The following is a 72,089-nucleotide window of genomic DNA, read 5'->3' as shown; positions in this document are numbered from 1 at the left end:
TACACAGCGGCAGCGGCTCAACTAGAGCTACCCCAGGCAGACAGTCAGTCACTCACTGCCATTGGTTGCCTGGAGAGAAATTATTTACGGAGGCGGCCGCGACGACGAAAGCGCTGTTTGCGCCATCAACCCCGTATCCAAAGCTAAAAATACGTTACCTATGTTGAACGTTTCTTCTAACAAGGCAAACAAGCCAAATTAGTTTGGCTGCTGCAGGGAGACGAGAGCTGTCCTCTTTGGACATTTATAGCGCACGTGAGCAGCGGCAGAGCGTCCTGTTGTGCAGTGCTCCCTTTAACACGGGATCAGATCGAGGCAGCTGCAGGCAGATGTTTGGCAATGCGTCTCTCGTTGTCGATCCCATTTGATTTGACATATGTATGCCAGCCATTCCGGCGTCGTATCTTCGCGGGGTAATACACTTTAGAGGCAAATATGCGTTTGGCTTACTCTTTTTAAAGTTGCGAAAGAAGCATACGGCGATACAGCATGTCAGAGCACATAAGCTCCCGGCCGCCCAACAGGAGCCACGTTTCCACGGCATCATACGAGGAGACAGACCGACTGGAGATGGATACGCAGATCCGATACCGGCTGGTGCTGCTCGGGTTGTGCGTAACCATAGCCGCTGCTACGTTTGCCGGAGGTGTATATTCACTTCTCTCTCTTTTAAGGATGAGGAGAAAGACCTCATTGTGTCTCATCGTGGTTTCTATGTCAGTAGACGACATACTCAGTGTGGTCCCTCTCTCCATCTTTACGCTACTTCAGTGGGAAGGAGATGGGGAGAGAGTGTCGGAGTCGCTGTGCACTTTGTCGGGACTTCTCTATGTGTTTCTGGGTGTTTCTTGCAATATGAAATCATGCCTTATAGCAGCGTACACGTTTTATGTCACGAAAAGATGTGGAGAGCTCCGGTCTGTCCGACGGCCATATAACATGATGTGGGCAATAGGTGCTGTGTGGGCTGTCAGCCTGGCCGTTAGTATGTTACCGGTATGCGGATGGGGCCGTTTTACGCCGACCTCTCTCGGCTGTTTCCCCAAAAGCGACAGTTTTTATATCCTTCTGCTTTTCGCTTTATACTCCATGTGTGTCTGTGGGCTACTGGTCTTCTTTATTCCTCTCACATATCAGCTATTATGCTCCAGGGAGCCTCAGAAGACGTTGTTCCCAAGCTATTTGGAGATAGCAAGGAGGCTCAGTGGCTCTGCAACGCTCTGTGACCTCCCGTCTCTTTCTCGGGATAGCCCAAACAAAACGTTCTGTTCCTATTACGAGCTGAGCCCGAACTCTTTAGGGATCGGCCGGGAGCGAGCTGGGGTCAAAGTGGATACCTGTCAGACTCCAGCCTCTTTCAGTGGTCTGGTGGACACAGCTATTGGGGACATCCCAGTGGCGTTTGCGCAAAAGCGCTTCTCCATGATTGTGGCAGTTCTTCGAGTTGTTCTTTGGATGCCAATAATGGTAAGCATGTCATGCAGCCCATGTCAAATAATAAAGCCACAATTAATGTAATGTAGGCCTATAGCCCTATAAAATCCAAAACATTCATAATAGACATAATAGTCTACTGAACCCAGACATGGTGATTAGGCCTAGTATAAACTTTTATGATAGAAATATTATCTATAGGCCTAATTAAATTCAGCTTGGTTGCTAAAAGTTGCATGTTGAGCAATTTGATAAATTAGCATAATATGTGACGATACCATTAACAACCTGTATAAGGCAAAACAAAAATCAAAATGTCATCATTCTTTAAGTATTTTATCAAGGTATAGCTCGCACAAGGGAGTGCAACGAACCATGTACAACCCAGATTCGGCACAAACAAGGGACTAAATTATTTTCGCTCCTATGCCACCAAAATGTGGAACGCCCTACCAACAGTCATTAAGACATGCAAATCCCTTGACTCCTTCAAAATCGCTCTCAAAGGGGACGTACGGACGGCTGCAATTCGAAACTGGCCCCCATCTGAATCCCCCACCGCCCCCAGCGCCCCACCGCCCCCCCCCCCCCTTTCTTTTTCCCCTCACTGTATATGTCTCTTTTCCCTTTTTACCTCTATGATGAATTCCTGTTCTGTTCTTTGACTATATAGAAGTGTCTATTTGTACGTCTCTAAATGTTTTGATGAATTGAACATGGTGGACCCTCTTGTAAACAAGTGTAATGCTTAATTGGGTCGTCCACTCACAGTTAACAGTCTTTGTATTGAGTTTGTGCTTGAAATGTACTGTAATTCTGCAAACTGTTAATACATATTTCAACCAATCAATCAATCAAAACAACTCCAACCAGTCTCACCGGGTGCGCGGTCGCAGGAGATTATAAAATGTGACACTTCCGGTGTCTCAAGCAGACAACGCTGATGAAGGCTTGAACGCCGAAACGCATTCGTTGCTGCTGCTCTGTAGCATACCATGCCAACATTTAATTAAATTAAAAGTGCCTTAAAACGTGAGTTCCATGGGTGCTGGTTTTCTCTTTTAGAGATTTGTCTGTAAAATCCATCTTTAAGTAGCATATGACGTGTCAAACTAGGGGGTTTTCATGATTCTGAATCCATTCCAAGTATTAGTTTTGCACAAAAAACACTCCTTGGGCAAAAAGCGGCTGTCATCACAAATGTGATGAGGTCAGCACATTTGGGCTATGGCTATGGACAATTTCAGCCCAAGGAGTGTTTTTTGTGCAAAACTAATGCTTGGAATGGATTCAGAATCATGAAACCCCCCTGTTTGACACGTCACATTCTACTTAAAGTATAGTAGTAGTGTTTTTTGCCTTATACAGGTTGTTAATGGTATGGTCACATATTATGCTTATAATTACTAAAATTTCTCAACGTGCAACTTTTAGCAACAAAGCTTAATCTCATTTGCTAAGCCTATAGATGACAAATCATAAACGTTTATACTAAACAACATTTCTGGGTCTAACATGGGACTTATTGCCGGGGGCAATCTTATCATAGTTATCTCACCATCAATGAATTTAAAAAGTAACATGAATTAAAGGGATATGGTTTGTCTACAACCAAATAGGCTATGTCCCAGAGAATAACCATGATCTGAACATTTTGTGAACCCCTTTAAGTCTAATGCCAGCAGTGTGATGATTGCTCAGTTACGGGCTATAGTCTAATTTTTCTTATACTTTCTGTTTTCCTTATAGCGCTTTCCCCTCATATTTTTGGTCTGATTTAGGCCTATAATTTAACCAGTGCAATTTAACTTGGAGACTTGGAGATGGATCTCATCTGTAAATGAGTACAATTATTTATTGTTTCATGTGTAACCTTCCCAGACGTCCGTGCTGGTACGTCTGGCTGTGAATGCTCGCAGCTCAACCGTAGAGACGCTAAGCTTCTTTCTCACCTTGCTTGGACCTGCCGCCACTCCTCTGTTTGTCCTCTCTGAGCGCTGGATCCATATGCCTTGTGGCTGCTTTATCAACTGCAAAAGGGATCCGACGGAGCAACGTTCAGGTAGAGTCTAGACTCTAGAGTCACTACAGTGCGGCCAATACAAAGCTATTGCTCTTGATATTGAGCTATCAATAGCTATTGATCATCTTCTTTACCATGACAGTGCTTCTCAAACTTTTTCATGGCAATGTATGCATGTGTATTTGACCGCAGACCCCCATCTGAAATTATTTGGTGCCAGGGACACAAATTGAAACATAAGATTTGTGTTTCAATTTCATTATGTTTCAAAAATAGGCTATTCCAAATGTTACACATTATTTCAAGATTTCTTAAAAATAACTGAACTGCAAGCGGTTGTTGCAGGATCTGTAGATATGCTCAGAAAACATAATATATACAAATGAGGCAAGACAAGAATTCAGACTTCAAAAGTATGAGTGATTTTTACTTGAGTAAGGAGCTGAAACTTACATGACCTGTCAATGTAATGGAAACCCAGTCTAGCTCACAGAGCACAACACTGCTGTCCCCCAAATACCCCACAGCTGTAGGTAAGAATCAACAAGAAATACAACCCCAGAGTACATCCCCATCCCCTGTAACCTATAGGATCAATAGATAAGACAAAATGACACCATGCATCTGGCACAAAACAGATTACGGAGTCAGAACAGTTTACTAGCTAAATGAGGGATAGAAAGTGCTAACTCATGGGGAAGAGTTACTAAAGATTTAAAATATACTTTTATTAGGGATGTTATTAAATGTTTACTTCTCAGAATTTCTTTGACAAAGCTCACATTGTGGCATGTTGTGAGCTTGTAGATCGGCTAAATAGACAATGAAATGATGAAGGTTAAAGTGGTTAAACTGATTTATACTGTTATAACTGTTTATATTGGTAATTTTGTTGGGGACCCTCTGGAACCGCCTCAATGACCCATGGGGGTCCCCGGACCCCACATTGAGAAACCACTACTTTATCCAATGTGAAACATACCTGTGTGATAACTTTTGTTGTTTTAGTTTGAGCAAGAAATTAAGGTATTCACAATTACTTTTTCCACAGAGCTAAAAAGAAGATTTGAGTTCACACTCTCCTTCCAGCAAGGTTATGGGGTGTACAAGTTATCCCATGTCACCAAATCTCATCAGAGCCCATTTGCTGAAAAGCCTTCCTACCACAACCTCTTCAACTGTGACTTCTCTGATAGCCATCTCCATGCGCTGGACAGCGCTGGACTCTCCAGCTTACAGGCTGATTTTGAAATCAGCACCACACACCCGGTGGACAGCTCCTCAAATGCAGACCTGCTAGAAGCAGTGGCTGGTGGTGGAGAGGCCCTTGCAGACTATGATCCACTTCCCCACGAGAGCCACGGAGAGTTCGATGCCGGTTTCCACTGTGTTCCGTTGTTACCATCTTTCTCTGGTCACCCATCTGACCAGAATGACGATATCAACGACATGTCATCAGTATTCGACGGGCCGGAGAGGAGGCTGTCACATGAGGAGTGTCGGGAAATTGAGCTGACAGACTGGGAGTGGTGTAGAAGTAAATCAGAGAGAACGACTAGACAGGTAGACCACATCAGACACATTAACCTTTCAGTCAACCTATTACTCCAATACTGAGCAGCTACCACAACCAAATTACCAGTTAGTCTTTATGAAGTTTAATGCAGCCTCAGTTGGATTTTTAGTCACTCAATACATTCCAGATACCCACAGCCTAATGCATATTAGGCGGCCTACGGTACTACTATATTCTACACTACTATAAATAGCTTAAAACTAACTGAAGTTTCCATTGTTCTATCTCTGTGTTTACTTTCAATTCAAACGGAAATGAGATGCTGTCTCTCTGATTAGCCACAGGGCAAAGAAACACACAGCTGGCAAGTGAGGACAGGAAACTGATGTCAAATCATTGTGCAAATGAGTTTGTGCATTGATATAACAATCTATATATGGCAGCCACTTATATTGACATAGCATGTCATAATGTGTGTGTGTGTGTGTGTGTGTGTGTGTGTGTGTGTGTGTGTGTGTGTGTGTGTGTGTGTGTGTGTGTGTGTGTGTGTGTGCAGGCGTGTGGGCGTGCAAACAATCAAACTACTAGTAAGCGTGCACGCAGTGCCTTGCCTTTGTTTATGATCGTTGCCCTATTGATTTGATTGTAGATACAGTTCCTCTGCCTCAGCCTCAGGCTATAACCTCTCTGCAGAACAATTACAGCAGCATTTATGAAGCCTTGATGGATTTATCATATTTATTGTATTAGTTATCACAGTCCAAGACCGTTAATTGAGGTGTTAAGAAAACACAAATAGTCATTCAGTGGCAATTGAACTCTCTGAACCTCAGGATTCTCAATGAAAGGACTATCTATTGTGTGTTTGCACAGTTTCAAGGTCCGTCTGTCTGGCGATGATGAATACCCTTTTGAAAAATTACAGAAGTGGAATAGTTCATGTTTAAAGGATCCTGGCTTTTATAAAATGGTGGTACATGTTTAAAGGTGTAGTCATCATATGGGCATACCTAACAATTGATGCCAAAAAAATGGGCAAATTATCATTTCTGTGTGTTTTTATATCAAAAGTCCATAAAATATATTTTTTATTACTTCCTGAAAACGAAAACGTGCTGCGTGATGACGTGTCGAGGCCCACATCAATAAAAGCCAATAAAAATGAAGCTCACCCGTTTAATTCCCCATATGTGCGCATCCGTGCAGCACAGCTGCTATTGATTACAGAAATCCTCCGTTTTTATTCCCATTCAAGATAACATCCAGACAGTGTATTACTCGGTTTCAACTTAATCATCACGCTAAAATATGTATCTGAAAACATTATAGGGTAGAAATAAGCCACATAACAGTAAACTGGTACAGCTGGCCGTCTATCTGATTTGTAAACAAACACACAGCATGCGCTGCTGCGTGTAGCATACTGTAGCTACCGTCCCATCGCCTGAAGGGATGCGACGCTCTGATTGGTTCAGAAACTTCAGACCGGTGTTTCAACTTGAAACCGTTTGAAACTTCAAAATAAAAGTCCACCATTTCCGTTGCACTGCACCTTTAAAGGATTCTGGTAAAGTTGTGTTCCTTAAATGGTAAATTGTGCATTTATATAGCGCTTTTATCCAAAGCGCTTTACATAGATTGTGCATTACATTCACCCATTCACACACACATTAAATCCTCAATCCAATGGTGGAGGAAACTCTGGCCACTCTACCGGCCACTCTACCCCTGAGCCACTGCCGACCCCTAAATAGATAAATATGTGTCTTTTCTTTTTTTCTCTCGTTGTTTTAGAAAGATGGAATGAAAAGTATCTCAAAGTTAAAGATGGAGTGCAACGATTTTTGTATTTCTTCATGTTTTTCATGTGTTTATGAGGTGACAGTAGGCTACTTCATTAGACCCTTTGGTGTGGTTGTTATGTGCAATGATGTCTTCCCTTTGTATTTAGGGTTTCTTCGTGGAGGCTGAAACCTTGACAGTCAAACGTACCAATGAAAAGAACAGTGATATAGTGACATCACAATATCATCCCCCTGTGGGTGTGGCTTCAGTTCAGGTGGATCACCACCCATCACCACCGACCAGGCAAACCAGGCATACTTAATGAACTGGTGGGTGTGTCCACATACAAATGACATTTTAACAAATACTGTCAATTTTTTTTAAAAACATCTTGCTCCTTATACCTGATGGTCATGTTTTAGGGTGGAAAAAATCACGGCCCTCCATCTTTAAATTAGCATGCAGCATTTTACTGCGCAATATACTTGGTAATGTCTTCATACCAGGTTCTGATTTGTAAAGGTCTTCAATAGCTGCCGATTCAAAGCTCAACACAGGTCAGCAATACAATTCAAGTTAATTTGTTGATCCATGTTGCGTGTTAATTACCGTATTCAACAAACAAAGAGGTAGGAGCGCACAACAATAATGGGGAGGTGCTGACCATGGGAGATAAACTTGAACAGAAAAAAGGAAAGGTCGCACAACTCGTAGTCATGATGCAAATACTTTATTTTATGATGACCAACGTTTCGACAAAATATGCCTTCTTCTGGGTATTCATGCCTATAGCTATAGCTCTGTCTGCAAAATCTACCACATGATAAAATATACTACTATACTATAACTCTTTTGTGCTCTAAATAGATCAAATTAGTCTTTGATCTACGTTGGGCATTGTGCCCCAATTAACTGAATTGGAATTGTCAAATGATGCCACAATTGGAATGGCTTCACGTAGAACAGATCCTGTGATGGAAGATTACAGATGTAGAGGAAGAAAGAGACTCACTGAGCTCCACAGCAGAGCAAGAGCATTTCCTAGAAACAAGAAATGTTTTGCGAGTTTCTGAACAATATCATTGTGCGATTGTGGTGAACTCAAAACAAACTAGGTCACAAGCAGTGGCAGCTGCCTGTATGAACACTTTCACACATCATGTACAGTGAGTGCACACATGTAAGTGAAAGGTGATAGCCTGAGGCTAAGGCAGAGGAACTGTATCTACAATCAAATCAATAGACCAACGATCATAAATAGAGGCAAGGCACTGCATGCACGCATACTTGCTTGCTTGCACACACGCACGCACGCATGCACACACACACACACACACACACACACACACACACACACACACACACACACACACACACACACACACACACACACACACACACACACACACACACACACACACACCTGGACACAATTAACATGTGATGTACTCAATGATGTACTCAATGATGTACTCAATGATGCATCTACTTGCATCTGCAAGTAGATGTTAGTACTCAATTTGCTTCATGAATAAGTCAGAGATGCTGCTGGGTTGTTTGCATGTGATGCATGCGTAAGTGTGTGTGTGTGTGTGTGTGTGTGCGTGTGTGCGTGCATGCGTGCGTGCGTGCGTGCGTGTGTGACTGCGTGCATGACTGCATGCATGCGTGTCCTACGTGTCTTATACCTCATAGGCATCAGCTTGGTGATTTATAGAGTGCAACTACAATTTGTGTGGACACACACACACACACACACACACACACACACACACACATTAGACAGCAGATAAAAATCCAAGGCTAGATTGTGTGGGATTTATAGTCCTTCCTGCAGTGTTGTGTTCCTGATTAACAGGCTAGATGTCATTACCCAGCATCCTCCCTGCCTGCTGCCAGCACATCTGACCTCAGCATGCACGAGGACAGGTGGAGTTAGGCCTTAAGACATCTTTAGCCTCTGTGTGACATATACACTATATTCTTAACCACATGAACCCCAGCCTTTCCTTGGCATTCTGTGCATGTCAAAAAAGTAAAAGTCTGGCAATCAAAATGTACTTGAGTAAAGTGCAATATTCTTCTCTGAGATAAAGTGGAGTTGAAGTATTGAAATTGGAAATACTCAAAATTGTAGTACCAAGTACAGTACTTTCTACCACTGGTCAAAATAGATGTCATTCAAATCTCATTTGAATAATTGAGTCAAAACTGCTTGGTTACATTATGGATGTTTGAATTTGGTTTGTTAACCATTTCCAGGGACATTTTTTTTAATCTATCAAAATGTGTTTATTATATAATATTTCAAGCAAGCAAGTTGATTCTTATGACATGTTGAACTGAATGGAATCTGGTACATATACTTATATGGTCAGCAGAATGAAAGGTATACTCATAGTCCATGAGCTAAACGGACAAACGGTATGGTCTTTTAAACATACGATACATATTAATACAGAGGGATGGACCTTTGTCTCTCTTCTAAAAGTACAGGTGTGATTTCCCATTGGTTTATTATCACCATTTATTGAAATTCCAGTTCTTAAAGTAGAATATTCCAGAATTTTGCAACTACTGTATCAGCATGGTAAAATCTGGGGGAATCAATATACGCTGTAGTGCTGATAGCTTGTATGTGAGTATAGGTCTACTGTATAGAATAGTTAATGGAGCATGGTGAATACAATAATGTGATCTTGCTGAAAGAGTTACCCTGGTAAAAAAAGAATAATTATATAAGTATAGGTTATCTCTAATAAACAAGAGCCAAAGAAATGTGTTTTCTCAACCGTTTCGGACGCGGGGCGGCTCGCCGGAATCGGGGTGGCACCCTGGGTGCGTTCCTGTGGGTCTGGAACCCCCCCCGGGGACCCCCACACGGAGTTGCACATCTTACTTCACACGGGTGTGATTTTTATATAATTTACACAGGCACCCTTACTCCATTTGCACTTCCTGCTATCATATTGATAAGATCTGGGAGTGTGCTCTACACTTTTGAGGCAGACGGAGAATAAGAGGCCTTGTATGTCCAACCTGTGACTTTTCAGGAAATGGAAAAAGAACTTTGAATCCTATATAGTTATTTAGTCACAAGCTCTTCAAAATGGGATCCCTATTTTGAACATTTTCAAAACCTTTCAAAAATAGTGAAAATACCAACCATAAATTGAGACTGAAAGAACATGATTATATCCCATTCCACTATGTTAGGCTACTGATAAATTGGCAACCAATACCATTGTAAGATTGGTGGCGCTCATCATCTTCCCATAATGATGATGCTTCTACCATCACCTGATGTTTCAATATAATTTACTGGCATACATCTAGGTGAAGAATATAGCAACTTTGGTGGATGGTGAATTAATGTCAATGAAAACAATGTAATGAAATGGATTTTGTAAAGGAAAAATGGCTGGCCAACAGTGAGCCCATGCAGGAGAATGATGTTTTTAACATAACATTGAAAACCCTTTTTGAAATGTGCTTTATATTTTTACTCCTACCGTAGCCTTCCAAAGACCAGAACCACACATTGTTATAGTTATAGAGCGTCGCAGTCCCGCCTCCTACCCTGGACCAGGAAATGAAACCCAATGCATTTTTCCCATAGACATTTCTTAAAGTATTTATTTAAAGACGGTTACGCCGCGGACAAAGCCAACTCGAGTCGTGACAACTCATGACAACACAAACAATATTTTGGACCAAACAAATAATTACAAAGAAGAAAAACAACAAAAAAATGTCTATGAGGAAAATGAACGGAGAATCATTTCCTGGTCCAGGGTAGGAGGCGGGACTGCGACGCTCTATAGCAGTCTAGCATTAGCAGAGATTTCCCCTGTCTTCAAACATTTTGTGTGTAAGTGTATGCAATGTATAATTTATTAGTTCTTAGCAGTGGCAGAAAGCCAGCACCGGGCCCCAATGCAGGATGTTCATAAATAGAAAGATGATTACTAGGGGGCACGGTGGCACAGTCGGTAGTGCTGTCGCCTCACAGCTATAGAAGGTCCTGGGTTTGATTCCCGCTGGGGACGCTGTGGGCGCTGGGGGCGTGTTCCCTCCTCCGCGTCATCAGTGCCCATACCCGAGGTGGGGTTGGTGAAAGGTCCTTTCTGTGTGGAGTTTGCATGTTCTCCCCGTGTCCCCTAGGGTAGGTACCCTCACAAAAACATGCAGTAGTCCTGGTCTCTAAACTACCTCCCCTGGCCAGCCGGGGCGCCTGATGGAGGGGAAAGGAACTGGTCGGAATAACGTGTTCCTTCCACACGCTACGTCTGGCCAGGGAAATTCCCCCGTCAGGTGAAAAGAAGCAGCTTGGACTCCTCATGCATAGAAGGAGGCATGAGGTCAGTCCGCTGCCCCCCCCAGGTTGGCAGAGGAAGTGTAGTGCCCAGGATTACATTAGATAATTGGCACTTGGTGAAAAAACTGGGTTGCAAAATTGTGGGATAAAAATTATAAAAAAAGAAAGATGATTACTAATAGCGATAGGTGCATTTCTAGTCTTTTGACACACAGGAATACAGGCAATTAAGAGGCTCTGTCCCATATTAAGCTCCTCGATGATTGGATGTGAAAGTTGGGAGCGCATGCCAGCTTGGATCTATAGCCCAATTTGCACCCTAGGCAGGCTTTCTCTAACGGACAGCAACCCCCCCCCCATTTGACCCCCCTTTGCCCCCAAAGATTTCTCACCTTCTTTCCTCTAACCTGCAGCCTTATTTGGTAGCATTTCATAGTGTGTGTGACTGACTGGTTTTACTAATTGCAATTGTTGCAATATGGTAGAGGTTCTGCAACAGCCGTCCCTCCCTCTTCTGCCGCAGCACAGCCAGGCGAGGGGACAGACAGATATCACAAGTTTAATTCACCCATGCACACAGTGATGTGATTTGCAAACCAGTGATAGAATACAGATCGTGCAAGTGTCATCATTCATTTCAGAATACTAAACCAGCCTCAAGAGGGCGCTTAGCCCTGTAACACCCAGCGTTGCAATAATACAACATATTTTAATTAATTCATTAATTATTATTTTTTCTGTTCTTTTTTCACCTAAACGTCATCAATGATGTTCATTGCAATGCCATTGCAATGCCATTGGTCATGATATTTGCATATAAATACCCCCCACAGAGGCTGAAATTCACACAAATTAAAAATCTCTGGACTGCAATTTTGAACATATGACCTTTGACCTTTAACCCTGATAAAAGTAAGTAAAATAACTGTAATCATATATATATATATATATAATAATATAATGTTCATTAGAATGTCTAGAACTTTTTTTTCTTTTTTTAATTGTGAAAGATATCCCCCAAATGTAAATTATTAATGTATTATTATTATTTTAATAATTATTATAAATGTGCATAAAATTCTTTTACATAATCTGTCTTGGAAGAGCCACCCATCGACTAATCTAATATACGGCAACCTTCCACGTGTTGTTTTTATTTTGTTACTACCTCTGCCCATGTAAAGTGTCTTTGGGTACTCAGAAAAGCGCTATATAAGTTTGAGGTATTATTATTATTATTACGTGGGTAGTTAAGTGGGTAGTCCTAAAGCTAAGGTATAGGTCCCAAACTTGAATTCATATTGAGCTGTTGGGTGTGTCCATATACTTTAAATACACCGTATTTTATTCTTTTCAGACAGGCCTGAGATTATCTGACTGTCCGTTTGTTTGTATACGTCTGAACTAATCTCAGGTACTGCTGTGCTGATCAGCAGGAAACTTTGAACACACACTCCCAGTAGTCCACCGCAATTCCACGCACGCACGCACGCACGCACGCACGCACGCACGCACGCACGCACGCACGCACGCAAGCACACACACACACACACACACACACACACACACACACACACACACACACACACACACACACACACACACACACACACACACACACACACACACACACACACCCTGCAGTGTTTGTGTACTATACTGTATATACAGTGTATGACATTCGTTATATTAAGTTTGTCACAATGATTGTTTTATATGCCCTGCAGCGGTCAACAGGTGGTCTGTCCATTCCCCTGTATGCCTTCCAGGGCACAGTGTCTCTGCATTCGCCCACAGGGAAGACACTCTCTCTTTCCACCTATGAGGTCAGCAGTGATGGACTCAAAATATCTCCCAACTATGCCAGAAAGGTAAGCGCAAACTTAATCTTCTGGAAAAAATGTGGTTTCAATGAACTTTCAATTTAATCACTGCAGTAAGTTGAGGCTTTTGGCATGAGAAGGAACGGGGACAGTTCAGAAACCCGTCTACAAGTGGCATCACCAGTAGGCAGGTTTGCTCATTTTGTAACACTTTACTTATAATATAACCACACATAATGGATTCTAATTGTATTATAAGGCCTATAAGGCTTCATAACTCTCATTATAAATGTTTATAATTATGCATAACAATTATGCATAAGAACTTACAGAATTTTGTATTCAGTTTGTAAAATGGCTACAGTTCAAAGGGAAGTACAGGTCAATACAGAAACTGCTACTGTAACCAGGAAAAGCACTAAGACTTGTTTACATCAGGGTCCTACATTTTCAATTAATCAGAACATTTAAGTAAGTAAGTCAGGTTTATTGTCAGTATCAGCCAGGGTGCAGGAGTCTATCTCCGCTACCCGGACACATCAGAACATTTAAAAATATACAAATACAGTATACACTTCTATGAAGAAAAGGAAATCATCAAAGTTAAAGAAAGTTAAAAAGGGAGTAAAACGTGTAAAAATGTGGTGGGGACATTAACTTTTTAACAGGGGCCAGTTTTGAATTGCAGCCACTCGTAACTTCGTAAGTGCTCTTTGAGAGCAGTTTTGAAGGAGTTTAGGGATTCACATTTCTTAATGTCCGTTGGTAGGGCGTTCCACATTTTAGTGGCATAGGAGCGAAATTAATTTAACCCCTTGTTTGAGCCAAATCTGGGTTGCACGTGGTTTATTGAACTCCCTCTGGTGTTGTGATTGTGGACTTCGTTGACATTAAGTGGTCCTACTTAATACATACATATTACCAAAAATATAAGGTAATGTCAAAAAGAAATGGTGTAGCTATACTTCTGCCGACCCTCACCATAAAAATATGTTTAAAGTATATGCATTTATATGTATTGTATTTAATACATTGTACCTATGCAAATGTGTTCTGGCATATATAACTACATACTATTTCTATTCAAACTTATGACAGCCCTATGAGTGAAATGATTGCTCAGAATGTCAAATAACTAACCCTGTACAACATTATGGCAAATGAAAAGAAAGCTATTATTGTTATGATATTATGTTACAATTTTAAGGACATTTTTAATACATTTTTAATAGCAGACGCTTTGGCGGGTAAATACAGCTGAAGGCATTAACATTCGTTACAGGTGTGTTTCATTTAGGCGTGTGCCAGCATTGACAGCTCATTAACAGTTAAACACATTTATTGCCCAGGGTTATTTAATCCATTAATAAAATGTGCCCAGCGATATATATAAACACAGAGCACTTTTACCGACGGACCGGATGTTGTTCCGGATGTGGCTGTAGCAGCTACAGTAAGTGTAGCCAAACCACTCTAGAGGCGATCGACAACAACGGGAGGTAAGATTAAATCTAACGCGACTAGCGACTGGACAGCGGAGGGCCTAACACATAACCTTTTTTTCTAATTAGGCGGGATGATTTAGATTGCGAGTTATTAATGTTTTAAGATTTTCGTTGTCGTCGTCAAAACACTGCGTTAATGTGTCATAATGTCTGCTGTGAAAAGTGTCCATGTGCATGCTGTGACATTACGTTGTCTGTTAACCACTGGAACCCTGGCGTCCCTATTCCAGAGCGAACATTCTGTAAAAATAGCCGATCTACATACACGCTCACAACAGGTTGCGTTGCGATGTGAGCTTACCGGTAGCTTGTAGCTTGTATTTGGTGGGGCGGCAAAAAATAGTATAGTATAGACCCCTGTCTGTGGGTTTAAGTGGTTAAAATGTAATTTATTGTCACAGAAATATTTTTATTTCATAACCGTCCTGTCCTCCTCTCTGAAGGTGGAAGTGTACCGATCCAAGTCAGTGGGCCATGAGCCTAGTGCGGACGACGCTGCATCAGGATCCCAGACAGTGAATGTGAGCACTGGAGAAGAAGACATGGAGATGTCGATCGGGATAGGTGGCAGGGTGGGGGACACCAACGTGAAGATCCATCTGGAGGTTCTGGAAATCTGTGACAACGAGGAGGCCATGGACAGTGTCTCCATCATATCCAACATCAGCCAGTCATCCACCCATGCCCGCTCCCCGTCACTGCGCTACTCGCGCAGGGAGAACCGCTTTGTCTCTTGTGATCTGGACGAGACAGCCTCCTACTCGCTTCTCATTCCCAGTGGTGGCAACCCCGACTCGGACAGCATCAACATGAGCATCCCCGACACGGTGGAGGCCCACCGGCAGAACAGCCGGCGTAAGAACCAGGAGTCTTCCGGATATCGAGAGGAGATACAGTTGCTCAACGAGGCCTACAGGAAGCAGGCTGGAAATGGGGAGGAATGACACTCATATAGAAAGAACTGAAATGTGACACAGTCACACACACACACACACACACACACACACACACACACACACACACACACACACACACACACACACACACACACACACACACACACACTGCTTACTTTTGCTTATGACAGTCCATCGATGTCGATGATGACATTGCTCCAAATATAGTTTATGAGATGATTATTGTTGTGTCTGTCGTCTGTGCATAGCCAGGTGCTGTTCAGACCGATGCGTGATCCGCAGGCTTTGTCACAGGAGGGGCAGGGGAAGGCAGCAGTGGTGGTCGGTGGACCTTTGGCACGTTGGTGCCTTTGTGCACGCCGCTGTACTCTGTGAGCTTCTCCTGAAGATGAGTGATTCCCTGGTGACTCACTCACTCACTCACTCACTCACTCACTCACTCACTCACGCACTCACTCACTCATTCACACGCGCACACACACGCGCACACACACATAAACATAAAGAGACTAAAGAGACCCGAGGCAGAGAAAATAGAATTGAAGATTAGTGTATCCATGATGTATTCCTGATTAGATTTGCACCAGTCCATTTGTAACCATCACCGCATGTAGGAGGAAGAGAGAGAGAAATTCACTTTGAGATGTAGGAGGAGTAGCCAGGGTCTCATTCATCACAGACACGGATTGCAAACTGCGTCATTCGTGATTCTAAAAAGGAGAGCGCCAGGGTCAAGTGCCTGAGTCATCCTGCCACGTCTGTGTACTTGTGTGTCTGTGTGCTTAGCTTGCAAAAGCAGCATCATCTATATCAGGGGTTCTCAACCCGTGGGTCGCGACCCCTCGGGGGGTCGCCAAATTATTTTAGGGGGTCCCCAAATTTTTTTTTCACGATTTTTCAAAAATAGCAGACCTACAAGCTCGTAGCGCGCCACTCGGTGGCGCGCTATGAGCTTGTAGATCTGCTATTTTTAAATAGCTAAATTATAACAATGCTTAAAACACCAAAAGGGGTTCCCGCCCAAAATGGTTTAAGGTTATTGTAGCAGTCAATTTATATTGGGGGTCGGGAGGGGGCGGGGCGGGGGTCCCGAGACGTTGCCAAAGCATTTTCGGGGGTCCCCGGCCAAAAACGTTGAGAACCCCTGATCTATATGAGAGCGAGCGTGCAAGCCATATGATAACCATGCACATGGTTATGCATTTGTGAGGCCAGCATTGATGTGCATGCGTGCATTTTTCTAACATGAATAGGTGCGGTTTGTGATGTGTGTTTTTGTTTGTTCTTAGAACTGTACATTTACTGTGTGGTATAGTAGCTTTTTTGAGTTTCTCATGTGTTATAATAATTCACATTTCTACTGTTATATGACAAAAACGTGTCTTCATGCTATGCCCACATGTGTAAAACAAATGCCCAGACGAACACAGAATGCATTTCTAGTTAATTGACATTGTGTATATGTTACCACAGAAGCAGGCAGCAAATGAATGTGTATTTTAGAGCCATTTTAGGGATTATCTCTACCTTTGAGCTACTGGGGCCTATGCCTCCATGCATAAATAGAGCAGGGGTTCTCAACGTTTTTGGCCGGGGACCCCCGGAAATGCTTTGGCAATGTCTCGGGACCCCCGCCCCGCCCCCTCCCGACCCCCAATATAAATTGACTGCTACAATAACCTTAAACCATTTTGGGCGGGAACCCCTTTTGGTGTTTTAAGCATTGTTATAATTTAGCTATTGAAAAATAGCAGATCTACAAGCTCATAGCGCGCCACCGAGTGGCGCGCTACGAGCTTGTAGGTCTGCTATTTTTGAAAAATCGTGAAAATAAAGTTTAAAAAAAAAATCTTTTTTTTTTTTTAATAATTTGGGGACCCCCTAAAATAATTTGGCGACCCCCCCGAGGGGTCGCGACCCACGGGTTGAGAACCCCTGAAATAGAGGACTAGATCAGTGGGATGAAATATTTATTGACACACACTGTGTATATTGCTGGTGATATTGCGACTGAACTTCTATACGAGTTCTATAATAACCATATACTGTAAACCCACATAAAAACATACTTTGCTAAATAGCTTAATCACGTAAGGCTATACATTCATTTGTATTTAATTTGGTATTATGAATATGTCTTTATAGAATATGTTGATTATTTGGGCGCTTGACCAACACATAATGATTGTCTGACACTTCATCAATATAAACCAAATGCTTCTGAATCGTCTGTCATCAGTCATGCTTCATCAGCTGTGAAATTTTATATCCTTCTTATGTACTCATTAAAGATTTATATCAGAATATTGTGTCCAACATGACTGCAATGTATTTTCATTCAGAATGCCCTTGAGCAAACATGTAGTAGAACTAGAAGCCCCGCTGGTTCTTCCACTGCGGACCATGCGGTGCACATTCGGCCAGTAGTTTTTGAGATATTTTGTTTGAGACCAAAGTCTGACTGACATTTTCATAAAAAGAAAGGATTCACAAAGGATTCACTGTGAATATAAAGTTGTATCAATCAAATATAATACTGTTGTAATTATTTATGTTATCAGTGCTATTATGCCATATCACAGCGCTAAGCACAGTGGAAGTAATTGGCTTGTTTGCTTTATTCACATAATTGAGCAGGCTGTACAAAGAAACTCTGTAATTAAAACAAAATTAATTAATGCAATATTTTTTCATTTATTTTTAGTTAAATGGTAGCAGCTCCTAATGGCACATCAGTGCTGAGTTACAGGTGTAAAGAGAGTTGATGGATTGGATCCTCATTCCTCAGGGGTGAAGATGAGGAGAATAGAGCATTTTCATATGACCTCCATTTTATCTCCCTCCCTTAACTTAAGCCCTATATTTTACTATGTACAGCAAATAGCTAAAATAGAGGTCTGTGTTGCATTGTTGCAACACGCTGTGAGCTTGTAGATGTGCTACTTTTTGGAAATGTGGAAACATTTTCTTGTAAAATGTGAGGACATTTTTTAATTTATTTTGTTGTTGCCTATAATGACATTCTCAAAATAGGGATGCCTGTAATCCCAAAATATTATGCGTCAATCTCATATATTTTCTAATGCCGTGGGCTCTGGCCCACACTACTCAACTAGTAAGTGACTTCCTCCCACCTTCTATGCCTATTTCTCACTTGCTCATCCCACATGATTTTCAATATGTAACCTTTCCCCTTGGAGCTGCAAGCTACAGGGCTAGAACATTATCAGCACTTACACATTTGAAATAATGGCAAATGTGTAAGGCAATGAGTCACCCACAGCAAGAGAACTGTCCAGTGATGCTAATAGGGTCCATTTTGCATCCCAAAACGCACAACTGTACTCAGCACTGTACTGTAATTTGGTGCTATTTAATTGTCTTTGTTTGCATATACTTTGCACTGTTTACATAACTCTTTGCAATTGTCAGATTTAGAATTGTGCTTATTTCTTTCAGATACATTTTATACATGAATATAACCATTTTATAACCATACTAGATGAAATGGGAGTTAAATGCTGCAATTTGTAAAAATGACAAAATATGACTCCTAACGTCGTTGAAGCGGGACTCATAAAATGTCCATGGGACCCATCGGGACCACCCCTGGGTCCCGTGGCCGTGACCCATTACATTGAAAACCTATTCACATCACTGGCACACGATTTGCTAACACAATGGACAAATTGATTGTTTTGTATTGCTGTTTTTTATGACCAGTGAATCACTTTGGTGCAATATGAATTGTTTTTAAGTGTACTATATAAATACATTTGATTTGCTTTGATTTTGAAATCATTCTGACAAAATTGATTCATGTTAAATCCGGCTGATGATAAATTATCACATTATCACGTTTTTGAACAGTGATTTAAAGCCCTGAGAATGTGAGACCATTGATGAAAGCAAACTCTACAGTGACAAGATAACAACATAAAATTGCATGATGATCAGAAAATGATTTATTTCTGAGTTATTCCTTTGATCATACTGCACAATCTTATGGCACCACAAAGACAGGCCAATATCAAGTGTCATTTTAAGAAATATGGAGGGACACATACAGTACTGATATGGACAAGACAAGAGAGTGCTTCGAACACCAGAAGTGCCATGGTGTAGAAAAAACCTGGGGACACCAGCCACATCATCATCCACACTGGCACAAGAGGTGGCTGAGTCTGTCAAGAAAGTGATAGAGAAAGTCATCTCAATGTTCCCAAGTGCAAAGGTAACCATCTCTGGGACTATACTACCCTGAGGACATCCAAATAATCAATGCAGAGAGAGACCGCTAGACCTAGGCCTACTGCACATGTAAACAGAGCTGCTACCTTAAAACCCCGAAGTGACTGCAAAAGATTGCTGCTATTTGTTTAACAAATGCATGTATATAATGACGCAATATGACATAGCTCTATTTACACAATGCTGTACCTCCTCCACCTCCACCTCCTCCACCTCCTACTATATGCAGCCAACACTTCCGCATTCAGCTTCCTTGGTCTCAATTGTGCATGTTTCTTTCCTTCCAGGGAACAACATGGAGTCCACCGGTCTTCGCTTCCTAACCTTATTTAATTAACCTTGGTAGTTTGGCTCCCATGAAAGTGTCCATGAAAGTGTCATGGCGCAGCCCAGTCACGTGACCCCTTCTCTTCCTTCTCAAAGCTTCCTTGCTCTGGAAATGGAAGTCTGGGGCTCTCTCGTGGAGCTGTTGCCCCCGTGACCCGACTACGGATAAGTGGTTGAAGATGGATGGATGATTTCACATACCATATAAGCCTCTGGGGTCACTTGGTGGTCACTGTGGTCAGTAAGGAAGGGGTAGGCCTACTTCACTGTATTTAATAACTGTTAATCCATTATGAACTTTTGTATCCTATTCTGTTTATAACAACATAAGTGTTTTGATTCTGAATCTGAGTTGTTCTTTAAATGGGCGCAATATTTAATTCAATTGATTTATTAGACTTAACACGGAGCCCGCCAGAAGCGTAGAAAGCGTAGAATTACTTTACTTACGGATATTTGACTCTTCAAAATAAGGGTTGAAAGGGGAAAAACCTTGGCAATGCACGATAAATAGATGAATTAATCCTGGCAGTCAAACTTAATAAACAATCAACCATAATAGTCTACTGAAATAGCTTGGCTACATGCCCACATCAGCAGCCATTGGCATTGGTTATTGGGCAGGAAAATAGAAATACTACTGATTGACATCTTCTAAAAACACAGATATAGTATACCGAATCGATCTCAGGGGCAGTTTCAGTCAAGAACTGTGACACTTTTGTTGTTGGGTCTTCTGTGATCGTACTGTTGATCCCTGAAGCATGCTGTTTGCTATCAGACATGTCCATGCTTTGCAATTTGCTTTATATTCATCTCCCGTGACCTCCTGAAATACGGAACAAACCGCGTTCCGTATTGATTCAATACGGGACGCATCATTTAATGCTCAAATAAAGGACGATTAGTATTTTACGGAACGGGTGCCTCTTCCAGAGAGACATACAAACTCTGCGGGACACACAAAGGACATTGATGTTGATATTGTAGGGTATTTTAAAGTTCTCTGTACTGTGTATCAAATATAATTCCATTCCAAGCAACGCTGCTCTTCCATGGGCACAGAGGCAAGAGAGACAAGATTGCACTGGGGATAATAGGGCTTCGAATGGCTTGGTTACAATCTGGCACGGTGATTGGTTTTATTATTGTACAGTAAATCCCAAACCACACCTGATAATTTAATGAGATACTTGGTTTCAATAAAGGAGCCCAGTACATTTCACTGGGTTTAAAGTTTAAACTGACACATGACAGGACACAATGAAGAGAAACTATTGATGAAATACTATTACTGCCACCTACCCTATTTGCCATTGTGTTGTTACTGTTAGTTGTTGTTGTTACTGCGTTATTTTCATCACCTCCTCCTTATTACAAAATCCCTGTCTGCCAGCCGCTAACCTATATCTTTCTTGTCATGTTGCAACAGGGTTGCCAGAATACACATAAACAACCAATCAGGTCTATGACACGACGGGATGACCTTTTACGCAGAGCCTGGTAGTCGATGGTCACTGAGGGGGCGCTTGTTTTACAGGCGGCCGGATTAAGGTTGGTGAGAGGTCTGTTAAAACGACCGGATTAAGGTCAGCGGCCATCGAAACCGAGGCTTTGCATAAAAGGTAGTCCCGGGCCATGACACAACATACTTTGGCCAGGGTTGCCAGACCTTGTGCTAAGAGCAAGCACAAGCAATCAGGTTAACAGAAACAACCTAACCAGTGGCCACATATCCTATTATACATTTGGCATAATTCCACGGCCACATACTAGTTGTAATACCACGCCCACATCAGGTTCAGATCCACAAGTGAAACAGCATGCGTCTGTGCACACCAACGACCCCGACTATACTGCTCGTCCTACGTCACTCGCTTGCCTTTGCCATTGCACGAGCTGTATGTTACCTTTCACGGCTCACCATGAAAGGTACATTTCGTGACTCCATTTAACAACTTTGATGTGCTTGCAATCTCTTCCTTTACTTAATTTTCACCAAAACAACCCACACCCCTGTCTCCACGGCACGGCAGGACGGGGCACAGATTTACGCTTTCAATTGGCTCCGGTCGATCACATGTGCAGCATGCAGGGCACTTTTTCACTGTCATTACTACACACGCACCCATTTGCAACGCGTGATACTAGAGGTGAGGGCCGCGAAGCGGCCTGAACTTTAGTTTCCATAAAATCCAACAAGTTTGGTTTTGTAATAGCTGCAGATAAACAAATTGATTGGATCAAGGGCAAACAAAGCTTGCTTCAGCTGGTATAATATGACTGAGTCATTTTTCTTGTTTTTGACACACACACACACACACACACACACACACACACACACACACACACACACGCACACGCGCACGCGCACGCACGCACGCACGCACGCACGCAGTCCGACAGACAGACAGACAGACAGACGGGCTAACCAATCATGTGATCTCTCGTTGGTTGGATGCGACCACGTCATTTCCCTGCGACAGTAAACAACAAGTGTCTGTGGTTGTGCGACATACCGGGCACTCGGACAGCTAGAAAACAGTAGCAGTAGCATCTGATTCTGTGACACATAATTGTTGCTATTTATGGTTCTGTTCATGCGAAATTCTCTTGTTCTTTATATGATCGCCTTCTCGGTGCGCATTTGAGCCAAGCTCGTTACATGATAACGTTACGAAGAGTGATTCAAGAGCGATTGTTGCTAACCGTTGGTACGAAACGGGACAGTGTCCCATTCTGTAAATTAACTGGTGGTAACCGTTGATAGAATCAATTTATGGTGTTTAACATGTCCTTGTGTCGCCGTTAGGTTTCGAGGGCGCTATGAGTTATGGATACGGTGGGGGTGGGAGAAGAGGCAGAAGAGGAGGAGGAGGAGGAGGTCGAGGCTACGGCCGGGATGGAAGCAGAGAAAGATGTGACAAGGGGGGCGGTGGAAGGGGACACGCCAGAAGTTCCGACTCTGCCTCTCGTGATGACCAGGACAAGACTGACCGTCCTCCACCACACCTGAAGGGACGTGAGATTGGTATGTGGTACGCAAGATATGGAGCCGTCAGGAGGAAGCAGGCTGATCGTAGATCGGTATGTACAGCTTTTTAGGATGCTCTCTTTTGATTGATTGATTGATTGAAGAATTTATTAACAGTTTGCAGAATTACAGTACATTTCAAGCACAAACTCAATACAAAGGCTGTTAACTGTGAGTGGACGACCCAATTAAGCATTACACTTGTTTCCAATAGGGTCCACCATGTTCAAATCATCAAAACATTTAGAGACGTACAAATAGACACTTCTATAGACAGAACAGGAATTCATCATAAAGGAGGTAAAAAGGGAAAAGAAACGTATACAGTGAGGGAATGTTGTGAATAAAAACACCTGGGAGGAAGTGAACTAAGAAAAGGGAGGAGCCAAACCGAGTTCCTGTTTCTACACAGCAAAGGAGGTAGTGACCCCCAGAGTAATCTAGTAAGAGAGTGGCGACACGCTTTGATCTCGCCGCAAAGCGGGGTGCTATGGGCCAAACATTGGAACTATCCCATTGAGATAGAATGAGCACTTCCCTGTTCCATATTTCCATTGTTACAATGGGAGTCAACGCTAGTGTCGCCATTCTCTTACTAGATTTACTCTCTGGTAGTCCCCATAAAAATGTAGACTCCTCTTCCAGCTCTGGGGCTCGTGTCAAAATTGAAGGCACAATGTTCCCAAGATTCCTTGCGAAGCACAGTGGAAGCATGAGCGTGCGTAACAGAAGTCCCGGAAAAGACACCTTGTGATTGGCCAGTAGCCTGGGCAACATTTCATTTCGGGTATATGATCTGGTCGGGAGCGGATGATATCGTTACGTCATGTTGTAGTATTGTTTTGTAATCGACGGGCAGGAACAATCAAACGGAACGTCCTTTTTCCCTCAAACCGATTTTTCTCAATAAAAGCTGCAGGCTACGAGAGCTTTTATTGTTATTCTTCCGGTTTGAGGGAAAAGGACGTTCTGTTTGATTGTTCCTGCCTGTCGACTACAAAACAATACTACGACATGACGTAACGATATCATCCGCTCCCGACCGGATCATACAGACTTTTGAAACAGAGACCAGGCTTTTCTTCGAGGTGAGGCGAGGTTAATTGGCCAGAAGTCACTTGAGTGGCAGCGAGACATGGAAGAGTCGCATGAGTGACGTCACTTGGGCATTAACCCTTCCTGCCTTCAATGGAGACACGTCGCTCCAATGAACTGCTGCGACCAATGAGGCATCTATTGTTTTGAATATCTCTGGTACCCCAGAGGCAAAAACAATAAAGCCTGGTGACGCAAGGTGAATTTATTTTATTTTATTTTTGTTATCAAATGGGTTCCCACTTCCCAGATTGATTTAACCATACTGTACATGAACAGACCCTAACGCAGCGATTAGGGGTGACCAAGGTTTTAAGGCCTAATCCACTGAAAGATATAAGCAGATGTAGGTTGTACCATTTAGGGACAATTTAGCAAACATTTAACAAACACTGCTAGTGTTTGTTAAATGTCTTGTGCAGATTGCCACCAAATACCTAACTCCATAATATCCCTCCAGCGTGCCGTGGTTCAGATGGATGAGGCCAGAGAACAGCACATCACCAATCTGCTCAACGCTGTCCAGAATGACTCCCCTGCCCCACACACCCACCGCAGAGATGACAGACCTTCTACGTCTGCCAACTGCCGTGCAACTCCTCAAAAAACTGGTCATTGGTGAGGGCATGTTCTGACACTTTGTCATTTCAGGCTTATTCCAAAATACCCTAACATAAATAAATCAAAACAATATGCCGGCCCCCACACTAGGATAACCTGGCTTATTTTGGGGACGATTCGCCCCTCCTGACGATTGCTGGGGTGTTCCCGGTTGGATTCGAGGCTGATTTCAACTGATTATTTGCCCAAATGATTCTAGTATAGACTATAGACATACCGGTAATCTTAATGTCATCAGCTCTACCCAATTTGGAATTGTAAATATACATATTTATGGCTTGAAATCCTGTATTGTGAATGAAAGTTGCAATAGCCAATGAGAGAGAGATGATCTGGAAGCGTCAAATTGTATATTATTCATCTCGTCAGAACTGAAATTGACCTCTGTTTAAACATGTCTGCTGTAAAAGTCGACAGTCACACAAGTCACACAAAGTAATCAATACAAATTTAAAAACTAAATTGACCTGTCTGAACTGGTTGGATGGGAGTATAGAGATACAGATTTGTAATGTGAAGTGATCTGTTTAAAGTTTATGAGTGAAATTTGAGTCCCTGGAATGCTAACTTGTAAAAGTTACAAAGTTAGCATTTAATGCATTATAAAGCATTAATTGATTTGGCAAGTCTAGACTAAAATAGTCCTTATAGATCCACTTCTTAACTGTGCAATTATGTTTTGCAGAAATAAATCCGTTAATGGGAGAATGGTATATGTGTATGTACGGTATATGGACAAAGCTGTGAATAGACAAAATCTCTTTTTATTTGATTGAACAAAGACAAGCATTTACCTTTTTGGTGAAGCTGAAAATAGCTCAGCATTTATTATTACACGATTTATAGTTTCATTCTACTCTCATTAACATGTCCGTGGCTTATGTGTGCAGTTACTTTGATGGTGAGTCACCTGAAGACGATGAACAGAAGATAAAGGAGGAAACAGAGGCACAAGGGTAACGTACTAAAGTAGTCACCATAGTGGCATGTCACTCACTGATCACATACAATCTGGATTGATGATGGCGGCATCATTTTATGAAGCCACTGCAACACCGCATTGCTATTATAATGAGTTATTATTGTTTAAATTATTGTTTATTATGATTACATTTATCATGTCCAGCACAGTCGTATAGAGCGTCGCAGTCCCGCCCCCTTTCATGACGACGCCAGTCCCAGGAAATAATTCCCATTGCGTTTTTCCCATAGACATTTCAAAAAGTATTTATTTAAATACCTTATAAGCTTTGTAAAGACCTTACAAAGCCAACTCGAGTTGTGACAAATCATGACAACAAACACAATATTTTGGACCAAACAAATAATTACAAAGAAGAAAAACAACAAAAAAGGTGTTGTAACCTGACGTTTTCTTCTTTCTAATTATTTGTTCGCCCCGAAAAATTGCGTTTGTTGTCATGATTTTTCACAACTTGAGGTGGCTTTGTACGAAAGGTCTTTAAATAAATAGGAAAATGAACAGGGAATCATTTCCTGGACCCTGGTAGGGGGCGGGACTGCGACGCTCTATTATCTATCTATCTGGATTGTTTAGCTACAGGTGAATCACACATGGACACACATTGCAATTCCTGCAGATGAGCATCTCTAATACTGTCATAGTGATAGCGTCACAGTCCCGCCCCCTACCAGGGCCCAAGAAATGATTCCCAATACATTTTTCTCATAGACATTTCAAAAAGTATTTATTTAAAGACCTTTTAAGCCTCGTACAAAGCCAACTCGAGTTGTGACAAATCATGACAACAAACACAATTTTTCGGGCCGAGCAAATAATTAGAAAGAAGAAGAAAACGGCACTTTTTTTCTTCTTTTTCTTCTTTGTAATTATTTGTTTGGTCCAAAATATTGTGTTTATTGTCATTTGTCGTCATCAACTCGAGTTGGCTTTGTACTGCGCTTAAAAGGTCTTTAAATAAATACTTTTTGAAATGTCTATGGGAAAAATGTATTGGGAATTATTTCCTGGGCCCTGGTAGGGGGCGGGACTGCGGGACTGTTTTACAAAATACTTTGATTAAAAGAAGAAATGCACCTAGGGAGCAAGCCTTTACTATCGCCACAGACACAGATTACAGGATGTACTAGGCTCTTTCCCTCTCCCCTCTCTGGGGAAAAATATCCATTAAAAACAGAGGGACTCAGGCCAGCAGGTGTATGGGAAAATGAAGGGTTGTCTTCTTCAGAAACTATTGTTCTTTATCTTATTCCACTGTTGGTCCTCCACCTTCAGCTGGATGTGCCAGTTTTATTTTTCTATAATGAAGGCCTTTCCCTCTGATAAGATTAGTGGAATGGCCCTTTAATGGCCTGGAGGTCTTTATATGGGGAGACACAGAGTCCCCCAGGTAACATGGGTAACTCGGGGCACCGGTAGTAGGATATTTCATGGGCGCAACCCTCATACCCAGCTGCACTGCTCATCCCACAAATGCATGTTCCTTACAGTACAAATGGGTCACCATTTAAAAGGTAAATAAACAGGCTTTCCAATAGCATATTATTGCCAAGAAATATTGCTGAAATAGAGAAATCATCTACCAAACACAAATTTACAAACTTTCTGTGCCATGATTAGTTACATACTGTTGTGGCCTATAGATATAGTGTAGCGGACATGCCATTATTTATGTTCTCCAAAGTTTTTAAATACATCACTAAGGCTAAGGCATTCTACATTAGTAACATTGCACTGTTAAGTATTAGTGGATCCATTTGTAACTCAGAGATTGTTCAAATGTAACCAAATTAACACTCAAGATTTGATCATGTACAAAACGGAGGCACAGACGGGGGACATAGGGTACAGCGATGGTGCTGATCGTTCCGGGCTGAGTGTGACAAAGGTCGTCTTCCACTCTTTTCTTTCAGTTACTTGACGGCAGTCAAAGACGAACCCCCAGACATGTGGGATGATGGAGAAGAAGAGAAGAAAGAGGAAGTCCGAGAGAAGGATATGGACTACCTGTTTCAGGAAGTGGTCAGAAACTATACACAGGACGACTATTTAAAGAAAGATCTAAACAGCAAGACGGGAGAGCCCAAGTACCGGGAGATGCTGGTAAGACTAACAATAATTAAGCATCAACTTTGGCCAAATAAACTATTTCCGTTATTTTCATATCACAAAAATGTAAATTTGTTTACAGAAATTCAGGGAAAGACTGCCATCCTACAGCAAGAGAGAGGTGAGATTGGGGTTGGGATACTACTTTATTATTTATTCTCATCAGGAACTTATAAAACAGCAGCATTGTCAATAACATCTCTATACAGTTTGAGTATTTTTCTCAATTAATGAACCCTATCTAACCCGATCTAACATATTTTCGATTTTCCTCCCTACCTACGTTCCTTCACTTGTATGCCCTTCCATTGTTCCTCACACCATTCCATTCCTGGGTAGGAACTGGTAGAACTGATCAACGCTAACCAGGTCCTGGTGGTGAGTGGGGAGACAGGCTGTGGGAAGACCACGCAGGTCACCCAGTTCATCCTTGATGACTACATCAACCGGGGGATGGGCTCCCTCTGCAGGGTGGTCTGCACTCAGCCCCGACGGATAAGCGCCATCTCTGTACGTCCCCTGTCCCTGTTTGTACACGGTCAAATCCCTGAGTGTCAATTTAAGTCGGAGTCGGCGAGTATACAAATGTAACAATATTTTGTGTGTGTGTGTGTGTGTGTGTGTGTGTGTGTGTGTGTGTGTGTGTGTGTGTGTGTGTGTGTGTGTGTGTGTGTGTGTGTGTGTGTGTGTGTGTGTGTGTGTGTGTGTGTGTGTGTGTGTGTGTGTGTGTGTGTGTGTGTGTGTGTGTGTGTGTGTGTGTGCGTGTGCGTGCTTGCGCGCACGTGCACCGCCTTTTAGGTAGCGGAGCGTGTAGCAGCAGAAAGGGCAGAAACAGTCGGCAATGGAAACTCTTGTGGTTATCAGATCCGCCTGCAGAGGTAAGAGTTTCCACCATCTTTTCCTGAAAGCCATCGTTATTTTGTGTCTATGAAAGAAAATGTACATTCTTCCAACTCTCTGGTCTAGGACTAGCCTCAAATACAGAAGCTCTTAGTTGACTAGTAGTAATAAGAATGTAAACTTATCAAATTCTTGATTTAATCAACAAGTTCTTGAGGTTGAGAACAGAACATTCTATACTAATGCTGATGTCCCTTTGGCTACTGGATATTGGGCTATAAACTGGTTGTTGTAATGGGTTATATCTTTGTCAAGTAATAATTCATTCAATAGGGAAAAAGTATTCAAAAAATGTATTCAACCAACAAACAAAAAGGAAACGACCAAATCAGTTCTGCTGCTGCCTCATTCCTCACCCACTGACTCAATGAATCTGAGCTGAAAGCTGGTGGTCTTACGTCAATGCACTAGTGGGCCCGGGCACACGGTATGGTCCTGCATTTGACATTGTGAGCTGTGGGACCTCTCCATCTTTTTCAAGTTGTATCTGTGCACAAACAGACTTCAACCTCAAGACTGTGGGCCCTATTTTCGTCCATGCTAAACTTTCCTTTGTTTTTACTATTTTGAAAAACATTTTTGACTAGTTAAAATGGCCACAAGCCTGGCAAGGCTAATAAAAAGAGAAAAAACAGTATACAGAGTAATGAAAAAGATGGCCATAATCGAGGAGAGAATGTCAGGTAGAAGAACTAACTGTGTTAGTTCAGCTACAAACCGGTAAACAGTCTGAGAGCTACTTGATGTGCAAAGTTAAATGATTCCAATTTGACTAGATATTTTTGGATAAAGCACCCATCTGATTTATTGTTGAGACGTAGATGTATTTTATATTTTTTAAATGAGCTGAATAGATGTATTTTATATTGTTTAAATGAGCTGAATCAACAGCTCAACTTCAGCCAGACATAATTATGTCTATTTCTCTCTCTCTTTCTCAGCCGGTTACCACGGAAACAAGGGTCAGTGCTGTACTGCACTACAGGCATTATTCTTCAGTGGCTACGCTCGGATCGGTGAGTAGTCTCCTCTTCCTCCTCCTCTTCATCATGATTTGCTATGTCCATCTTTCTTACCCCACCAGCATATCGGCTGTCGGGTGGAAACATTAAAACTGTTGTCACGGAAATGGTCGATGGCGTGACGTTAGGCCACGACGTCACCCTATAAAGTATGGCACACAGAAGCATTAGAGATGATTAAGAATATAATAATAATACAGGTAAATATCTCATACAGTAAGTATCCTATATTGCGAGTAAGTATTTGGAATCATAAGGAGGTACCTAGCTAAAATACTGGGCTCAAGTTACTAACTAAATTCTCAACTCCCTCCCCCCAACGCCTAAGGCAAGATACAGATCCTCTAAACTAAGACCTCCTCAAACGGAGCCTCTTATACAACCCACTGACAGCTCACTGACGGTTCCCTGCGAATACAGGAAATCTCAGTTACAATAATGTTACTTTTCAGAAAGTAGGGAAAGAAGTTATAAGAACGTGTGTTCCAATAGATCCAATGTAGTTATTTTGTCACAAGCTCTTGTTAATACTTATATTGATCTAGCTCTTAGCTCACACATTCCCATGTGAAAAAATCCTATAGGATTCTGATAGAAAAATCCTATTAAAACAATTAGAATTTGGAACCTATCCTATTGGATTTTTGAGTGGTGCAGCCACTCCAAGGAACAGCAATGTGTGTCCCTTTGTCTGTCTGTCTGTCTGTTTAGAGTCCCAACAGGTGGCACTGTTAAGCTTCACACTGTGCACAGGTGCATGATGGGAAGCTGAGTTTTTAGTGTAACACCAGCACAGAGCACAGTGCAGTACAGACTACGGTGTAGCACATGCACAGGTGCATGATGAGAGGAAGTAGTCCCACTATTCCAATAGTCCGACAACCAATAGTCCGACAACCAATAGTCCGACAACCAACAGTCCCACTATTCCAATAGTCCGACAACCAATAGTCCCACAACCAATAGTCCCACGACCAATAGTCCCACGACCAATAGTCCGACAACCAATAGGCCCACAACCAATAGTCCGACAACCAATAGTCCCACAACCAATAGTCCGACAACCAATAGTCCCACAACCAACAGTCCCACTATTCCAATATTCCGACAACCAATAGTCCCACAACCAACAGTCCCACTATTCCAATAGTCCGACAACCAATAGTCCGACACCCCAACAGCACCACTCAGCTCAGACGGGTGTGACACACACAGCACCCAAGTGCCCGCGTGCTACTCATACGCTGAGTTTTGCCGGTGCCCGGTTTGAACCCATGATCTTGCCGTTCTTACCTTTCATGACATGAAATTCAGCTCAATGTGCTTTACAGAGCAATGGAGAAAAAAAAGAAAAGCAAGGCATAAAACATTAAAATAATAGCAGTAATGCAATACAGGATGGACATGATTGAATAATAACAAGGAATTTAAAGATCAATTAAAAGCAAGAGTGTAGAAGTAGGTCTTGAGCTGCGCTTTACAGTATGTATGTTTACAGAGGCTGCCTGTCGAAGGTACAGTGGAAGTTTGTTCCACGCCAATAGAATCCTATAGAATTCTATTGGAACTTTTGAAAATCCTATAGGACTTTTTGACTAGTGTTGTGAGCTTGTATATTTTGTATTTTACTACTACTAAAAAGTTGAAATATGGAGATAACGATGTTTCTGCTCAACAATATGCAATTTATGTTTCACTTTTCCTCTCCAACTGTTATTCTCGCTTCACTTATTTGGGGTTCACTCTGCTGTCACTGAGGGAGCCATTGTATAAGGTCCCTATAGTCACAGGAAGGTGTGAACACACAAGTTGGTTTTGCTTGCTTTTCAGTACATTGCATTTACTTGCATTCTATAATCCAGGGGTTCTCAAACTTTGAGGGAATTTCTTTGGCGACCCCATGTGCCTTACCCTGACCATAAAGAATCTTACCCTTACCTTATGAATCTACAGAAATCAAATTAAGGACATCAAGTTTGTCTCCACTTTGAAATTCTGCTCCAGTGCACAGGTGTGTGCTATGTCAGATGCACGCATGCACGCTACATTCATTTTATATTAAGAAAACCTAGGGACAAATGTTTTCTCTTGTGTTTTGTTCTGCCGTCATTGTAGAAATCCTCAATAGACCACTGTTTTGTAAGGGTTTCCTTACTTTCCTATGCCAACCTGTGTTGCTAAACAAAAGCTCCCCCTGAAATGGTTGTTCTTGGTCATGTACCATTCTCCCTGCACGACAACCTTGAATAGAAACAAATAATAGCTTTTGTTTCATTTGTGAATGTATTCATTTAGAAATCTCGCCGGTACGCTCCGGTGATCTGGTGGCAGGAAGTGGGGCTGCAGCACCAGCTGCATTGTCAAACAAATAAGGTCTAATGACTTTGCTGGGAAATAAAGGGGTTTAAAGCCAGGGGATTAAATTGGCTGGAGGGCGATGCTAAGGCTTGCTTCCACTACATGTAGAGTATATTTGGACACTAACCCCTCCTCCCTCATGTCAGATTGTTGTCCACTATCAGCCACCTTGTCCTGGATGAGATACATGAGAGGAACCTCCAGTCCGACATTCTCATGACCATCGTGAAAGACCTGCTCGCAATCCGACAGGACCTCAAGGTCATCCTCATGAGTGCCACGCTCAATGCTGAGAAGTTCTCCAAGTACTTTGGTACGTACAATGTCACACTCTTGTCCTACTCTATACAGTGAAATATGTGAAATATGCATTTAACACTAATTCTTCTCCCTCCCAGGCCACTGTCCAATGATCCACATCCCAGGGTTGACTTTCCCAGTGAAGGAGTACCTCTTGGAGGATGTGCTGGAGATGACTAGGTATCACTCTGCAGGCCTCTTATCACCTCACGTTTTGAGCTTGACTGACGCCAGAGTTTTTGGTCCGATCCCGATTTAGGAGAGTCCTAGATCACCGATGTTTTGTCCGATATTTTGTGCACAATTTTCGTTCTTTCCAAGGTCTTTTATTATAGTCACAGGAATGGATACAACAGGCAATGTTTATAAAAGAAAAACAAATATTTTGCTAATAATCAACACATAACTTCACATGACAAACAAACCCAATTCCCACCTATAAACGACGGTCAAATAAACACATTCACTTTATTTAACCACTTAAGCCCTATTCATAAAAATTCTAAAAATCAATTTAATCCATCTAATCTAATCTAATCTTTTTATGCAAAAATAGGGACAGCAAGTGGTTAAATTCGGGCTGAATAAATGCCAATACTGATCTACACACAGAATGGCCAGACTGATATTTGGGCCAGGCTTTACTCGTTTAGCATGTGCCCTCCCTCTGTCTCCCAGGTACCGTCCCCAGGGGCAGGACAGACGGCCCTCATGGAAGAAGAAGTTCATGCAGGGGCGCCAGACCCGCCAGGAGAAGGAGGAGAAAGAGGCAGAATATAAGGAGAGCTGGCCCGGCTTTGTACGCACGTTAAGGGACAGGTGGGTGGAAACGGTGTGTTACGAAGGTGGCAGATCAATGCCACAGATCACTGGTTCTCAACCTGTGGCGCCAGGCCACTGGTGGGCCGGTCGCAATTGCAAGTGGGTCCCAAAAAGCGATTGTCCAATGCCAATCCAAATAGTTTAGCAACTGTTATCTCATAGCTGTCAATGTTATTTTGCATGGCTGTGTTGTTGAACATATACACGGCTTAACGTCTAGAAAGTTACACAACTGACCCACCCAGGTGATGGTAATAAATTACTAATGACCGTAGTCTTACCGTGCAACATGAAAACTCCTGTCGGTGGTGGGTAATTTTAATGCACTAATAAATTCATGATTAATTATTAAATAATTTGTTAAAGTGAAAAAAGGGCTTCGTTAAGACCTCCATAATATTATGGTCAATGCCTGTGTGAAAAGTGGGAGCGATTGGTGCAGGCAGTGAGGAGCTACGACAGTGTTTCAGACAGACATTGAGTTAATTATAGTATGATGATATGATACGATGATATAATGATGATGATGGAGAAATCCCATCATTTAACATGCATCTCTATGGCGGAGAAGGACAGCTTGCCCTGTCTCCTCGCTGCTAACGTGCCTGTTGGACAAGGACGGGTTGGGGAGGGACTTAGCGAAGGGATAATTGGCAAAATACTTTAATATTACATAATAAATACCAATTGGTGATACCAACAATTGAGGTATACTACATTAGTTCCAGTGAGCCAAGATGGAACACATTAGATTGATTGATCATTAAAATTAACATGCTTTAAAATGCACATGACCCACCAGTAGAGTCTTGAATGTGGTTATTTGGAACATTTGAAATTATGCATGTTTTGACAAAATGGTAATTTTCACTTAAAGTGAGGAAATGACTGGTCTGTTGTGATTGGCAGGTACTCGGACAACACCATTGAGGTCCTTGAGATGTTGGACAATGATGACAACATTGACCTGGAACTGATCCTGGCCCTGATTATCCATATTGTAACCAAGGATGAAGTAAGTTTCACCCAATAAGATTATCCATATTGTAACCAAGGATGAAGTAGATTTCACCCAATAAGATTATCCATATTGTAACCAAGGATGAAGTAAATTTCACCCAATAAGATTATCCATATTGTAACCAAGGATGAAATAAATTTCACCCAATAAGATTATCCATATTGTAACCAATGAGGAAGTGAGTTTCATCCATAAAATAATAATTGTTGTAACCGAGCAAGTTAGTTTCACCCTGTAAGTGTATGTTTAAGGCTTCACGACTGTGTCACTCAGCACAACTCTCCACTTGACTCTCCACTTGATATTAGTCTCCACTTGACTCTCCACTTGACTTGACTCTCCACTTGATATTAGTCTCCACTTGACTCTCCACTTGATATTAGTCTCCACTTGACTCTCCACTTGATATTAGTCTCCACTTGACTCTCCACTTGATATTAGTCTCCACTTGACTCTCCACTTGAGATTAGTCTCCACTTGACTCTCCACTTGACTTGACTCTCCACTTGATATTAGTCTCCACTTGACTCTCCACTTGAGATTAGTCTCCACTTGACTCTCCACTTGACTTGACTCTCCACTTGAGATTAGTCTCCACTTGACTCTCCACTTGAGATTAGTCTCCACTTGACTCTCCACTTGACTTGACTCTCCACTTGACTCTCCACTTGAGTTGAGACTAGTCTCTATTTGACTCTCCACTTGATTCTAACTTAATGTAGCTTTATTGTGCATACTCAGACACAGACGGACATGCATGTACACTTAGGCATGCTCAGACACGCACGCGTGCGCGCACACACACACACACACACAAGTGTATGTGTTGGTGTGTTTGTTATTTTCCATACCTATGTTTGATTACTTTGTCTACTTATTATTTGGTGAGAACCTGCACATATGTTTCTCTTTTATTGATGTTGCATTTTTGTACTGTTTTTTTTATTGTGCGAATAAATAAAAGATTGGGGTTGGCGAAAGTGCCTTTCTGTGTAGAGTTTGCATGTTCTCCCCGTGTCCCCTAGGGTAGGTACCCTCACAAAAAACATGCAGTAATCCTGGTCTCGAAACTGCGCCCCTGGCCAGCCGGGGTGCCTGATGGAGGGGAAAGGAACTGTTCCTTCCATGCGCTACGTCCAACCAGGGAAACTCCCCCCTGTCAGGTGTAAAGGAGCGACTTGGACACTCATGCATGAAAGAAGCATGAGTTCAAGTCTGTTGCTCTCCCCAGGTTGGCGGAGGGTGTGTAGAGCCCAGGATCACATTTGATAATTGACACTGGGGTGAAAAATGGGTTACTTTATTTTATTTTATTGAGCAACGTTTCGGTCGTGAGACCTTCCTCAGGTTTGTTTCAAACAGGCTAACAACCGGGGCCAGCTGCAGGATGCAATGACTGAGTGGTCAATTGAGATTTTAGAGGGGGGCAAAAAAAAATCATATTGCGTTGTTAAATCAAGCAGGCAGTGTCAGTTCTATGACTCAGGTGGTCCTATGCAAGACTAGAATGATAGCGCTGCCCCGCCAGGGGGGTCCGGGGGTGCTTGCCCCCCTGGGCTCCAGATTTTATTTTTTAATTTGTGATGAATGCTTCAATCTGGTGCACTTTGAGATCAAAATGAAGAGGCTAGTTCTATAAAGAACTACACACATCATATTAGATTATTATCATCTTTACTGTGCTATTATTGCCATCAGCAGTAGGCTACAAAACAACATTGGATAGGGCAGGGGTGGGCAACTTTGATGATGGAGAGGGCCACTATATTTCAAACTCACTCCAGAGGGCCACAATGCATACAGTCAAAAATAGCTGATCTACAAGCTCAAAACGTGTCACAGTGTGATGCATTTTGAGCTTGTAGATCTGCTTTTTTGCTATTTTTGAGTGGTGTAAACCACTCCTACAACTGGCTTTTTTGTGCAGAAAAAATGAGCATGGTTGCTATGTTCACCCTGTTGTAATGACGTAATGAAATCACACCCGGGTGAACAGGGTGAACATGGCAACCATGCTCATTTTTTCTGCACAAAAAAGCCAGGTAATGAAATCACACCCGGGTGTGATTTCATTAGGTCAGACATGATTTCATTACGTCAGACAGACCTTACACCACTCAGTTCACACGGGTGTGATTTTTTTTAACTGGAATCCTGAATTATTTTCACCTATTTTTTTAATTGGAGTCCGGAAAAGTAATCTCTTTTTATTTTATTTAAAATACATTTATATGTTATGTTAACTAATATGATTATGAACTGAAATGCAAATATTGTAATTAAAGCGGGTAGATTGGTTAAAGGTATATTCAGTGATTTCACTTAATTTTTTGTTTTGTTGTGATAATCCTCCCTACTATAGAGTGTGGTGACCATAATAAGGAGTTCCTCCCTGTCCCCAGTTAACCCCTGGGGGTCAAAAAACCTTAGGTTTCGTTTTTGGCTAGGTGGCCCAGCCTTCATCCAATCAGGATAGAGAGGGGCCTTCCGCCAATCATGATCAAGCGGGGGCGGGGCTTGGTGTGCATGCTGTTGGCCTATCGTGTGTCCCCCCACTGTAGTACATGCATGTGCACATGTTGTTACCGGGGCGGACCGGGGGGTTTCCAAATCACTCAAATCACTGAATGGTCCTTTAAAGTTAGGTAAGGGAATGAAAGTATTTCAATGCAATGTCCCCCAAAAGATTTCTCTAAATGAGGAGTGACTAACAGAGATGGACAGAGTAATTATCCCTTCCATATGAAACCCTATGTCCCATCAGCCTGTGAGACCCTGAGATGGTCGGCCCAACTGACTTGGGCGTCACGCTTGTGAAACAGCTGTAGAACCAAGTGGTAGATAGATTGGCTGTGATGGCTTTCTTTTTCCGTTGGCCATCTGCTAGAGCCAGAACCATAATGATTGCTTCATTAAGATGCAGCGGTCTGTGATTAGCGGTCTGTTGGGCACGACTGTTGCGTAATTGTCTGCAGTGTCTTTTTCGCATGTGACGACAGGTACCAGGGTGTGTAGTGTACTGTAGCGGCCTGGCCATCCATTTGACTATCTGTTGCTTTTGATTTGCTGTTAATCAAAAAAGAGCTTTTGTAATGTCAGTGTGTGGGTGTGTGTTACTTGTGGGCATATATCTAAGGCTTTGTTCAGATTGCAGTTATGAAAACATCAACATGCAGTTAGTTACATCACTGTTTTTGTTTTGAAAGTTTTCGGTTCTGACACCGTTTTAAAAATACCTTTGGTACCTTTTGGCACTGATTGATTGTTTTTTCAAATCTGATTGTTTTTTCAAATTGTTCTTTCAACACGTCACAGTGTGACGTGTTGAAAAGCAGGGGAGAACAGAGCCCAGGAGTTATTCTTTTATCTCAATGAGTCCTTCCGTTCCATTCCTCTCAGGAACTGAAGGCACATCCTTTTTTATCTATTTGTAAAGAGTGAGCTATTTTAAACCTGCCTAATGTCGCCCCTGAGAACAATTTATTCTTTCTAATTCAATTATATGATGAGGTAAAACAGAATACCCATAATGAAATATATGAATCAAGGCTGAAGCAAACATTACAGATAGCAGTTTAAGCAGACATTGTTATTAGGCTATGGTATTTTGTATAGATGCAATGTTCTTAAGGTGGTGATGTCATGTCTGCCGGCCCGCCAGAATGCCAGCCCCCTGTCCTTGATGTTTGATGTTTATTTGACTAACATGCCAGAGAAATTGACACACTAAAATCACAGTATTAATTTAACCCTGAGAATGTCCATTTGGTTCACCCTCACAGTTAAATGAACACTAAGCATTTCACAGTGCAGTAATATCTCCAATGCCTCCAGCATTTTAGCCAGCATTATGTGTTCTCATCCCTCGGCTCCCTCAGCGTGACTTTGTGCCTTCCAGCAGAATAATTGGCCTTTTGTTCCTGCTGAAAGAATCCCCGCACATGGAAAACACAGGCTAACTCACACACAGGGCAAAACACAGGCTAACTCACACACAGGGCAAAACACAGGCTAACTCACACACGGGGCAAAACACAGGCTAACTCACACACAGGGCAAAACACAGGCTAACTCACACACGGGGCAAAACACAGGCTAACTCACACACGGGGCAAAACACAGGCTAACTCACACACAGGGCAAAACACAGGCTAACTCACACACAGGGCAAAACACAGGCTAACTCACACACAGGGCAAAACACAGGCTAACTCACACACAGGGCAAAACACAGTGAAATCCCTGGTGTTCATTATAGTTTGAGTAAAAAAAAAGCTGGATGAATGGAAACGATTGTAATGATTATGCAAAATAATTATGATTCACTCAAATCATTTGTGATCATGCCATTATGTAATATTTGTGACAGGCCTACTGTGGAGAGGACAATTCAACCCCCTGTCCCCAACCGATGTCCGTCTTAATTGGCTCAGCTCCTAGAACAACATGAGGACTTTGGTTTCTCCTTGCGACTAATGAACGTTTAATGTTTGATGTTTGGCTCCTGCCATACCCTGAAGAAGCCATTTTGTTGCTGAAACGTTTTTTGCATTGTGACTACAAGCTGTGCTACCTCTTTCTTTTTTCAAGTCTTGTCTCCCGTGGTCAGCACCTCCTCACTGTGCGCTCCTACCTCTTTTGTTTGTTCTGGTTCCTGCTGTTTGCCTGCCAAGTAACCGCTGTGTCATGTTGCCATTTGACAGGAAGGAGCTATCTTGGTGTTCCTGCCTGGTTGGGACAACATCAGCAAGCTCAATGACCTGCTAATGGCTCAGCAGATGTTCAGATCAGGTACAGGCAAAGAAGCATGTGCACACATCACTGATTCCCTTAGTTGCTGTACTGTTTTTGAACTGTAAAGCTGGCTCCCCACCAAATAGACTGCTACTAATTACTACAGACTTAACTGGCAGTCGAATGAAGTTGGGACAGAAGGTGTCGTTTAGAAGGTGTGGAGAAAAAAAGTCCCGAGACGGGACCGTGGCGGGCGCCGTTTAAACAGCGACACCAGCACACACCAGCCTTCATCCATATGTTCATGATTCATTCATCAATCACTCCACATAAACGTTGATTATTTATGACTGCCTTGCCAGCGAGGTTATCTCTCATTAACGTGCGGTGCAGGGCTGCAGGCATCACGACAATCACCCACCCACAGCATGCACTCACAGCAGTGAGCAGTTTCACAGATCGCCTTCGCCTATACCTAGGCTACACATGACTGCTTTAACGCACTGCACACGAATGGGTAAAATTAATATAGTAGCCTATATGGCGATGTGCAACTGTGATGTGTCATGTAGCCTTGGTGCGTGTGTGCGTGCGTGCGTGCGTGGACATGACAGCCAGACAAGCGAGGCAAGAGGGAAACATCTGTAGGGTAGGCCTACAGCTATTATTTAATTCATGCAGGCTTTCGGGGAAACCTTTTTATTGGCTTTTTTCATCATGTAACTGGTTTCCATACTTGTTTGGTCGTATTGCAGTTCATGTCGCAAAAACAAGGGCGAGGCTTGATTTTATAGGGCGTGCCAGATTGATTTCAGCCGTCACATTTATCACTGCTAGGAATGAAATTAAGGAAGGATCAGCTGTTTGCGATCACTTTATAAATGCCGTGGCTCGAATTTGAGGCAGATTTTACACTCGATTGATAAATGAGGGATAAATGAGAAGATATCCGTGGTCATCATATGGGCATACCTAACAATGGATGCCAAAAAATGGGAAAGTTCTCATTTTTGTGTGTTTTTACATCAAAAGTCCATACAATATTTTTTTAATTACTTTTTGAAAACGAAAAAGTGCTGCGTGATGTCTGATGCCGTGTCGAGGCCCACATCGATAAAAGCCAATAAAAATGAAGCTCACCACCAGTTTGATTCCCATGCTTCATTGTTGTCCTCCACAGCTGGTTTTGATTCCCATGCTTCATTGTTGTCCTCCACAGCTGGTTTTGATTAAAGAACTACTCTGTTTTTAATCTCATTCAAGATGACATCCAAACAGTGTATTACTCGTTTTAAACTTAATCATCACGCTAAAATATGTATATAGGTTGTGTATAGGTTAGAAATAATCTGCTGGCTTTTCCCCACGTCTCTGTCACTTTGTTTACAAATGACACTGCACGTGAGAGACTTCCTCTCCCATAGCCTGGAGGGATGCGAAGCTCTGATTGGTTCAGAAACTTCAGAGCCAGCGTTTCAAGCTGAAACTTCAAAATCAAATGCCCACCATATCCGTTTCACTACACCTTTAAATTCTTTGAGAAATTATGAAGACTAGTCCATACCCGTTCGGAGACCCGTTCACATAGAGGAAGCTAGAAGCAGCTTCTTGCTTCCATGTTATCTCTGCATACCAGTGTTTTAGTTTTGAAGCTTGGAATTAATAGCTTTTTTTAGCTTTCCAGATTTCCAGCAACAGATGCTTTCTAGCAGCGGTGGGGAGCTACTGTACCTTAAGAGTGTGAAATCATTTTGTCCTTGTAATTGTTTGTTTGCATCTCAGCGTTAGAATTATTCATAGAAACACAAGCACCCACGCATTGTCTTGAATGGGTTTCTGAGCATTTTAACGGCATAATTATTTATGTTGTTTCAGATCGGTTTGTTATCATTCCACTACACTCTTTGATGCCTACGGCTAACCAGACTCAGGTCAGGCTCTCTTTTTTTATGCATTTATTTCTCCGTTTCCTTATCTTTCTCCACATATACTGTACATCCTTATCTGCCTCGTTCTGTCTCTCTGCATTCCTCTTCTTCTCTGCCTATATGGCAGTGGTTCCCAAACCTTTTGTCAGGGGACCCGTTTAAATAAAACAAAATAAACAGGCAACTCAATTCACACGAGATGCGCATTTCCTGAATTTGTGTGACCTTACCCGTGCACTTAATCTATACTCATACATAAGATGGCGTTGCGCCCAAAAATAATCGATCTACAACCTCAACGCATCATGTGACGCATTGTGAAAGATGAAGTATAAATCAGGTTTTAGCCCTGTTTCATTTCAATCCCAATAAGTAATCCCCCTCTCTCTCTGCAGGTGTTTAAGAGGCCTCCTCCTGGAGTAAGGAAACTCGTGATTGCAACCAATATAGCTGAGACAAGGTTTGTGTGCGTGACTGAGTGTGTGCCCGTCACATTAGTTTTTAATCAGCTAGTTTCTAGTCTAGTCGCGTGGTCTAGTGGCAAGATTTTCATGATTGGCTGGCCTCTAAGTCGATGGGAGACTAGCCCTATACAGCCAATGGGACACTAACCCCACGGCCAATGGGACACTAAGCCCGCTCTCCTCTCCCCACCACACCATGACTAGAGACTACAAAGCCCTGCTAAGGTACCATATGCAACAGAATGGAATGTAAGCTGATATACAGTATAATGTCATTTCTTGTTTCACAATGATTTGTTTCTTTTGATGTCAAAAATCGTGATTATTTTGACATTGAAACATTCTGGTCAAAAACACCTGACAATGCGTTAGTCCGACATGCGTTGCACTGTGCTTGCGGTTGAAGAAGTGTTTTAAAGTGAAATACACCTTTAACTGAACACTGACGATTTTAGCGTTTAGATGCGTGTCACAGAGAAAACAAAAATTAAATAGGGGTTGTGGCCTAATGCTTATGAAACTGGGGGTCCTTCCATGAAATGAAAAGGTGTATGACTATTAGAGAACCTCCTCCAACTAAATATGAACCATTAAACCTTCCAAGGCAGCACTTAAAGAAAGTCTGAAAGCTTGCATTATCTATATCACATTAACTCTGTCTCTTCTCTCTCATCTTTCTTTCGCTCTGTCTGTCTCCGTCTCTCTTTCTCTATCCCTCTCTTTCAGCATCACCATCGATGATGTCGTGTATGTGATAGATGGAGGGAAGATCAAAGAGACCAACTATGACACTGATAACAACATCAGCACCATGGCAGCCGAGTGGGTTAGCCTGGCTAATGCTAAGCAGAGGAAAGGGCGTGCTGGCAGGTGTGTTGGCAGGGAGACTGCTCCCTCCATCCTTTGTCATTTATCTTGTGTCCAGTCCCACAGTCTCCCACTTTCGCTCCAACCTTTTTCTCCTGTCAACATGGACATCAATACACAGCACAGCTAACTGTGCGTGATTTCATCTTATTGATTTCAAATTACACCAATGTTACAGGCCCTCATATAATCTCTCTCTCTCTCTCACTCACTCACGCACGCACGCACGCACGCACGCACGCACGCACGCACTCACGCACACACACACACACACACACACACACAAAAAAACAAAACAACACACAATCTCTCTCTCCCCTTTTTACCAGCTGAAAGCTGGTCATACACTGACTGTGAAACTAACACGACCAGACTGACACCGCTAGTCTGTCAGTAGCGGGTTGCCAAGGCCACTTATTTCCAGACAAACTTGGCTTGTTCTGGCCCTCACAGTTGCTTGTCTGGTTTTTGTAGGTTGGTTCGCTTATTTCTGACACGACAGTTGCCAACACTGGCAACCATACTGACAAGTACTTCTGATTGCTGATTGGCTGTCTTGTCTCCAGCAACAACCTATGGGGATAACATCTCAACATAACCGCTCCGTCATTTCGATATATGCAACAGGCATAGATACTAGCCATGTGGAAATTGACGGCAGCAACCAGGTGTAATATGCACAGGGGTACCATTATGTCAATATGCACACGGGTACCATTATGTAGGGATTATTAGGCAAGATTATGATGTCAATTAGCCAGAAATCAAATGCAACCCCGACTCGCCAGCGAATCGAATACACATTTAATTCCTATCTACTTGCATCTCATTAACGTCCAATTGAAGACGTGAGTCACTTAGCCTGTCAATATACACATAGTTTCCACTCGGAATGAAGCGCTTTGAAACTATGTACATACTGTGTATCTTATCATAAAAACGTCTATCTGAAGACGTGAGTTACGAATACCTGGTATGAATAAATACTGTGTTACAGTTTCCCCCCAATATAAAACAAATCAAATACACACAGACGGAATCAAAGAATAGTCCAGAGATTTGTTTAGATTGTACCAGCAAAATGAGATATTTATTATATCGAAATACTGTTACAAAATGCTTGCATCTGGTTGTGTGCAATCATTCATTCAAAAATAATACCACATAGCAAATGAACGAGCGCGTCAACAGGTATTTAGTGGAGACATGAGCTTCAGCTAAATAAACTGTTGTGCATTGAAAATATATATTTTGCCAGGCCGGTGTGAGTCCTACCCTTGATAACTCGCGCGGTGAAGCGGAGTTAGTCAATGGTAGTACACAATTAAATTCGATCTGGTCAAAATGATATTACAATTATAGCTTCGTTCTGTTTACAAGCACAATGCAAAGATAGTTTCAGGAAGAAGAAAGAGGAAAGAGGTTCTCGCGAGGAGGGGCTCTATGGTTGGCGTCACTTTTAAGATTTAAATGACAAAACTACGTCAAAAGGGTAGCTAATCCTATCATTAGTTCTGAACACTATTTTATATTAAAAGAATGTCGTTCTGGGAGCTCGACTGTCAAACACATCTTTGACCAACCTTTTCGATGATGGAACCTCAGCGGCGCTCGGAAACTGGATACCAGGGTTAAGTTGACAAAATTAGTTTCCAGCCTGCACGCGAGTGTAACTTTCCTCGTACTTGTTTAGTTAAAGTATAAAGTATAAAAAGTCGATCAAATCGTTTCATATGGAAACCCACAAGTGGTAAACGGGACTCGCTCTAAGTCCTGATGTGGTTTCCGTGGCGGTGCAGTTCTAAGAGCTCACCGGCTGAGGCAGCCGGCGTCTCGGGGAGAAGAAGCACCAAACTGAGCAACGTGTCTTGGGTGACACACGTTATATTGGAAAAAGGGTCTCAAACTAAATTAGGCGTTTTCCTTTGTCTAACTTCAAATCCAGTTTTAACCAGTTTTCGTTGGAGTCAACAGAATTGTTTATACAGCTTTTACGGCCCACAGGAAGAGGGGAAAGACGCTGTCCTGTGCACCTATCACTCTCTCTCCTTATCGCTGGCCTAATCGCTAAGGAATCTTCTCTTTCAGATGTGTGCGCACACACACACACACACACACACACACACACACACACACGTGCGCACCAACGCACACACATTTCCTCTCATTTGACGGACATGTTCACTCTGGTCTCAACGCAGTGGTTAGAACATAGGTAGAACAAAGAGGAGAAACAGTAATAATAACATTTGAGGACAGGTGTCCTACACATTCATTTATAGCGTTGCGTGGGTGTTTGCAGCACAGAATCGTTTAAGGCAGTGTGTATGCGTGTTGTAATCCAATTCCACGCAGGTCTGTTTGCGTGTTGATTTGTGAGTCTGTTTCTTGGTTGAACGGTTTCTTGCGTGCCAGCCGATCTGCTTAAGCACTTAAAAAGGCAAAAGGGGTCGCTGGGAGGTTGAGGCGTCCTGGTTGCTTAGTCAGTGTAAACATCAAACTGGTGTGTGTGTGGTGAACCAGTGATTTAGTGCCAAGAGGGATGTCACCCTCCCCCTGTTGGTTTTGGTCCTCTAAATTATACTCACTCAAGAGGAACCGGTTTGGGGGGGGGTGTTGCATTGGTTCAACTTGCATAATTGTCAATTACAAACCCTCCCAATGTCAGGCTACATATCCCCTCTCTAGGATAAATGAAGACAACGTTCGTGGACCTTCGTTTGGCCTAGTTACATATCCTGACCTCCATTCGGGACAAGATGTCAAGTTGAGGCCAATGGGGTGTCTGTCTTGCCCATAGGGCCCCTTTTTCGACAGTGGGGTCGCGTTCCCCTGTAGTGGTGTCAATGTTCGTAGCACTCCCTTGGATGCCCAGGGTAGCACCTGTGACACAGGGGAAAGGTAGGAAAGGCAGTGTCTGTACGGTCGTTTCAGGTAGGTGTAGAGTTCTGCTGGGTGCAGAGTAGATTCCATGAGAGAGTGCCCAGGCGACAGTGTCTGAATGTCATTCAGGCTTCCCCGAGCACGACATACGCTCCCAGGGGAAACAACACAATGTCAATTCATTCAAAACACTGTCATTCAGGTGGATGCCAGGTTCCGCTAGTCACGGAGCAGCATCCAGGAGAGAGAAAAACAGGAGACAGTGTCTGAAGGTCATTCAGGCTTCCCCGAGCACGACATACGCTCCCAGGGGAAACAAAACAATGTCAATTCATTCAAAACACTGTCATTCAGCTGGGTGTAATGCCCTCCAGGCATGGCGTAGCATTCATGTGGAGAAGAAAGAGCGGACAGGAGACAGTGTCTGTAGTGTCATCCAGGCGGATGCAAGGTTCCGCTAGGCGCGGGGTAACATCCATGTGAGGGAGAGAGAGGCAGGAGGCAGTGTCTGTAATGTCATTCAGGTGGGTGTAAGGCTTCCCCGAACACGACCATACGCTCCCAGGGGAAACACAACAATGTCAAAACATGTCATTGCTGGCAGGTCAAAGTGTTATTGACCACATCATGCACCCAAAACGACATGGTTTCTCCTAAGTCATTTTACACTGAGCTCTCTACTCCTATTGATAAAGTTGTACTGGTCTAACCAGGGTGATAGAGAAGAGAAAAGTGGAACAAGGGCCAGAGTAGAAGAGAGGAAATAATACTTTCGTTTGTTAAACTAAAATTCAAACGATAACAGACTATAAGGAGCAAATGGCTCAACGTCTAGTGGGAATAATTATTTTGTCTGGTAAAAACAAACAAACGAAAAACTAAGGAGCAATGGCTCACACTCTAATGGTAGAAAACAAAACAGTAACTACATTTTGTGACCACAGGTGGTTTAGCAGGCTAGTGCACCTACAGGTTTGAATTCATTCCGCTAGCGAGGTTGATGTTTGATCATGTCTCACACCGAGTCAGGAAACGGAACAAAAGGTCAACCCTCCATCTTAGGAAGCATTATTCTGCACAGGCACTTTGAGGTCGTTTTAATAATAATAAAACAAGAAAATGTAAACAAAAATTACTAATGGTGTGTGTGTTACACATACCAAGTGATCATCCCGTTTCGGTAGGGGAGGAGGTTTCTTACTGTTTCACGGGAAACAGGGTCCTATGTTGCTTAAACTATTTAGGCGAGAAACTCAATAGGCTAGGCACAACACAGCTAAGAGTTCTACAATGTAGAGCAGCCAACAAGGCGTGCCTGCCGGTGAGTTCTCTCGCCTTGGTTTTGGTCTCAGAGTCTGTCAGTTCGGTGATTGTCTGGGGCGTGTGTAATTTGATTTGGTTTCGGTGTACCCATTTTGTCACTGGCTTGCCTTGGCCTTTCCATTTGGGGAGGGACCTATTGTTCATCCCCTCTTGGTGAGCAACAGTGGAACACCGAACCAAACCCCTTACTTGGAGCTGGTCCTGCGAGGGCCTTTTGCCATAGTGGGCTTTCTTGACCTCCATGCTCTTTGCCAAGTTCTTCTGAGAAGATCTGGCAAATGGTCCAATCCAATCTATCTGCAGATCTGCCCATGGGAACATAATTCCCCTCTCTTGTAAGGGTGTTCTCGGGGTTGGACTTGAAGGTTGGAACTGACAGCACGTCAAACAACCTTTCACATAATGAACCACGTCTTGGTACATTTTGGGCCAATAGGCCATCTGGCACAACTCATCGCAGGTTGCCTCGACACCTCGGTGTACAGCAGTTGGGGAGTTGTGGCCGAAGCTTAATAGTACCCCCCTGTGGTGCTGGGGTATAACTAGACGCGGAGAAGTATATGAATCAACAGCATACACCAACAGACCATTGCTCAGTGACATGTAGTCGCTTGACAACAGCAGTTGTGTTAAATACTCTGTTGAGTCCCTGTCTGTGTCAGGGATAGGTGTTGGTGTGTCCCCAGCAAGGAGCGCCATCATGTGGGCTAGGGCTGGGTCAGCCGCCTGTAATGACACTAGATCAAAGTCTCTTTTCACAGGGGCCGTCGTCCCATCAGGGGACCGTTGGTCCCGCTGCAGTAACGCAGGGATTTTGCCAATGACCGGAATGGTCAGGCTGGAATCATAGAAGTCAGTGCTTATCAACAAACCCAAGTCTGTTCCTTCGCACAAAGTGACGTCGGTATCCAGCCTGTCTGTAGACCTTCCTTCCACATCCAAAATGGGTGTGCCTTGGAAAGTCAGACTTTGCCGTAACTGGGCATCTCTCCCCCCTAAAGGAGGAGTCCCCGGTGGGGAATTAGTGCCCTGTAAGCAAGTTATTTCCAGCTGTGCCTCCACGAGGTCACTGTTGGTCTGTTGAAACTGGGTAAACTGCGCCTTGAGGTCGGCGATCTCTTGTTTAGCCCTATTCAACTTACTATCTGTGGTGGCTAGCTTGGTGACAATATCAGTCAAGCGAGCCTGTGTCTCTCGTAACTCAAGTTCATCAGTCAAGTCTTTTATCTGCTGCCGAGACCTGGCAATTGCCTCCACGTTAGCTTTGACTGCTAAGCAATCAAGCTCATGTAACCGGACTAAGTTTGCCAATACATGCCCAGTTAATTTCTCGCGTTCTGCCTCAGTGTAAAGTCTTGATTCAGCATGAGCACTAGCTAAAGTTTGGAGATTTGAAAGGACTGTGTCTGCATCTATTTGACCGACGTTAGGAATGTCAGAGTCTGTCAGACTAAGCATCTTTCTTATAGCTACGCAACAATCCATGTTCCCTGTTCGTGTAGCTGGCTCACAGCACAGTATGCTTCTAAGCCGCAACACTTCTGTCAACAGACAGCGGTAGGAAACAATGCAACAACCACGCTCCCTCGCTGCCTCTCAGGTAAAAACAGCACTGTGGTCCTCAATTTGGTTTGAGGACAATTGTGCACAAGTGAAAAGGCTATATCGTTTGTGTTATTATTCCTGCCCCTAACCCCCCTTTTTATTAACACCCTTAGTTCCTTTCGCAAGGAAGAAAGGGAGTAAATAAAAATTAAAAAGGGAATAAGCACAAAAAAAAATTGAATTAAAAATTTCAAACTGTAAATGTCCAAAATTAAAATAATTAATTAAACCCAATCAGTCAATTGCCTGATCAACCAAACCTCAAAGGTTTAATCAACCATACATCCAACCAAACGGAAATAACCAATTAAACCAGCAAGCTAATTGCCTGGTCGATCAAAACCTCAAAAGGTTGTTAGATCTACCACTCATCTAGCCAGAAGGTTATTTCGAGCCTTAAATTTTAAATGCCACCAAGGAATGACTGAATCTCTTGAAATTCACACCCCTAATGACAAAATGGTATTAATTAAGTAAACTCAACAATTTAATTGCCTGGTCAATTAAAACATCAACCACACACTTAAACAGAGCTTATTTTAAAAATCCCAGCGCCCAACGAGAGATCGGAATGAATCATTAAAAATAATTAAGTCAATCCCCACCTCAAAATTGGAACTGTAATCTTCAAAACAAACCCATTTGAGCATAACGGGCCAATGAATTGACTGAAATCCTGTAAGATTTTAAAACGATCAGTCAACCAAAGTCCACCTTAAAAATTTAAAGTCAAATGATAATGCCTGAAATAAGCTAGGGCAGGGGTGTGATTAAAACGAATAACAAAAGACCTGTATCCCTTAACAAAACAAGCTTGATTTTGCACAGAACAAAGGCTATGCAAATTTAAAGAATGCTCCAATTTTGTCCAAGGCACAGGCCGTAAATAGCAGAAACGTTTCACTTATGCACCACAAAATCAATTATCCACAACCGAATTTGCCTGAAATGAGCGTGAAAGAGGGTTTACGTGAGTTACCACAACACCACGCTACAAACACAAGCAAACAACGCCAAATGTCCCCACAGCAGTGAGGCAATTAATGAGCAACCAGTATATGCGAACTTAATGAGTGTACTTTGACACGCAAAATAAGTCCCCACCAAGTGCAAAGATTAAGAGGTGTTAATCTTCGTCAAGTAGCAAAAACACGACCATGCATGTGCCCTATTACAGCTCACACAGTGAAGCTAATGTTATGACACGTGTGACACCAGCGACGGCCACTAGATGGGGCGGCACGCCTTACTTGTATCACAACAACGTGTCAGTAGGCTGGACACCAAGTGTCACGGCCTGAGACCCCCACCTCTCAGGGCGGAGTTCAGATGGGGGAAATCAAGATGGCGATTTTGCAATCTGGCTGGAAGCAGCGTCCCACAAGCACAGCGGAAACGCCCCACGTCACCAATTTCCAAAATGGCGACCTCGCAAAGTCGCAAAACACAATGGCCAGAGTCCCCCGAACACCAGATGGTTTCACACTGTGTTTTTGACCAACGTCACACCAAGTAAAAGTGTAACGCTGCTTGAACCGTACGGGCCCCGTAAAAGCAATCAAGCCTCTTCAACGACCAGACAGTCCACTAGATTTATTTCACTCCTGATTTAATGACCGGACACCTCAAAAACAACGCACTATGGGGACACTTAAGTCTAAATTCATACTAAACCTTTCAAAATGGTTTTTCTGTAATCCCGTGAGCCGCTATGGGTTCTAGACAATTCCCAGTCTCCAAATTAGCAATAGGCATTACACAATGACACTATACGAATTAAATCGATTTAGCTAAATGGCAATAGATTCGTCGCAGAACGACCCACGAACAGCTTACGCTCGGAGCAATTGGCAACAGGGCGCTAGGAAATAAAATCTGTTAAAAACGATAGCCCTTGGTTTATTAATTTCGCTCCTTATATTAAACACCACAAGCCTCTGCAGAAAGCTGCGGATAAAATTGGGAGGGTAGTCGAACGTAATGTTCTAGGTTCCAGCCACGGTCACAGCGTGAGACGCGGATCAAACCATTTACTCTAAAAACAACTCTAAAAAAAACAACCTCGATTCCAATTACATGTACATTAATTTCTCTCACATCGAAGGGTCTCATATAACACAGTAAACCAGTTCCGTTCACGGGGCACCATTATGTAGGGATTATTAGGCAAGATTATGATGTCAATTAGCCAGAAATCAAATGCAACCCCGACTCGCCAGCGAATCGAATACACATTTAATTCCTATCTACTTGCATCTCATTAACGTCCAATTGAAGACGTGAGTCACTTAGCCTGTCAATATACACATAGTTTCCACTCGGAATGAAGCGCTTTGAAACTATGTACATACTGTGTATCTTATCATAAAAACGTCTATCTGAAGACGTGAGTTACGAATACCTGGTATGAATAAATACTGTGTTACAGTTTCCCCCCAATATAAAACAAATCAAATACACACAGACGGAATCAAAGAATAGTCCAGAGATTTGTTTAGATTGTACCAGCAAAATGAGATATTTATTATATCGAAATACTGTTACAAAATGCTTGCATCTGGTTGTGTGCAATCATTCATTCAAAAATAATACCACATAGCAAATGAACGAGCGCGTCAACAGGTATTTAGTGGAGACATGAGCTTCAGCTAAATAAACTGTTGTGCATTGAAAATATATATTTTGCCAGGCCGGTGTGAGTCCTACCCTTGATAACTCGCGCGGTGAAGCGGAGTTAGTCAATGGTAGTACACAATTAAATTCGATCTGGTCAAAATGATATTACAATTATAGCTTCGTTCTGTTTACAAGCACAATGCAAAGATAGTTTCAGGAAGAAGAAAGAGGAAAGAGGTTCTCGCGAGGAGGGGCTCTATGGTTGGCGTCACTTTTAAGATTTAAATGACAAAACTACGTCAAAAGGGTAGCTAATCCTATCATTAGTTCTGAACACTATTTTATATTAAAAGAATGTCGTTCTGGGAGCTCGACTGTCAAACACATCTTTGACCAACCTTTTCGATGATGGAACCTCAGCGGCGCTCGGAAACTGGATACCAGGGTTAAGTTGACAAAATTAGTTTCCAGCCTGCACGCGAGTGTAACTTTCCTCGTACTTGTTTAGTTAAAGTATAAAGTATAAAAAGTCGATCAAATCGTTTCATATGGAAACCCACAAGTGGTAAACGGGACTCGCTCTAAGTCCTGATGTGGTTTCCGTGGCGGTGCAGTTCTAAGAGCTCACCGGCTGAGGCAGCCGGCGTCTCGGGGAGAAGAAGCACCAAACTGAGCAACGTGTCTTGGGTGACACACGTTATATTGGAAAAAGGGTCTCAAACTAAATTAGGCGTTTTCCTTTGTCTAACTTCAAATCCAGTTTTAACCAGTTTTCGTTGGAGTCAACAGAATTGTTTATACAGCTTTTACGGCCCACAGGAAGAGGGGAAAGACGCTGTCCTGTGCACCTATCACTCTCTCTCCTTATCGCTGGCCTAATCGCTAAGGAATCTTCTCTTTCAGATGTGTGCGCACACACACACACACACACACACACACACACACACACACGTGCGCACCAACGCACACACATTTCCTCTCATTTGACGGACATGTTCACTCTGGTCTCAACGCAGTGGTTAGAACATAGGTAGAACAAAGAGGAGAAACAGTAATAATAACATTTGAGGACAGGTGTCCTACACATTCATTTATAGCGTTGCGTGGGTGTTTGCAGCACAGAATCGTTTAAGGCAGTGTGTATGCGTGTTGTAATCCAATTCCACGCAGGTCTGTTTGCGTGTTGATTTGTGAGTCTGTTTCTTGGTTGAACGGTTTCTTGCGTGCCAGCCGATCTGCTTAAGCACTTAAAAAGGCAAAAGGGGTCGCTGGGAGGTTGAGGCGTCCTGGTTGCTTAGTCAGTGTAAACATCAAACTGGTGTGTGTGTGGTGAACCAGTGATTTAGTGCCAAGAGGGATGTCACCCTCCCCCTGTTGGTTTTGGTCCTCTAAATTATACTCACTCAAGAGGAACCGGTTTGGGGGGGGGTGTTGCATTGGTTCAACTTGCATAATTGTCAATTACAAACCCTCCCAATGTCAGGCTACACAGGCATATGTGGCAAAGACACCACACACATCAATGTGACCGGCATGACGACACGCATCGCAGACTACCGCGGGGACCCCCTCGCCGAACTCCGCGTCAGTCTGTGGGGACCCCCTTCTCCGCGGACCCCCACGCAGACTATCGCGGACCCCCGATCAGACCTCCGGGGACCCCCCGTATCCGCGCTCCGTGGACCCCATTCCCTTCCTTTTTTAGGACTGAGACAACACCGCTGTGCAGACACGAGCCGTGTATGATAGACTGACTGATAGTCTAGATTTGTGACATTGAGGGGGCAGAAAACTGAGCGCTCGAGCGCTGTTCATGCTGCCTGGAGGAATACCAAACGACTCGCCCCTTTACCAACTCGCCCCCGCGAAGAGAGGGACAAGCTGGAGTTTGAAATAAAAAAAAATCAGCTGGTTATTATTCATAATGTATGAATTCTTGTTTATTTATTTGCCTGTAAACCCAGGGTGTGTCCAGGAAAGTGCTATCACCTATACAACAGTCTCAGGGCCAGCCTACTGGATTCCTATCAACTCCCAGAGATCATGCGGACACCACTGGAGGAGCTCTGCTTGCAGATCAAGGTGTGTGTGTGTGTGTGTGTGTGTGTGTGTGTGTGTGTGTGTGTGTGTGTGTGTGTGTGTGTGTGTGTGTGTGTGTGTGTGTGTGTGTGTGTGTGTGTGTGTGCGCGTCACACGTGCGTGCGTGCGTACATTAGCTTTCCTTTTAAGTAGTCACAGAATATTCATCTTCACTACGATCGCACTACGGAACGTTCATAATGAGAGTGCCATTTGCTCCGCTATCGTGAAAAAAGACCTGCTTGTAAATCCGTCCATGTAGCCCATGGAAAATGCAATGGCGGTTGCGGAAAAAGTGGAACAATCCAGAGAAGAGAAATATGAGGATCACATGGTTTTCTTTTTCCTCGCTTCGCTAAGAATTGCGAAGTGTAAAAAGCAAAAAAAAGCTAAAACTTGTTTATGGTCCTTGGCAGTGTATGAGTTTAATTGGCCAGACTGTGTCTCTGCAACTTTGTCCATGCTCAACTTTTTCTCTGTCAGACTCCTCCTAGTGCCGCACCAAGCAACAATGTCTTCTAATTACTGGCACTCATTAACTAAGGCCCAACCACAGTCCTGACAGCCATAATACAACAGTCAATATGTTAATTGGAGTAGGTCATGACATCATATACTCTAGAAAACGAGGAGATTGAATCATCTGACCTCATTTTTTACTGGCATTTCATTTATTAAAGAAACTACAATCATATGGTCAGTGGGCAACTGGGCATAATTATTTTAGAATTCATTACATATCTTGGTGGATAATTCAGCATCTTAATATAAGTGGACATTTTGGTGTACAGAAGTAGTATTGGACTCTCCTCATTCCGGCAGTGCCCATTAATAAAAATGTGCTTTCATGGACATTTGTCATTGGTAGAGTGGATCACCTGTCGTTCAATATCAAGGTGGTAGAGTTTGACTTTTTGTCGCTGTATCTTGCAGATCCTGAAGCTGGGGCCGATAGCAGAGTTCCTAAGCAAAGCGCTAGATCCTCCCACTGAAAAAGGCATCAATCTGGCCATCAAACACCTCATGGACCTGGTGAGTGAGAGAGGTTTTCAGCCCACACAGTACTCGGCTCATTTATCCAGTCATTTTACACTCGGCTATGAAATTCCTGGAAATATTTCAAATTAGAAAAAAAAAAAAACATTTTCCAGTCCTAGAAAAGTTTTGTAATTTATCAAGGGTCCTGGAAAAATTGTTAGTTATGAATTGTTCTTGGCTATTGGTTTTGTTAATAAAACCCTGTATAACATTACACAAAATGTGTAACATAAGCCGTTATTTGCCAAACGGCAGCGTGATTTCAACCTAATGTGTTGGGCAGTAATAACAGATCTACAAGGTAGCTCACAACATGCTGCATCGTGATCCTATACTCTAGGATAGGTGTTGTAGCAAAACATTTGGCACAACATTTTTATACATTCTATGCTTTATTGTTGCTACACTGCCTGTCTTTGGGCATTGCACAATGCACATGGGACATAGACTCATTATTGCGCTGAATGATTGTTATATAATATATAGGCTTGGAATTTGGGTTAAATATTCTGGAAAAGTTTTGGAAATTCATTGGTAAAAATGTGTGAGAACCCTGAGTGTATGTCTGACTTTCTGAGGATTTGGATTGTGTTTTGTGTGACACCCCTCTGTGGTAGAATGCCTTGGACCGCTCAGAGAACCTGACAGCACTGGGCTACCACCTGGCTCGTCTGCCTGTGGAGCCTCACATTGGCAAACTGATCCTGTTTGGAGCTCTTCTGGGCTGCCTTAACCCTGTCCTCACCATCGCTGCCTCACTGAGCTTCAAAGACCCTTTCTTCATACCTCTGGTATGAAGATCGCACAGAGATCACACAGAGAGACCTATTCACCTTTCATACTATTTCTGTTATGTATACAAAAAGAAAGAAAAAAAACAACAACATACATTTTCTTTTAACTGTCACTGAATCGGGGCTGCGCAATTATTCAAAAATCTTTCTTTTTACGTTTCACAGTTATGTATTCATAAAGAAGGATGGCGATTTATTCATCATAACTTATTTGCGTCGGCTGTTGCACTTTGCCCTCATCTCCTCACCATTAGAGAAGAACATTGTTTAAACCAATGCTATTATTAGACAGAGGATATGTCAGTGGCTTGAACATAGCAAAATTATGAAATAACATGTGGGATGTGCTCTCAGCGGGTATTCCTTGTAGACACCAAGCCTGCAGAATGGCTGCGCAACGTTGAAGCCGTCTCCCCTACTGGTCAAAACCTGGTACTGCAGGCGGGCTGGGCCCCGGATTAAATTTATGAATGAATTTGTGACGTAGACGTGACGCAAAGGTACCACAAGAACAGTGCGAGGGGTACTACGATAGGAGCCAACCAATCATATCAACGCTCGAGGGGTACTACGATAGGAGCCAACCAATCATATCAACACTCGAGGAGTCGAGGGGTACTACCCGGAAGACCTTGTCGTTTCGTTGTGGCTTCAAAACGCCACTGAGCAACTTCCATTGAAGTGAATAGCGGGGGGCGGGGCTATCGCTCCTCAATCCGTTCTCTAGATTATATTATAGCTACCAGACACACAATCCAGGGTATGTGATATTAGGCCCTGCAAGGTTATTACGTGCTATACTAACAGGTAGAATAGTCAACCAGCACAGTAATCTGTGTCCACGTGAATCAGATTGTTATCTTAAAATTGCAGACTTATACTCGTAATAATGATAATTTGCTTTTCTTCTCAGGGCAAGGAGAAGGTGGCAGACATGAAGAGGAAAATCCTGTCCAAAAATTCTAAGAGTGACCATCTAACAATTGTCAATGCCTTAAACGTAAAGCAGATTCCACATTTCTTAAAATGAATACATTTAATATGCTATGATATGAGCCAGCAAGTGATTCTATGTGAACTGATCATACATTATTGCTCAGGGCTGGGAGGAGGCTAAGCAGCGTGGAGGCAGGTATGAGAGGGACTTCTGCTGGGAAAACTTCCTGTCAGCCAATACACTCCAGGTGACACCATGAGTCCTGCTGCAGCATACTCCAACTGAACAAGATATATTTTCAGCTTCGGCAGGTCAATAAGAACAAAATGTCACAGGAACTTCGGCAGTGATTTGGCGACGTTTGTTTTGGCAATGCTTGCACTTGCAATATTTGAACACCTGCTAGCCAAACATTGTGTGTGATTGGTCACACTCAATGCGCGGCTCGTGATTTATATTGTTTAATTTCCGCAATCTGTCAGGAACACAACATGGACAGTTTCCATCAGTGGTTCTCAAACTCTCCCTAAATTGATATGTATTTGGCGGCAGACCCCCATCTGAAAAGGTTTTGTGCCAGGGACCCCCAGAAGAGAAGATCCTTGCTTGGGTTAGATAGTTTTCTCTGAACGACTCCAAACTTAATTTATGGAGAGAGAGGTATCACATACTTTGTCCACTGTGTCTGTCACCAGAAACCACAGAATCACAGAAATAGATTATGTCAAAGCACGTCTGAGGTTGTTGTAAACAAACTGCAAAGATTGTGCATGGTAAGATCACCATCCAGCAGTGTATATACCGTGGATCGGTCTAATAACATTCAGAAGCCAGAGCAGAGCCACACCAAGTATAAATCCACACCGATGTTGATTTTGTTTGCGATGCACTGCCCTAGCTGAAAAAACAAAAAAAACATTACCATAAGGCTGGCGATTGCCGTGCTCTACTTTGTAAAACTATGGACATATAACCACATAACTTACTGTATGAATGAATAGTGTGATTATATTAGGGACCCAACTAAGTCTCAAGTGTTGAGGAGATGCATACTGTGCATTGAGCCTCAGGCATTCATGGTTTTGACTTTGTTTCCCCTCTAGATGCTACACAATATGAAGGGTCAGTTTGCAGAACACCTCATGTCGGTGGGCTTCATCAGCAGCAGAGACCCAAAAGACCCCAAGTCCAACGTCAACTCAGGTAGACAAGGAAAAGAGGAGCTTTCTGGGTGCAGCCACATGTTCTTTGAAATAGCCGGTGTAAACAAAGGCCCTTAAAGGCCCTTAATAGATTCCTTAATAGATTCCTATGGGCTCTATTCTAGGCCCCCCTCCTGTTTTCGCTCTACATCAAATTTATGGCTAATTAAGACTATGACCATCTCCGGTGGCAGGGTGGCGCAGTCTGTAGCGCTGTCGCCTCACTGCTAGAAGGTCCCGGATTCAATTCCCGCCGGGGATGCTGTTGGCACTGAGTGCCGTGTTCTCTCCTCCGCATCATCAGCGCCCATTCCTCTATGTGGGGTTGGCGAAATGGCCTTTCTGTGTGGAGTTTGCATGTTCTCCCCGTGTCCCCTAGGGTAGGTACTAGGTACCCTCACAAAAAGCAGTAATCCTGGTCTCTATAATATATTGCCTCGCCCTGGTCAGCCTGATGGAGGGGAAAGGAACTGGTTGGAATAACATATTCCTTCCACACACTATGTCCTACCGGGAAAACACCCCCGTCAGCTCACTCCTCATGCACTGAAGGAAGTATTAGTTCAGTTCCGGGCTCTCCCCAGGTTGGCAGAGGGAGATTACAGTTTAGGCATTGGCACGGGGTGAAAGAATGTGTTACAAAAATTGTGGGATAAAAATGTAGCAAAATAATTGATCATTGACTCAAGTAAGGGTCATAATATACAGTGAGGTGAACATTTTTGAGACAGTAATGGCCGTGACATTATCCCCCTTATTACACGGCAGTTTACCTACAAGCTTTTGCTTCCATATCAACATAAACGGTCGGACAGAGCAGCGGTCTACTATTAACACCTCAATCGCACAGGACGAAGTTCACCGTCCTCTATTAGTAACACCCAGCGCCCAGGACAAGTTTGCCGATGTGAGGCTCCACAGGCAGACGAGCCAGGTGGTAGCCCAGTGCTGTCAGATTCTCTGAGCGGTCCAAGGCATTCTACCACAGAGGGGTGTCACACAAAACACAAGTTTATTGATATGAAAACCGATCGCATCGCTCCACAGCCTAGGAGTGCCTGTTGCACAATCCTCGATGTTGCACAACAGTGGGACGGCATGTTGCACAACAGTGGGACGTCATCGAAAATGTCCCCCCCCTGTTTAGCCGACGACAACGAAAATCTTAAAACGTTAATAACTCGCGATCTAAATCATCCTGTCCAATTCTAAGAAAATATCCTGTGCTGTCCAGTCGCTAGTCGCGTTAGATTTAATCATGCCTCCCGTTGTTGTTGATCGCCTTTTAGAGTGTTTTGGCTACATTTTGCTGCTCCAGCCACATCCGGTGTAACTTCCGGTCCGTCGGTAAAAGTGCTCCGTTGCTATAAATCAATTGTGCGCTATGATTTAATGGATTAAATAACCCTGGGCAATCGGAGTGTTAAGAAATCTGAATAATGCCTTGAATGATTGACCAATCGGAGCACTCATGCTCTGATTGATATGTGCACATGTTTTACCTGTGCACGTATCAATAAAATCTTCTTCCCTGCGTTCTCTCCTTTTTCAGAAAATGAGAAGTTGATCAAGGCAGTGATTGTGGCTGGTCTGTACCCTAAGGTGGCTATGATAAGACCACGGTACAGCAAGACAAGGCCAGGGTGAGTATGATGACAGACAGACAGGATATGAGAAGATGAAGTATTGATCTCTTGAAGGGGGAGAGGGCTCAAATGTGTCCAGGTAGTGGTGTGTGAAAGCCCTGAGGACTGTTAGAAATTATGCGTAAGAAAGGGGACCCTTTTGCACCCACAGATCAATGCAATGGTCACAGAACTCTCCCGCAGGCAGTTGTCATCAGCACAGTTGAATCTCTGCCTACAACTCGCACAGCAGGGCTGTCATGTTATTTTCAACTGAAAAACTTGACGCAGTGATCGAATATAAATTAGACCTTAAATTCATCTGCATTGCAGATGCCTTGTGTGGAATCCTCATTTAATTATCAACCACAGCACAGCAGCACTTGAAACCGGTCATTACAATTCGATGTGGAGTAGTCCTTGCAACACAGACGGAATTTTATCAGCAATCGCAATTCTGGCCAAAGGAAATGTCGACATTACATAATCTGTACAGTGTACACAACCGCACAAGAAGCGTAACATCTTAATTTCTTCCTTAAGGGTTAAGGTGTACACTCAGTCCGATGGGAAGGTGTGTATCCACCCCAAGTCTGTCAACGTGGAGGAGACTCAGTTTAACCATTCCTGGCTCGTCTACCACCTCAAGATGAGGACCAGCAGTGTAAGTGGAACACAGGAGGCACATTAATGGGACTCAAAGTGTGTGTGTGTGTGTGTGTGTGTGTGTGTGTGTGTGTGTGTGTGTGTGTGTGTGTGTGTGTGTGTGTGTGTGTGTGTGTGTGTGTGTGTGTGTGTGTGTGTGTGTGTGTGTGTGTGTGTGTGTGTGTGTGTGTGTGTGTGGTGGGCATAGATTCATTTTTATTAGATTAATCTCACTGCAATCCTGGAGTTAAGCTAGACTAAAATGGCTCATTTGAACTCTGCCGAAGGCATTCAAAATATGTGTGCGCTACCTAAATAATGACCAGAAGTAAGTCCTTGAGAACGGGTTTCTCAGGCCAGGTGGCCCATTAGACCAGGAGCCCTAATTACGGATATTAACAATACAACTAACCTATTAATACCTTATATTTCATATTGTGAGCTTGTAGAACTGTTCAGTGTTGCCAAGTCTAGTCATTATAAGCAACTTTGGACTTGTTTATCTGTAAAATTTCTTTAAAATATTGGTGGTCCTTGACATGAAAACGTTTGAGAACCACTCCTCTAAAACAACATTGGACAATGATGTTTGACAGTCAGGCTAGTCAGCACTATTATTTTAGACTTATTTTCGGATTTTCTGACTATCTGGCCTGTTAACATTTTCATAGACCTGGTTGCTTGTTTCTCGCTCACAGTCACTAAATGTTGCAACCCTGGTCAAAGCAATGTTTGTTGTGGTTCCGTGGCACAACAGCTAGCAGGAGGCAACCGCCTGCTGTCGTCTTGGATAACAGTAATTAGGGAAGTTTTATGTCCCAGAAATTATGGATATGTACTTATGGCTCCATCGCTGCCTCTTTCTTTTCTAGTAAGTAGAACTTTAACGTGTTGCTGTTTACCGTCCCTCTCACAGAGTGCACTCGATCCGTGCAGTGCTCCGCCTCCTCTCACACACACGCACGCACGCGCACACACACGCACACATCCCGCATCCTGGCCGCTATGTAGAGTTGCAGACCCAGCTCACAGACCCAACTTTGAGAATAGATTAACGGCGATATTATTTTAATCGCGCGATAAGAGTCTCGCGTTAACGGTGATAACGGCCCAGCAGTAGTGTGTGTGTATGTATATAATATTCGTTGCTGTCGGAGGAAACCGCATAACCTCATAACATTTTTCATTGTTGTTTCGGAAATATTGAACCAATGGAAAGTAGTAAAAAGTGCTTTGGACAAAACCTTAACTCCATTGGACCCTCAAAATGTCTGCTAAAGCAACTAACTCCACCACCTCTCCCCCTCTCATGGAAGTAATTGACAATATATAAAGTCACAACACCAACTTTGATGAGGCTGTATTGCTTTGTTTTTTAAAATATAAGGTTTTCTTTATTTCCTAAAAATAATATATTTCCTGAAAAATGAACATTTTGGAGTTATGAGGTTTCCTCCCGACAGCAGATATATATATATATATATATATAGTCAAGTGTGTGTGTCACTGAGTGGAAGCAAGCAATCGGTGAGTAAAGGTTGGCGATGATTCTGCACCAGCCTTAGACTGGATGAATATTTGATTAAAATGCTGCCTTTCAACTGCCTGCCTCTCAAAGGCTTTTGTACTTCAAAGCTCCCAGACACAAAAAAATAAAACACATACTGTAATCACTCTTCTGAAGTTCAATTCATATTTCATTGCATTTCGGAGTTGCCTGCCGAAAATAGCAGACCTTCGTACAAGCTCACAATGTGCCACATACTGTAGTAGATCTGCTGTTTTTGGCATGCGAACGATACACAGCGTCTGACATAAAACCGCTTCTAATTAGGCTTTCTGTTCAAGAAGAGTATGTTACTACAAAAGCAGGTGTTACATAAAGGTGCATATCTCCAGAATGGAAGATGGTAAAATAAAATAAAAATTAGAGTGGACAAGTTACGCTTTCTTTTGAGGTATGCTGTGTGATTCTCGCTATAAGAGAACATTTACTGTCGGCTTAGGAAAAGTTTGTTCGTCCAATGCTATCATGTAGCAGCGAGGGACATGCAGTTAATTAGAATGGTCAGCAATCACTGTGTTAACATCTGTCTTTGCATGCTCAGATCTTCCTGTATGACTGCACGGAGGTGTCCCCGTTTTCGCTGCTATTCTTCGGAGGAGACATCACCATCCAGAAAGATGGAGACGACGAGACCATCGCCGTTGACAAGTGGATCGTCTTCAGGTCCCCTGAGCGTATCGCTCACCTCGTCAAGGCAGGTCCTCACTACGCCCATGTACAAATGGTTGTTGTCGGGAAGAAAACTCTTATCTCCATATTTTAACTTCTTGTGTTTTTTTGCAAATGAATACTTCCTACAGCGTCACACAAAAGCATCAATAGTAGCAGATCTGCAAGCTCGAAACAAATTGCGAAGAGACACATTTTGAGCTGGTCGATCATATGAGGTTTCCTCAGAACAGTGTCAGGAGGACTCCTGATAATGTTCTTCCGCTGAAAATATTGTCTCTACATATCTTCTATTCCTTTCTACAGAGTCTGCGGAGAGAGCTGGATTCCCTGCTTGAAAACAAGGTCCGCAACCCTGCTCCTGTGGACTGGAACAACCGTCATTCCAAGGACACTGCCGTCATTACAGCAATCCTTGACCTCATCACCACCCAGGACAAGTCTACGGGCGCCAACCCCTCGGGGTACAGCAGGAAAGGCAAAAGTGGCCCTAGAGGACATCATTCGCACTTTGACGATGATAATGATGACGATGACGATGATAATTAGAAGGTTGTCTTCTCCTTTAGAAACATGTCAAAATGTAGAAATGTATCATCAGTCAGTTATAATTGATGTTTTTTATAGCCAGTTTGGCATTGTTATTGCGGCTGAGTTGCTTAAAGGTGAAATAGACAACATTCGCTACTAGTTGTAATTACAACACATCTATAAGGTAGTTGGCAACCTTCTAGTGCAGTGGCTGCCTAAAAGCATCTTTTTAGAGAGGACATTTACCATATTAACAGAAACAGAAGCACGCCATGGATAATGACACCTGTCAGCTTGTGCAGGTAAACAAAACAATTCTGGAAATGAGAGAATTTAACAAGGGAAGCAAAAGTTTTGTTCCACTGCTTTTTAAACGCTCTACAGATGTTTTCTTTTTGTATTCATTAAATATAACAATGTTATCTACATAACCTTTAAGTTTAACCTGCTCCTCAATTTCCACCACACGGTCTGTTGAATGCCAGATGTCTTCACCTTTATTGTTGTTCTTTGTTCTTTCCAAGTGGTAGGAAACCCAGTGGTACAATAGATGTGTTCCTATCAACTTATTTGTAAAAAGAATCTATACTGTATATGCTTTTGTTTGCTTTTGTTCCCAGCAATGTATACGGGATGGTCTGAGCAATAAAGAACACAATGGCTTGCCTACAGCTACTGTAACAATGTGTTCCCTGGTGCAACCTATATGTCGTTATACCTTTCAATCTCATTAGTTGTTGCTATACATGTAGCAATATTATTTAAAAAAATATATTTGAATAAGAATTTGAAGATTTTCTGAAACATTAGGTTAGCTTTTAGAAGGCATATGACGTGATGAATATATGTACCATTGCCAGGGTATAATTGGTTATCGATGGTGACGTAACAATGACATGTTTCAGTGTCGGGTGGACTAAAGGTAATGCCCCTATGTATACATGTACAGTATGTAATCTGACACCACTGCCATAACAGGCATAAGTAGTCATTACCATACTTCAAAATATTACTTTTTTTCCTCCAAAAGCAAGGTACGTAGCAAATAGCTAAACCTAATAATTTAATATTGCAAACGTTCTTTCACAGAGGCTGAGATTTGAACGTTTGTAGCGGTCTACAGTACTTGCACACTCTGCTTGCGCACTAGTAGACCATTTATGGCCTACTTGTGTGCAACAAGCAAGTAGGCACTCGACAGAGTGCAGTTCTAGTTTTAGAAATATAGTGCTTTCAAATTTGCGAAATGTACAATGGGGCTCAATTGCAGAGATTGGCATGTCAAAAAGTCACTTTCACCTAGAAACTCCATTCACACTTTTTATAATTCAGCTTACTGTGGGCAAACATGCTGGAACTTTTGACTGTTTTGTAGTTTCTGAGTTATTTAACTTAAATATGAAATGCATTCTCAATGGCAATAGCACAAACTTTGGCATGCTACTAGTCCTACATACTTACACTATAGAAACCCCATTCAAACCTATTTAGGTTCATCTTACAGTGGACATGTTTGCCTGAAAATAAATCTTTGAAATGTTTCATAGTTTTAGAAATATAGTGCTTTCAAATTTGAGAAATTCACAATGGGGCTCAATGGCAGATATTGGCACATCAAAAAATCACTTTCACCTAGAAACTCCATTCACACTTTTTATAATTCAGCTTTCTGTGGAGACCCATGCTGGAACTTTTTACTTTGAAATGTTTTGTAGTTTCTGAGTTATTTAACTTAAACGCCCAATGCATTCCCATGGCAATAGCACAAACTTTGGCATGCTACTAGTCCTACATACTTACACCTAGAAACCCCATTCAAACCTATTTAGGTTCATCTTACGGTCGACATGTTTGCCTGAAAAGGAATCTTTGAAATGTTTCATCGTTTTAGAAATATAGTGCTTTCAAATTTGAGACATATACAATGGGGCTCAATGGCAGATATTGGCACGTCAAAAAAGCACTTTCACCTAGAAACTCCATTCACACTTTTTATAATTCAGCTTTCTGTGGAGACACATGCTGGAACTTTTTACTTTGAAATGTTTTGTAGTTTCTGAGTTATTTAACTTAAACGCCCAATGCATTCCCAATGGCAATAGCACAAACTTTGGCATGCTACTAGTCCTACATACTTACACCTAGAAACCCCATTCAAACCTATTTAGGTTCATCTTACGGTGGACATGTTTGCCTGAAAATAAATCTTTGAACTGTTTCATAGTTTTAGAAATATAGTGCTTTCAAATTTGAGAAATTCACAATGGGGCTCAATGGCAGATATTGGCACATCAAAAAATCACTTTTACCTAGAAACTCCATTCACACTTTTTATAATTCAGCTTTCTGTGGAGACACATGCTGGAACTTTTTACTTTGAAATGTTTTGTAGTTTCTGAGTTATTTAACTTAAACGCCCAATGCATTCCCATGGCAATAGCACAAACTTTGGCATGCTACTAGTCCTACATACTTACACCTAGAAACCCCATTCAAACCTATTTAGGTTCATCTTACGGTCGACATGTTTGCCTGAAAAGGAATCTTTGAAATGTTTCATCGTTTTAGAAATATAGTGCTTTCAAATTTGAGACATTTACAATGGGGCTCAATGGCAGATATTGGCACGTCAAAAAAGCACTTTCACCTAGAAACTCCATTCACACTTTTTATAATTCAGCTTTCTGTGGAGACACATGCTGGAACTTTTTACTTTGAAATGTTTTGTAGTTTCTGAGTTATTTAACTTAAACGCCCAATGCATTCCCAATGGCAATAGCACAAACTTTGGCATGCTACTAGTCCTACATACTTACACCTAGAAACCCCATTCAAACCTATTTAGATTCATCTTACGGTCGACATGTTTGCCTGAAAAGGAATCTTTGAAATGTTTCATCGTTTTAGAAATATAGTGCTTTCAAATTTGAGACATTTACAATGGGGCTCAATGGCAGATATTGGCACGTCAAAAAAGCACTTTCACCTAGAAACTCCATTCACACTTTATAATTCAGCTTTCTGTGGAGACACATGCTGGAACTTTTTACTTTGAAATGTTTTGTAGTTTCTGAGTTATTTAAGTTAAACGCCCAATGCATTCCCAATGGCAATAGCACAAACTTTGGCATGCTACTAGTCCTACATACTTACACCTAGAAACCCCATTCAAACCTATTTAGGTTCATCTTACGGTCGACATGTTTGCCTGAAAAGGAATCTTTGAAATGTTTCATCGTTTTAGAAATATAGTGCTTTCAAATTTGAGACATTTACAATGGGGCTCAATGGCAGATATTGGCACGTCAAAAAAGCACTTTCACCTAGAAACTCCATTCACACTTTTTATAATTCAGCTTTCTGTGGAGACACATGCTGGAACTTTTTACTTTGAAATGTTTTGTAGTTTCTGAGTTATTTAACTTAAACGCCCAATGCATTCCCAATGGCAATAGCACAAACTTTGGCATGCTACTAGTCCTACATACTTACACCTAGAAACCCCATTCAAACCTATTTAGGTTCATCTTACGGTCGACATCTTTGCCTGAAAAGGAATCTTTGAAATGTTTCATCGTTTTAGAAATATAGTGCTTTCAAATTTGAGACATTTACAATGGGGCTCAATGGCAGATATTGGCACGTCAAAAAAGCACTTTCACCTAGAAACTCCATTCACACTTTTTATAATTCAGCTTTCTGTGGAGACACATGCTGGAACTTTTTACTTTGAAATGTTTTGTAGTTTCTGAGTTATTTAACTTAAACGCCCAATGCATTCCCAATGGCAATAGCACAAACTTTGGCATGCTACTAGTCCTACATACTTACACCTAGAAACCCCATTCAAACCTATTTAGATTCATCTTACGGTCGACATGTTTGCCTGAAAAGGAATCTTTTAAATGTTTCATCGTTTTAGAAATATAGTGCTTTCAAATTTGAGACATTTACAATGGGGCTCAATGGCAGAGATTGGCATGTCAAAAAGTCACTTTCACCTAGAAACTTCATTCACACGTTTTATAATTCAGCTTACTGTGGAGACACATGCTGGAACTTTTTACTTTGAAATGTTTTGTAGTTTCTGAGTTATTTAAGTTAAACGCCCAATGCATTCCCAATGGCAATAGCACAAACTTTGGCATGCTACTAGTCCTACATACTTACACCTAGAAACCCCATTCAAACCTATTTAGGTTCATCTTACGGTCGACATGTTTGCCTGAAAAGGAATCTTTGAAATGTTTCATCGTTTTAGAAATATAGTGCTTTCAAATTTGAGACATTTACAATGGGGCTCAATGGCAGATATTGGCACGTCAAAAAAGCACTTTCACCTAGAAACTCCATTCACACGTTTTATAATTCAGCTTACTGTGGAGACACATGCTGGAACTTTTTACTTTGAAATGTTTTGTAGTTTCTGAGTTATTTAAGTTAAACGCCCAATGCATTCCCAATGGCAATAGCACAAACTTTGGCATGCTACTAGTCCTACATACTTACACCTAGAAACCCCATTCAAACCTATTTAGATTCATCTTACGGTCGACATGTTTGCCTGAAAAGGAATCTTTGAAATGTTTCATCGTTTTAGAAATATAGTGCTTTCAAATTTGAGACATTTACAATGGGGCTCAATGGCAGATATTGGCACGTCAAAAAAGCACTTTCACCTAGAAACTCCATTCACACTTTTTATAATTCAGCTTTCTGTGGAGACACATGCTGGAACTTTTTACTTTGAAATGTTTTGTAGTTTCTGAGTTATTTAACTTAAACGCCCAATGCATTCCCAATGACAATAGCACAAACTTTGGCATGCTACTAGTCCTACATACTTACACCTAGAAACCCCATTCAAACCTATTTAGGTTCATCTTACGGTCGACATCTTTGCCTGAAAAGGAATCTTTGAAATGTTTCATCGTTTTAGAAATATAGTGCTTTCAAATTTGAGACATTTACAATGGGGCTCAATGGCAGATATTGGCACGTCAAAAAAGCACTTTCACCTAGAAACTCCATTCACACTTTTTATAATTCAGCTTTCTGTGGAGACACATGCTGGAACTTTTTACTTTGAAATGTTTTGTAGTTTCTGAGTTATTTAACTTAAACGCCCAATGCATTCCCAATGGCAATAGCACAAACTTTGGCATGCTACTAGTCCTACATACTTACACCTAGAAACCCCATTCAAACCTATTTAGATTCATCTTACGGTCGACATGTTTGCCTGAAAAGGAATCTTTGAAATGTTTCATCGTTTTAGAAATATAGTGCTTTCAAATTTGAGACATTTACAATGGGGCTCAATGGCAGAGATTGGCATGTCAAAAAGTCACTTTCACCTAGAAACTCCATTCACACGTTTTATAATTCAGCTTACTGTGGAGACACATGCTGGAACTTTTTACTTTGAAATGTTTTGTAGTTTCTGAGTTATTTAAGTTAAACGCCCAATGCATTCCCAATGGCAATAGCACAAACTTTGGCATGCTACTAGTCCTACATACTTACACCTAGAAACCCCATTCAAACCTATTTAGGTTCATCTTACGGTCGACATGTTTGCCTGAAAAGGAATCTTTGAAATGTTTCATCGTTTTAGAAATATAGTGCTTTCAAATTTGAGACATTTACAATGGGGCAAAATGGCAGATATTGGCACGTCAAAAAAGCACTTTCACCTAGAAACTCCATTCACACGTTTTATAATTCAGCTTACTGTGGAGACACATGCTGGAACTTTTTACTTTGAAATGTTTTGTAGTTTCTGAGTTATTTAAGTTAAACGCCCAATGCATTCCCAATGGCAATAGCACAAACTTTGGCATGCTACTAGTCCTACATACTTACACCTAGAAACCCCATTCAAACCTATTTAGGTTCATCTTACGGTCGACATGTTTGCCTGAAAAGGAATCTTTGAAATGTTTCATCGTTTTAGAAATATAGTGCTTTCAAATTTGAGACATTTACAATGGGGCTCAATGGCAGATATTGGCACGTCAAAAAAGCACTTTCACCTAGAAACTCCATTCACACTTTTTATAATTCAGCTTTCTGTGGAGACACATGCTGGAACTTTTTACTTTGAAATGTTTTGTAGTTTCTAAGTTATTTAACTTAAACGCCCAATGCATTCCCAATGGCAATAGCACAAACTTTGGCATGCTACTAGTCCTACATACTTACACCTAGAAACCCCATTCAAACCTATTTAGATTCATCTTACGGTCGACATGTTTGCCTGAAAAGGAATCTTTGAAATGTTTCATCGTTTTAGAAATATAGTGCTTTCAAATTTGAGACATTTACAATGGGGCTCAATGGCAGATATTGGCACGTCAAAAAAGCACTTTCACCTAGAAACTCCATTCACACTTTTTATAATTCAGCTTTCTGTGGAGACACATGCTGGAACTTTTTACTTTGAAATGTTTTGTAGTTTCTGAGTTATTTAACTTAAACGCCCAATGCATTCCCAATGGCAATAGCACAAACTTTGGCATGCTACTAGTCCTACATACTTACACCTAGAAACCCCATTCAAACCTATTTAGATTCATCTTACGGTCGACATGTTTGCCTGAAAAGGAATCTTTGATATGTTTCATCGTTTTAGAAATATAGTGCTTTCAAATTTGAGACATTTACAATGGGGCTCAGTGGCAGATATTGGCACGTCAAAAAAGCACTTTCACCTAGAAACTCCATTCACACTTTTTATAATTCAGCTTTCTGTGGAGACACATGCTGGAACTTTTTACTTTGAAATGTTTTGTAGTTTCTGAGTTACTTAACTTAAACGCCCAATGCATTCCCAATGGCAATAGCACAAACTTTGGCATGCTACTAGCCCTACATACTTACACCTAGAAACCTCATTCAAACCTATTTAGGTTCATCTTACGGTTGACATGTTTGCCTGAAAAGGAATCTTTGAAATGTTTCATCGTTTTAGAAATATAGTGCTTTCAAATTTGAGACATTTACAATGGGGCTCAATGGCAGATATTGGCACGTCAAAAAATTACTTTCACCTAGAACTCCATTCACACGTTTTATAATTCAGCTTACTGTGGAGACACATGCTGGAACTTTTTACTTTGAAATGTTTTGTAGTTTCTGAGTTATTTAAGTTAAACGCCCAATGCATTCCCAATGGCAATAGCACAAACTTTGGCATGCTACTAGTCCTACATACTTACACCTAGAAACCCCATTCAAACCTATTTAGATTCATCTTACGGTCGACATGTTTGCCTGAAAAGGAATCTTTGATATGTTTCATCGTTTTAGAAATATAGTGCTTTCAAATTTGAGACATTTACAATGGAGCTCAGTGGCAGATATTGGCACGTCAAAAAAGCACTTTCACCTAGAAACTCCATTCACACTTTTTATAATTCAGCTTTCTGTGGAGACACATGCTGGAACTTTTTACTTTGAAATGTTTTGTAGTTTCTGAGTTACTTAACTTAAACGCCCAATGCATTCCCAATGGCAATAGCACAAACTTTGGCATGCTACTAGTCCTACATACTTACACCTAGAAACCCCATTCAAACCTATTTAGGTTCATCTTACGGTTGACATGTTTGCCTGAAAAGGAATCTTTGAAATGTTTCATCGTTTTAGAAATATAGTGCTTTCAAATTTGAGACATTTACAATGGGGCTCAATGGCAGATATTGGCACGTCAAAAAAGCACTTTCACCTAGAAACTCCATTCACACTTTATAATTCAGCTTTCTGTGGAGACACATGCTGGAACTTTTTACTTTGAAATGTTTTGTAGTTTCTGAGTTATTTAACTTAAACGCCCAATGCATTCCCAATGGCAATAGCACAAACTTTGGCATGCTACTAGTCCTACATACTTACACCTAGAAACCCCATTCAAACCTATTTAGATTCATCTTACGGTCGACATGTTTGCCTGAAAAGGAATCTTTTAAATGTTTCATCGTTTTAGAAATATAGTGCTTTCAAATTTGAGACATTTACAATGGGGCTCAATGGCAGAGATTGGCATGTCAAAAAGTCACTTTCACCTAGAAACTTCATTCACACGTTTTATAATTCAGCTTACTGTGGAGACACATGCTGGAACTTTTTACTTTGAAATGTTTTGTAGTTTCTGAGTTATTTAAGTTAAACGCCCAATGCATTCCCAATGGCAATAGCACAAACTTTGGCATGCTACTAGTCCTACATACTTACACCTAGAAACCCCATTCAAACCTATTTAGGTTCATCTTACGGTCGACATGTTTGCCTGAAAAGGAATCTTTGAAATGTTTCATCGTTTTAGAAATATAGTGCTTTCAAATTTGAGACATTTACAATGGGGCTCAATGGCAGATATTGGCACGTCAAAAAAGCACTTTCACCTAGAAACTCCATTCACACGTTTTATAATTCAGCTTACTGTGGAGACACATGCTGGAACTTTTTACTTTGAAATGTTTTGTAGTTTCTGAGTTATTTAAGTTAAACGCCCAATGCATTCCCAATGGCAATAGCACAAACTTTGGCATGCTACTAGTCCTACATACTTACACCTAGAAACCCCATTCAAACCTATTTAGGTTCATCTTACGGTCGACATGTTTGCCTGAAAAGGAATCTTTGAAATGTTTCATCGTTTTAGAAATATAGTGCTTTCAAATTTGAGACATTTACAATGGGGCTCAATGGCAGATATTGGCACGTCAAAAAAGCACTTTCACCTAGAAACTCCATTCACACTTTTTATAATTCAGCTTTCTGTGGAGACACATGCTGGAACTTTTTACTTTGAAATGTTTTGTAGTTTCTGAGTTATTTAACTTAAACGCCCAATGCATTCCCAATGGCAATAGCACAAACTTTGGCATGCTACTAGTCCTACATACTTACACTATAGAAACCCCATTCAAACCTATTTAGGTTCATCTTACGGTGGACATGTTTGCCTGAAAATAAATCTTTGAAATGTTTCATAGTTTTAGAAATATAGTGCTTTCAAATTTGAGAAATTCACAATGGGGCTCAATGGCAGATATTGGCACATCAAAAAATCACTTTCACCTAGAAACTCCATTCACACGTTTGATAATTCAGCTTACTGTGGAGACACATGCTGGAACTTTTTACTTTGAAATGTTTTGTAGTTTCTGAGTTATTTAAGTTAAACGCCCAATGCATTCCCAATGGCAATAGCACAAACTTTGGCATGCTACTAGTCCTACATACTTACACCTAGAAACCCCATTCAAACCTATTTAGGTTCATCTTACGGTCGACATGTTTGCCTGAAAAGGAATCTTTGAAATGTTTCATCGTTTTAGAAATATAGTGCTTTCAAATTTGAGACATTTACAATGGGGCTCAATGGCAGATATTGGCACGTCAAAAAAGCACTTTCACCTAGAAACTCCATTCACACGTTTGATAATTCAGCTTACTGTGGAGACACATGCTGGAACTTTTTACTTTGAAATGTTTTGTAGTTTCTGAGTTATTTAAGTTAAACGCCCAATGCATTCCCAATGGCAATAGCACAAACTTTGGCATGCTACTAGTCCTACATACTTACACCTAGAAACCCCATTCAAACCTATTTAGGTTCATCTTACGGTCGACATGTTTGCCTGAAAAGGAATCTTTGAAATGTTTCATCGTTTTAGAAATATAGTGCTTTCAAATTTGAGACATTTACAATGGGGCTCAATGGCAGATATTGGCACGTCAAAAAAGCACTTTCACCTAGAAACTCCATTCACACTTTTTATAATTCAGCTTTCTGTGGAGACACATGCTGGAACTTTTTACTTTGAAATGTTTTGTAGTTTCTAAGTTATTTAACTTAAACGTCCAATGCATTCCCAATGGCAATAGCACAAACTTTGGCATGCTACTAGTCCTACATACTTACACCTAGAAACCCCATTCAAACCTATTTAGATTCATCTTACGGTCGACATGTTTGCCTGAAAAGGAATCTTTGAAATGTTTCATCGTTTTAGAAATATAGTGCTTTCAAATTTGAGACATTTACAATGGGGCTCAATGGCAGATATTGGCACGTCAAAAAAGCACTTTCACCTAGAAACTCCATTCACACTTTTTATAATTCAGCTTTCTGTGGAGACACATGCTGGAACTTTTTACTTTGAAATGTTTTGTAGTTTCTGAGTTATTTAACTTAAACGCCCAATGCATTCCCAATGACAATAGCACAAACTTTGGCATGCTACTAGTCCTACATACTTACACCTAGAAACCCCATTCAAACCTATTTAGGTTCATCTTACGGTCGACATCTTTGCCTGAAAAGGAATCTTTGAAATGTTTCATCGTTTTAGAAATATAGTGCTTTCAAATTTGAGACATTTACAATGGGGCTCAATGGCAGATATTGGC

At 41.9% G+C, this 72,089-nt stretch overlaps 2 protein-coding genes across 2 annotated transcripts; both read left to right on the top strand.

Moving 5' to 3' along the window:
• Positions 1-489: 489 nt before the first annotated feature.
• LOC306931902 (putative G-protein coupled receptor 149) lies at positions 490-15,348 on the top strand (the record flags this gene model as incomplete). The annotated part of the gene is made up of 5 exons (XM_079513573.1): positions 490-1,467; positions 3,316-3,496; positions 4,509-5,020; positions 12,804-12,947; positions 14,848-15,348. The coding sequence occupies 5 exons, from the start codon at positions 490-492 to the stop codon at positions 15,346-15,348; spliced, it is 2,316 nt and encodes a 771-aa protein (XP_079369699.1).
• A 7,047-nt stretch (positions 15,349-22,395) lies between these two features.
• On the top strand, positions 22,396-62,375 carry LOC306932820 (ATP-dependent DNA/RNA helicase DHX36-like). Its single transcript, XM_079514758.1, has 27 exons — positions 22,396-22,613; positions 22,712-22,986; positions 24,489-24,646; positions 25,540-25,605; positions 27,545-27,734; positions 27,823-27,861; positions 28,080-28,250; positions 28,539-28,618; positions 29,582-29,656; positions 32,167-32,333; positions 32,419-32,500; positions 32,999-33,139; positions 34,052-34,157; positions 38,867-38,954; positions 40,773-40,828; positions 41,221-41,285; positions 42,016-42,159; positions 52,548-52,665; positions 53,596-53,694; positions 54,318-54,491; positions 55,408-55,494; positions 55,595-55,678; positions 56,535-56,634; positions 58,186-58,276; positions 58,802-58,922; positions 61,012-61,164; positions 61,446-62,375. The coding sequence occupies exons 1-27, from the start codon at positions 22,565-22,567 to the stop codon at positions 61,686-61,688; spliced, it is 3,222 nt and encodes a 1,073-aa protein (XP_079370884.1). The 5' UTR covers positions 22,396-22,564; the 3' UTR covers positions 61,689-62,375.
• The last annotated feature ends 9,714 nt before the right edge of the window (positions 62,376-72,089 follow it).

The sequence above is a fragment of the Electrona antarctica genome (genome assembly GCF_951216825.1).
Source record: "Electrona antarctica genome assembly, chromosome: 11".
In the NCBI taxonomy this organism is placed as follows: domain Eukaryota; kingdom Metazoa; phylum Chordata; class Actinopteri; order Myctophiformes; family Myctophidae; genus Electrona; species Electrona antarctica.
Note: the sequence above shows the minus strand (reverse complement) of the source record. Positions and strands in the feature narration are given on the sequence as shown.

Coding starts and splice junctions, on each gene's coding strand:
- LOC306932820 (XM_079514758.1), top strand. CDS start 22,565: ATGATAACGTTACGAAGAGTGATTCAAGAGCGATTGTTGCTAACCGTT. Junction 22,987..24,488: donor AGCAGGCTGATCGTAGATCG/GTATGTACAGCT, acceptor ATATCCCTCCAG/CGTGCCGTGGTTCAGATGGA. Junction 28,251..28,538: donor GACGGATAAGCGCCATCTCT/GTACGTCCCCTG, acceptor ACCGCCTTTTAG/GTAGCGGAGCGTGTAGCAGC.